This window comes from Macrosteles quadrilineatus, unplaced genomic scaffold (assembly GCF_028750875.1).
Source record: "Macrosteles quadrilineatus isolate MER2022 unplaced genomic scaffold, UCM_ALF_1.0 Scaffold_2__2_contigs__length_208266976, whole genome shotgun sequence".
Taxonomy (NCBI): domain Eukaryota; kingdom Metazoa; phylum Arthropoda; class Insecta; order Hemiptera; family Cicadellidae; genus Macrosteles; species Macrosteles quadrilineatus.
In genome coordinates this window covers 11475044-11525622 of record NW_026542595.1, presented here as the reverse complement: position 1 = coordinate 11525622, position 50579 = coordinate 11475044, and the positions used below count along the sequence as shown (strand labels likewise).

At 35.0% G+C, this 50579-nt stretch overlaps 1 protein-coding gene across 3 annotated transcripts; it reads left to right on the top strand.

Moving 5' to 3' along the window:
* Positions 1 to 3182: 3182 nt before the first annotated feature.
* Positions 3183 to 50282, top strand: LOC128988063 (RNA-binding protein 34-like). Of its 3 annotated transcripts, none has more exons than XM_054409248.1 (5): positions 3183 to 3354; positions 5859 to 6331; positions 23343 to 23461; positions 28949 to 29218; positions 50191 to 50282. In XM_054409248.1, the coding sequence occupies exons 2-5, from the start codon at positions 5959 to 5961 to the stop codon at positions 50269 to 50271; spliced, it is 843 nt and encodes a 280-aa protein (XP_054265223.1). In that variant the 5' UTR covers positions 3183 to 3354; positions 5859 to 5958; the 3' UTR covers positions 50272 to 50282. The 3 variants fall into 3 exon arrangements, with proteins under 3 accessions (XP_054265223.1, XP_054265221.1, XP_054265224.1); XM_054409246.1 differs by having other exon boundaries at positions 3183 to 3358; XM_054409249.1 differs by lacking the exon at positions 3183 to 3354 and adding an exon at positions 3401 to 3515.
* The last annotated feature ends 297 nt before the right edge of the window (positions 50283 to 50579 follow it).

Genomic DNA, 50579 nt, shown 5'->3' with positions numbered 1-50579 from the left:
TTGGGATTAATGGGATTGGGATAAAAAGCGCGCCGTCTCAGCAACCTTCCCCCACCACAAAGGGGGACTCGACGCAGATATGTCAGTTCCTCAAGACGTGCACGCGGTTGTTAATACGCTCCTGGCCGTGCATACAATAGGTTGACTGCAATTAAAGTTATATATTCGGAATCTGCATTAACTGCAGAATCTGACAGTATAAATATAATCTTATTTAAATCGTAATTCGAATTTTAAAAACTAAAAATGTTAAACAAATATCACACCTTGACATGAAAAAGTTACTAAGCGAGGATTTTTTTTATTTTTTGGTCAGAAGCAAACTTCAAGTGACAAAATTGTAGCTAATGAGATGATCTTCAGCATATAACCAAGCAATTTCAAATAAAGTTTTCTAGTCGTGTGTAATGGAGTAATTAGTAACGTAAAGAGATTCTTTATAAATTGCGCCGCGGGCCGTTCTCCTGGTTCCGCTGATCTTTTCGTTTACGGTACTCCCAGAAACGTTTTGAGTACAACCAATAGTTATATTAAATACATTTTAGCGAATTTCCCTATAGGGAAGTAGCTATTACCGTAGGTCTCATGGTAAGACTTAGGCCCGGGGCCGATTTACTTTTTCATTTTGATGTCCCCAGAGGCCAAAAACACCATTCGTTCAAATTTGTATATATGTATATATATATATATATATAGATATATATAAATATATATGTGTCCGTGAACACGATAACTTGAGTAATTTTTATCCGATTTTGATGAAATTTGGTTTGAAGGTGTAAGGCGGGATAAACTTGAATGAGTTCGCGATCCAGCATGATCGGACTATGGGAACAGGGTTTTATGGGGGGTTTTATGGGGTAAAAATTGGTTTTTCTCATTTTTGACCCTCAAAACACAAAATTTCCCAATTTTTCTCTAAACCTTCTTAAAGAGCTTAAAAAAAAAACAATTCAGTATATCAAAGTGTTTTTGTACGGTTATTGGTTACGGAGAAAACTAAAAAAATGGTAAATTTAAAATTCCCATGTTATTCTTATGGAGAATATTGTAAAATGTTGTAGTTTGCTTGTTTATGGATATATTTTGATCAAACTTGGCAAATTTTTTTATTTTATAGTAAGCTATCAATATTTTACTAAAAACACACTTTATTAGTTTCCTTGTAGCAGCAAACCTAGGTACTCGTTAAACCTAATGTTATTTAAATAAGATCAATTGAAAATCAATTCAGCCAAATGGAAATTCGCTTAGACGGCAGGTTTGCTGCGGCGGGGGTATTTATTACATGTAACACATAACTAAATACTGTATTATCACCTTTAGGTAAATTATTTACATACAATGTTACCGTAATTTAAAATATAAAATGTAGACTATATATACAGGGACAGTGACTGGTAATCCCCCTTTATTTAAATGTAACAAGGGATCGTGTATTATCTGCTTTGTTTGATAATTAATGAGAAATTTCAAATATTAAGGCTAAGAGCAAATATTAAAATCCATATTTTTAGCCCCTGAGCTGTGATATAACTAAAAAATTGTTTTTACCTTTTACCTTAAAGGTAAAAACAATTTTTTAAGAGCAAATAATTGATAAGGTCATAAATACTAAACCTAGGAAGTATTTAACGTAAAGGCAATAACAAAAATTGAATAATAAATTTGCAAATCGAATTGTTAGTCGTGTTCTTTTTGACAATATGAGTATTTGTATAATGTTGTAAAGACACGATTAGTAAAAAAGTGTTTTGAGGGTCATTGTTATTCTGTATATGTTTTAAAATTCATATCATCACACATAACTCTGTTCAGACTTTGTTGTTGTATTTTATTTATTTAATTTGTTATTGTTGTTATAGATATTTAAATAATTGCCAATGTTATTTTTTAAGATATTTATTTGTACGTTATTTATTGATATTAGTTCGTTTTGTCATATATTGTATTGTTGTGAGTGATTACACTAAAAATTATAATTTATTCAGCAAGATGAACTTTTACCATATTTATTATTTATAATGCATGTCAAGATTTTGTTGTTAGAATATTAATGCTACAGTGTAACTGGGTTTATCCTGTTTTGCAGCATTGTAATAAAATAAATAAATAAATAAATAAATAAGAGAAAAGGGTTTGGTTAATAATACTAAACATTACTTTTAAGAATATGTTTTACTGCCCACAGTCGTGCTTAAATATAGTACAAAGGTTGCATTACATGTTGTGAAACAAAACCAATTTCTTCAATCTCTGCCTTACACGTAACTTATTTTTGTTACATTCATTCATAATGTTCCTAGCTTGGAGAAACAAACGGTTTTGTAAAACAGTGTCCCTAAAAGTTGCAGTCATGGGCGGCAGCCCGGTACCGGTATTGATATTTATCTTCTGCAAATAAATGACATAATATATGATCACATCCATAGAATAGTTAGTTGTATTCTTTAACTTATATCAACTATTAAAAAAGGTTAAAATTGATTTAGCTTTACAATGATCGAGTAGCAAAAACATAAAGAGTTGCTGGACTAAGGAGGTTGGTGCGACATAAAATCAAAACCTCGTCGCGCTATTAATCACTAGACTACAAACAAACTACAAACTTAATTGTAAATTGCTCGATCACATGTTAAAAATCATCTCTTAAACTACAACTTTGTCGCTTACAGTTTTCTTCTGGCCCAAAAATAAAATACTTCCTCGCATACTAACTTTTTCATGTCACTATGTAACATTTTTTTAAATCTTTTTAACTATGGAAATTCTATTTCAAATCAAAAGTAAAATGTATTTATACCATTACATTCTGCATTTAATGCAGATTACGAATATATAAACATTATTGTACTTAATATTTGTTATTGAAGGCTAGGAGCGAGTTAACAACTTCGCGCACTATTCGATGAATTGACTAAAATCCACTGGGTCCCCATGGTGGCGGGGGAAGGCTGCCACAACGGCGCGCTTTCGTGAAAACGTACCTAGCATTCCAGTTGTGTTATTATACTTCGATGAGCGGTGCACGGTGCAGTCCCAGCGCCATCGGCCAGTCAGCCACGGCCAGCCCCAGTCGGCAGTCCCGAGTCCCAGTTCCCAGTTCCCAGTCGCATTGCCGTGGTCCGTTCCGTTTGGTTCCGTCCGTCTCCGTGTCCGTGCTCCGTGGTGGAGTCGTCGGAGTTCGAACGGAGTTATCTGGATGGAAAAATACTTTTAGGTTATATCATAGACTAACCTTTATCTATGGTTATATCTTCTTTATTATTATAATTATTTTGTGTTTGCATTTTTATGTTCATTAATAATTTCTTCATTCCCCATCTCAGCCTACCAGTGATACCATATCCATAAGTTAGTAAGTTTAAACCTATTAACTTTTAAAAGTAGTTTCGTGCTAAGCTATAAAAATCGGGCTGTTGTTATTGTTGTCACTATGTATTTAAAATCACAACAAAACCCTCGTTCTCGTTTACTATTGAAGGGGAGGCTAAATATAGATTACAAAACATAAGGTAGGCTTAGGTCTAGTTATTTGTTAGCTTTACAGTTTCTTGGTTGATCGTGTAAAAAGTGTAAGGCAGAGGATAGGCTACGCGGTAGGCGTCCGGCATTTACTGTCATAACCTAACCTAACTAACCAAACTTGCTGATGATGAAAAAATCGAATGAAGATTAAATTCTGTTCGGGTACAGTTTCTTAACTGGGCTATGCTAATATTGATTGAAACTATCGATTCGATTAGTAAACCTTCTTGCGTGATAGTTTTTTTTTATGATAGATATATTTAAAAATATCGATTATTAATCAATATTTTCAATTCAATAGTTTCAATCAATATTAGCATAGCCCAGTTAAGAAACTGTACCCCTTTCGGGTCTTAAAATAAAATTATAAATGCCTCAAATTCCGACAAAAGATGTACAGTTAATAAGAAGAAATGGTAGCCTATTCTAAGCAAAATCTTTGACAATCCAATGGGATTCGATCTAAGTTAGATACCGGTACCTCTTGGCTAAAACTTATCAGCCTAGAACTCTTTCTACTACACCACAAACACCGATGGCCCTGTTCCGTATCATTGTGATAAGATAATGGTGTTCCGGGCCCCCACAACCCGGTGACGTCACTGTTGGACGCCTAAACCACATTCGGTTACCTGACGCGTATCCTCTGCGTTGTTACCTATAATCTAAGGCTTACATTACGATCCAATTGATTTATTGATGAGACATCTAGGTTTCTAACTAAAACAAAAAGTTTAGCTGATCCAAAGTTAGGACTGACAATAACGTTCTGACATAGAAACCTCTGAAGAAACGTAGAAACCCAAAGAAATATTTCATAAAGCTGTTCCCCACCAAACTGATTTAAAGTCATCAAGACTGTTGATTTTTATATGTGACGGGGAAAGCGAAAAGGGACCTCTTATGGCGATAAATATTTTTAACTATTGTTTTTTTCCCTTATTTATAGATACATTTTTATAAAATTGGGTAAATTTATTTGTTTCTTATCATTCTATTAATATTTTATTAAAAGATATACTAGGCTGTATTACCCTCCCTGTAGCAGCAAACCTAGGTACTAGTTAAACCTAATGTTATTTAAATAGGTTTGTGAAAATCAAATCAAGCAAATGGAAATCCACTTTGTCTGCAGGTTTGCTAATGTGGGGGTATTTTTATTCATACTGTCATTAATTTTTTTATTATATTTATTTATTTAATAAACTGGCATACTCTCTAAATCAATAAGGTGTTTGCTTCAAACAACTATATATTGTGGACATATTGAAAAAACAACAATTGTTATACATCTTTGAAAAATTTATTTATTTTGAAGGTCTGTATTTTGACCGTTATTTACGCTACATACTTGCTGTTGGGCTTAAACTGTTACAAATTTATCCTCGTTTAATTATATAAAGTAATACTTTCAGTAAAATCAACTGTTCGCGAGATAGAGTGAAAACCCACAGGAATGGTCAGATTTTTGCTATTTCGTTAACAAGTGGCGCGCCCCGCAGCGCGCGGTGGCATTTTGAGGTGGATAACTTGGATTTTATGCTATGGACACAACACTAACAACATATCCAAAAATCAGAACTACCCGACCTTTTGCACAGCAACCCCCTATTTTTTGTACATATTTACTGGACTATTGAAGCCCTTGAATGCATCGATAAAGGAGAATCGATTAATATAATTTGCAATGAACTGAATGTAGAGTAGATTACAACTGGAAAACACCCCGCCGCAACAAACGTGCAGACTAAGTGATTCTCAACTTCAAGGTAATAAATTGAAAGAATAACAAACAAATAAGTACAGCTGAGGTATTTTTAACATTAGGTAGGCTATGGAAAGTTCCCTTTAGAAAGGAATTACGACCTTAAAAGGGCAATTTATGAAATAATGGATAGTTTTGCACAAGGTTTCTCGTCATGACGAACATTTTAAGTACCTATATGGTTTATGAAAGTGTGACTTTTAGTTTTCTTAAAAGTTCATGGGTACTTTGAAATCAAGAGTGCCAGAAGAGAGATTAAATGAGTGGCAAGTGTACTAGCAGAGTCCTCCTGAGGGGTCAGCGTATCACTGAATAATGTGTTAAAATAATATTTAAACCCAGTAAATTTGTAGGCCTACCAAGTTTTGTACTAGGTATCTTGATTTTTTTTAATGTTTAACTACAGGCCTACCACCAAGACTTTTTTCCACCCTGTAGGCTATATCTTGTAGTCCACTATAGGTAAAAATGTATTTAATGCAAGATTCACTCTAATTTAAGTAGGCAGTTACCATGTTGCAGTTTTCTCCTGATTGACTTATTTTGACACACTATTTTGTTACAGGCAAGTGATGTGGTGTGAGGTTGGAGTACTCCTAGATTAAATCACGGTTATTGTGATTCACACTGAAATAAATTGTTTACCGGTAGGTTATCTCCATTGTATGAAGATGAATCACAAGCCTAAAGAAAATGTGGAAAACACCATTTTTGTTGGAAATATTCCAAAAGAAACAATGGTGAAAGAGTTGAAAAAGGTTTTCAGAAAGTTTGGTCCTATTATCAATCTGAGATTTAGATGTGCGATTCGCAAAGACCCTAAAATACCCAAGAAACAGGCAGTGATAAAAAAAGATTTTCACGAAGAAAGTAACCACATAAATGCATTTATAAAATTTCAAACCTCTGATAGTTGTATGGAGGCTCTTAAAATGAATGGTGAACTATTTGGAGGACACCATTTAAGAGTAACATTGGCCGAAGATTCAGGAAAGACTGAAGGGAAGAAAAGTGTATTCATTGGAAACTTGGCTTTCAGTAAGTTGTACATATTGCATACTATCTAATATTGATAAGTAAGGATGTAGGCTGTGTTGCTGTAGGTAATTTGTTAAGTTCACTATAGCCTATATAGTATACTAGACCCACGGGCTTCACCCCGTTTGACTTCATAAGTATTAATCTATATTTTTAATATGCTAGGTATATTTATGTCATAATTGTTTTGGAACAGCGGTGCTACCGATCACCATGTCCAAGGTGTCGTTAGAAAGGTCTTAGCATGTAGTTTTGCCATCAAACAAAAAAACTTAGGAATTCCATCAGGGCTCTGCCCCAGTGGCCTTCAAAGTTCCCATGTTATTCTTATGGAGAAAATGTTTGTTTACATTTAAACAGATGAATACTTTGCAATTGACACTAATATTTGAAACAGCTGGTTATACTAAAATTGGTGTTTAGATTAGTTGAAAAGATTGATGTTTCACTGTTTTAAACCCGTTTTTTATTTGCTCAAAATAAAAACATAACCAAAAAAACCTTCGACATAATGGAGACTATAAGACGTAGACCAGGACGTCCAAGAGGAGGAGGCCGACAAATTTTAACTGGTAGGCGCGAACGAAATACAAATAATACTATTGTCGTTGATAACCAAATACAGCAAGCACCCTTCCGTGTTGGGTTTATGTGTGCTTTCAAACAGTTGCCTGAAGATTCCACATTCAATTTAGGACTGTTGGATAATCGCGGCACAAGCTGTTGATTTTGACACAGAAGAGAGGAGATATTAGATTAGTTGCAAATGCGTTGGGAGCAGAGTGTTTTATGTTAACGTTTTAAAGGTAAACGTTCGGATATATACTTAACATGAGAAAGAGACTGGAACAAGATCGGGAGATGGGCCATTATGAAACGCAGTTTGTCCCAGGAAATGGAAAATTTAAAGGCGAATTTGTGGAGAATTCACCTGGTGGAAGAGGAATTATGTAGATGTAGAGAAATAAAAACCACGAGTCACGTATTTATAAATTGTTCTCTTCAGAAGACAAATAGGAGAGTACAGGAATAAGTGTTGGATAAGAGAGGTATAGAGATGAGAAACTAAACATGATGAGTGACAAGGAAACAATTGAGATGTTTAGAAAAGTAGCTAGGGAATTAGGAAAAACCAGGGATACATACAGGCTTTTAAATTTAAAAAAAGAAACAAACAAAAACTAAGAAAGAAAAGGAATGAAAACTTGCCCATGAAGGGGAGAGAAAGGTTAGAGCAAATCTCAATGATCCCTATCCTTCAGGGTGGTATGAGGAAGGCAGTCGTGCTGTTAGGCTTTTGGACACGTAATGTGTCTGGACGAGGATTGAAAGTGGCTGAAGCCTATAAAGAAAGAATATTTTCACGGGGAATTTGCCTGGCAAATAAGTCCCAGTCTTAAGCCAGGGGTGGTGGTGGGAACGAGGAGTTTACCACAAACATTTACTGACTTGGTTGAAATGAAATATTTACCTGAGTATTTCCAAAATCTTTGAGTCGAATCTTTGAAAGTCATCAGAAATTATAACCGTTATTCGTTTTAAAATAACGCCTGTAATACTTAGCAATTGCTCGTATTCGAGCAACAGGTACACTAGTAAAACTATTGTTTGGTTAATTTAAGCTAAAATAAACAAAACAGAATACAGTAATTCAACCGAATAATCACACCTGATATTAAAAAGGTACCGTAATAAATTGAATGAAAGAATAACAAACAAATAAGTACAGGTGAGGTATTTTTAACATTAGGTAGGCTATATGGGAAGTTCCCTTTAGAAAGGAATTACGACCATAAAAAGGCAATTTATGAAATAATGGATGGTTTTGCACGAGGATTCTCGTCATGATGAACATTTTAAGTATATGGTTTATGGGGGTGTGACTTTTAGTTTTCTCAAAAGTTCATGGGTACTTTGAAATCAAGAGTGCCAGAAGAGAGGAGACATTAGATGAGTGGCAAATGTACTGGGAGCAGAGTGAGGAATAAAGGTAGACGTTCTGATATATGCCAAACATCAGAAGGAGACAGGAAGAAGATAGGGAGATGGGCCATTATTTAACACAGTTTGTGACAGGACATGGAAATTTCAAGGCGAATTTGCGGAGATTTAACCTGGTGGAAGAGGAAGTATGCAGATGCGGAGAAATAGAGACCGCAAGTCATGTTTTGATGAATTCTCCACTTCAGGAGCAAATAGGAAAGAACAGGAAGAAGTCTTGGATAGGAAAGGTCTAGAGATGAGAAAATAAAACTTGATGATAGACAAGAAAACAATTTAGACACTTAGGAAAATAGCTAAGGAAATATGAAAAACCAGGTAGGCTATACGTAAAGGCTTTTAAAATGAAAAAAAGAAAGAGACAAAAAGAAAGAAAGAAAATTAAATAAAATTTCTCCAGGAAAGGGAGAGGAAAGGTTAGAGTGAATCCCAGTGATCCCTATTGCTCAGGGCAGTAGGGGGAAGGGAGTCGTGCTGTTAGGGATTTGGACACATAACTTGTCTGGAGGAACATTGAAACTGGCCAAAACCTGAGAGGAAGGCAGATTTTCGCAAGGAATTGGCCTGGCAAATAAGTCCCAATGTTGTTGGATAGGTTGAAGCACGTATATTTGCCATCAAACAAAACATTTTTTGAAATTCCAATAGGGCTCTGCCCCAGTGGCCTTCAAAGCAACCATGTTATTCTTATGGAGAAAATGTTTAGGCCTATTTACATTTGAATAAATTTCACTTTAATTACATTTGTGAAATGAAGTCTCAGTTCACAACGATATTTCAATGATAACCTATGCCAATGACTAACTATAACTTAAATAAGTTACACCCACAGAGCATAGTATAAATATAGTTGCGGCACTTGCCGTCTGGAGTGAAGCAGGCTTCTCGTACCAAGATGGCCGGCCCGGTCTGCATTTACATTTAAACCATTACTGTATATTGTTACCATGGAAACCACCAATCAATATTTACTTTTAAACCTCTCACCTCAGATCTTTGAAAGCCGGCGGGGCAGAGTCCTAGGTCAATATCGAAGGGGGGATAGTTCTATTTGTATCCTCGGAGTGGTAGCTTCATCTAATTCATAAAGTAGCATAGAATAACACAGTGGTAATGATGCCGTGTTTTCAATGTTCCGAGCCCGACTCTCTTACCAAGATGGCGGAAATCGGCTTCACTGCTGGTATAGCTGTAGTTATAGAAGTGGCGACTATATTTATTCTATGCTCTGTGGTTACACCTGACACTTCTGTTCTGTATTAGTTGACTTGTTATGGTGAATATTCTGTTGTATTCTTTGACTAGAGGTGTACACATTATATTATTCATATATTAATTTTACTAATAGTTTCACCAGCTTATAGCTAGGTTAAACCAGAACTGCTCCAGTTATTATAATTTACTCCTCTGGTAGTAGTGTGTCACAGTTTAAAACATGATATCTACGGTAAAAACTAAAAAAAACTTAGATGGTTAGTCTTTATGATTAGTTTTTGCTATGAGTACACACCTATTCAAAATATAGGCTACATTTCACCCCATATTGTTTTTGTTTTTTAGCTCTTGAAGTTTTTTGTTGCTTTTAGCGAATTTCCCATATGGAATCAAATCAAATCAAAAGATCTTTATTCATTTGTAAATACATATTTATATAAATAGTGTCAAACAATGAACACGAATATACATGAACAAGTAGGCTACAATCAACATGATCGGTAGGACATTATTGATCACACTACTCCAGGTTGCTGTTTTCTGAATTTTAAGATCTATTATCTGTTCTAAAGTTAAAAAAGTCATCAAATGAATAAAGTACCCTCTGTATAAAAAATTCTTTCAATTTTACTTTGAAACCTCTATCATCCTGCATGCTTCTTATGTGATCTAGTATGTGATTTAGGAATCTGATACCGTTGTATGAAGTTTTTCTTTTAAACAATTCTAATTTATGATTTGGTAATACTACTTTATTTTTATTCCTAGTGCTATAGCTGTGGATATCTTTATTTGTAATAAAAACTATTTATATTATTTTTTACAAACATTATGCATTCTAAAATGTATAAGCTGTAAACAGTCAAAATTTCAAATTTAGTAAAGTAAGTTTTGACAGATTCATTGTTCCTAAAGTTTAATATGGCCCTTAAGGCTCTTTTCTGTCCTTAAGTATATTTGTCAAATTTTGAGCGTTCCTCCGTGGACATAGATCCCATAAGAAACATGAGATTGAACATTGGCAAAATAAACACTTTTTAATACATTCGTATCACAGGGATAATACAGTACAATCTTTTGATGGCATAGATTCCTGAGTTAATTTTCTTTAAGACATTATCCACGTGCAGATCCCAACTTAGATTTCTATCAATAGTCCAGGCAAATTAGATCAAATACAGGGTGTGCTCCCCAAAAAATCGTCTAAAGCTGGAAAGTGTTTTAATACCTTTTGGGGGTCCCAAATAAGACTCCTGTGAGTTTGCGACGGATTCTGACGTCTGCTTAAGGCTGTGCTCTACCCCGTCTGGCGCGCGCAAATGTAAGGGTATTAGTTCTTCCTGTTTGTAGCCCCAATTGTGAACCGATTTAAAAGATCTTGGTGTCATATTTTTCGTTAAATGTTATTGTAGGTATCCCGTTTTTTTAAATTTTGATAATTTAAAAAATGTTGGGCTCACGGGTTGGTGAAAAATGTAAAAATAGGCGTTTTTTATCATAAGTTTTAATACATTAAAATAATTTTTACAGAAAAAATAAAAAACGGGACAAGTGCAATAGATGCTTAAAAACAAGAATCTGAAGTTAGTTTACTAAAAAGTTGAATGATAACCATGTAATCACGCAGACTCGAAAGGCTTGCAAGCGCTCTTCAAGGCGCCGTGCAGTGGCGCGGCCATGCGGCCAACGGCTCTACCTGTCGTCAGCTCTCCCACCACAGCCATCGATCGATATTTCCCCTCCTATCGGTTGAATCTGTTCCATCTTTGCGTCGTCGCCGTTTTTACACATAGGATAGGAGTATACTGTCCTCTTTGTAAACAGTTACTCAGCCAATGCAACTTGCTTGCACAGATACAGCTTTAAAACTTTACCAAAATATAAGTTTGTTTATAAACGTCGGGTATGAGATTGTTGTAATAACAACCATAATTACATGTGTTTTAAGAAAACCAGTACTCAATAGTGCTGATTAATTGAAACAGCATTTTAAACTTTTGTAATTAACCCCTCCAAGTTGGGGACTTGAATCCTGATACCTCAAATGTTCTAGCTAGACTATTGACCACTCAGCCATTCAACTTCAAGTTCAAATTCACTACAAGTCATAACACGGGTCTACAAATAAAATACCCTGTCGCAGCAAAACTATACAGACTAAGCGAATTTCAACTTGTATGATTTCATTATTTTTTACTAAAATATTTTAATAAATAAGACAAACTGATTTCAATTTAAATAACATAATATTTAACGAGTGCTTAGGTTTCCTGCTACGGGGAAGGTAAAAAGTGTTTTTTGACCATACGTCAGTAGGATGAATGAATTTGCCAAATGTTATCAACATATATCCATAAATAAGTAAAGTAATTTCTCCATAAGAATAACATGGTAATTTTTAACAAACTTTTTTTAATTTCTCCCTGACTGTAGGCATACACCAGCGCTTCAATATACTAAATTACTCTGCACCGATGACCTCTAGCCAAGATCAAGTTTTCGGTCTAATAGTATAGAGACGGGTTTTAATAAGCCGATATGGTAGGCTTATGGGCCATTACCGCTCTTGTAGGCTACAGCCTCAAAATCCCATCCCCATCCCCAAAACCATGGCGCCGAGCCGTCTGCGAATGCGCGCGCGCGGGAAGATGCCAACTGAGGCGACTACCTGGGCGACTACCACGACCACGTGCTTTTCACTCGCTTGCACTCTTGCAGTGATTTTCATGTTTTGAGTGTTTTGGTGTTTATTTTTTGTCATTGCTGGTGTGCCTCGAGATGCCTAATCCTAGGAGAAGAAAAAAGAAACACCTTAATTTAAGTGCCAGAAGATTTAAGAACAAGGGAAGTCAGAGTTTACATCGTTGGCGTGAATTGAAGACAAATAAGGAAGAGAATAGGTAATGTATGATGAGAGTTATTTAAATTAGAAGTACATAATATTATTTTACTATTCACTAGCCAAATATTACTTATTACTTATTAGTTGGTAGGTACCGGGGTAGGTTACTACAATCAAGGATAGGCTTACAGGTATTTTTTATTCCTGCTACTACTGTATGAGGAAAGTCTGAGTAAAGATCACAGTAAGCATAAATTCATTGATATTATAGCCACTTTACAGCTAACTGGCTAAGTAGGAAATTGTTAAAATGTTCATTGCTAAAATATAGAGGTCTACATAAACTACTAGGTAAGTACAGATAGGTAGTTATAAGTAACCTATTAGTAAAATATTTTGTATAGACTCCACCTCATTTTCACCTTAAGGGGGGGGGCTAAAGATCCCCCTTGGACCCTAGAAAAATAAATTTAAACGTCCTTAAGACACGCAATGTCATAAAACAGATCAATGTAGTTTTTATTAAACCTAATAAGCGATGGCAGAAGTGGTATTAAATTCCACATAGATAAACTTTGTGACAATAGCACAACAAATAAAACAATATTACGCCATGGAAAGTTGTAGGAATCATCCAATTTTTACATTAGTCAGCTGTTGACATGCTAGGGCACAGGCGAGCGCCGAGCGCGCGACCGAGGACGGGGTAACAGCTGATTTCCTGATGCCCCATAGTTAGTTGTCAAATCGTCTGCCAGCCACTAACTTTACACAGGCATCAATCAGCAATCAGCTGTGGCACCAGTAGCCTGTTACCATTGACTATAGAAACACTAGTGTTAAAGTTTATATAGTCAATGCTATTACTAACTATTCATTCTAACAGGTGCAAAGTACCTCGCACACCACAGAGTGCATCACTCAAGGGGACCGAATATTCATTAGCTGCAGCATGTTCAGATGCTGAAAGTGATGAGTCCGACTGGTTAGAAGGCGTTCCAGTAGACACACAGGACACGTGAGTCTTTTTATAATAAAACTTTTAAATGTCTAACTCTAACTTATGTTTGCTCCACCTACTGGCGATTTTCCCATGAAATTACGTAAAAAAATAATTCTGTTACAATGTATGTGTCAGATTGCTGATAAAGTTTATTTTTAATTTAAACGTTGCAGAACAATAATTTATAAAATTTAATGTAACACAAATAAAATTTTCTAGACATTTAATAGTTAATGAGATATTGATGGTGACACAACTAATTTGTTCAAACTGAATAGTAGAAATTCTAATAATGCAATTCATATAGATTATTATATGGTTTACGTAATTTTTTCGTTGGTCTGCAGGTGTAAAAAAGACGATCCGATTAGGAACAAATCTAACACACCGATTGATATAAATGGAAGAAGATTAGTCGATATGAAGCATTTTATTTCTGCTATCCAAAAATGTGGGAACCACACACCCTTTGACTGTTCGTTTGTTGATATGGAGGTTTGTCACGAAAGGCAATTGGGAATGATCTCTGAATACACCTTTGTATGCAAAATGTGCAAGAAGATAGAAAAAATCACGACTGATGATTGCACTAAGGACTAAAAAAAAAACTAAGTCTCAATACTGCTGTGGTAAGTGGTTTTTTGGTATGGCAAATGTGCAGAACATATGATAAACTTTTTCCACATACATATATATAATAACATACAATAACATATATCAACATGTGTTACTGAAAAGGTTAATTATGAAGTATTTGTTGTATATAAATGGTAAATGTACGTATTTACATGGTAAATGTAAATGTTTGACGTTTTAACTTTTTATTACGTCAGTAAACGATAGGCTATTTGAAATATAAATTTATTTAGTATTTTAACCTTTCGTTATAGGTTTGATAATAGAAAGGCTGAACTTCTCACCTCTCTTAGTCTAAACGAAGACGAAAGGAATGAACTGGAAAAAAAGTCAAGGGGTCAAAGCACATGTGAGCTATGGGTAAAGGAAAGAAAAAAAAGAATAACAGGGTTGGTACGGTCAGGGAAAACCTGGAAATGTCAGGGAATTTTGTTGGTCTGGAAAAGTCAGGGAATTTCTCTTGAAAGACTACATTTTTTACAGATATGCTACATTTTGCATCTACGTCTCAATACTTGGTCAAAAACATCGGGAACCTACCATCGATATAAAAAACATCGAACATTGACAGACATTCTATCATCATTGACATTCTATCATCATCTCTGATTACTGGCTTTAATTGAACGTACCGAGCTCCCAGTGTTTCTACACGACCAAGAGAGTATAATCCCGGTCACTGGGTTAATAAATCCCGTTTAATCCCTTAAGATTTTTTGTGTTAAATTCTGAGTGTTAAATTAGACATATTGTGTTTAAATAGTTGTTTTAACATTGCTATTATATTTTGTTAAGGTAATTTTTTAGATTGGGGTTAGTTTTTCACTAAAATAAAGCATAGTAAATAAAAACGACGTCATAGCCAAAACTCCTGTTTTATCCCACATCCCCTTCAAATCCCGCTCATGCTCTAAAAATCCTGTTTTCGGGATAATCCCACGTATGGAAACACGGCTAGTACCGTTAGTTCATGAGTGTTGCCGCAGTCCCGAGCCCGTTCAGCCGTGCGCACGGTGATAGTTTTATTAATATGTGTTCGTCTTAGTCAATGATGTATTTTTGTGTTCTTCATTGTAAATATTTGACGCGGTTGCTACACCAACTATGCAACTAAGGATGGAACAACTTAGTGTAACAGTGGGGCTGAAGATGGCCTAAAGGTCGAAACGTACGTCCCTCCAATACACAACTGGATTGATTGACGTAAGTTACAATCATTAATTAAAACATCAATCCGTTTGCTACAAATCTATCATGGTAGTACCGCGATGCGCGGAAGGATAGGCCTACATTCATCGTTTCAATTTCAATAGGATTCTGAATACAATTCCTCATTGAATTTACACCAATACTGATTCAACCTTTAATAAACTAAAAAAAACTGCACTTGTAGGAGTTTATAAAAAAAAAATTTTCTGTTAGTTGAAACATTTAATAGTTTAGTTTGGTACTACTTTTTGTCTCCGGTACAAGCATGGTAGTTATTTTTCCAATATCACATGTTTCTTCCGATATAAGCCGATGATATCGCAAGCAAAATATCGATTTATATCAGTATCAGAAGCACCGTGTCGTCTATCTGCTAGTGTCAAGTCAAGGCCAAGTAGAACATAAAGTGTGAGGTTAAGTTAGTTGGTACTCTTAATTTTTCAGATTCCAGATGTTTAATTCTTTTCTTATTGGTTTTATGAGTAAACTATTTAGGCCTACATTTTTTCTAATAATTCTTGATTCTGACTATTCGATATCGTCTTACGGTATACCTGGAAAAGGTATAATATCAGTCTGGAAAACCTGAAAAAGTCAGGGAATTTCATTTTCCAAAATCAGTACCAACCCTGAATAACAGCCTCAAATTTTGGAAAAAGTTGCAAGCTCCGACAGACCACATCACGGGCGAAAATAGTTAAACAACTCCTTTACAAAGACTTCGCTGGAAATGCATCTACAAGGTCAGTGTTTTTTAGTGGATATAGACATTAATTTAACATTTAGTCAAAGCAATTAATTTACAATTTCTCGCGATTGTTGTACTAGATTAACACTCAAACACTGTTAGATGATAATGCAGTAAATTGTGAAATATTCACCTTCTTTTACCACGGATCTTATTGTTATATTGTGTTTATCAAATGATTGACATAGGTAAAAAAAAATTGCAAATCAATTAAAGGAACAACTGGGGTATGACTCATAAACATTACAGTATTGCATTTATCGATTTAATTAAGATTGGTTTTATAACATAAGATTATTCTATTAATTTAATATATTTTTTCAGATATGGTTTGGAAAAAGAGAAGGTTGCGATTGCCCAACTAACTGAACTACTCTTGATTCAAGTGGAACCGTGTGATCTGTTCATCGACAGGCAGTACCCCTTCCTTGCAGCAAGCCCAGATGGAATGTTCGATAACAAATTCCTCGTAGAAGTGAAATGTCCAGCAAAGGCCAAAGACTTGACCCCAGTTGAAGCAGTAAAAAACAAAGTTATAAAATACTGTACAGAATATGAAGGGGAGATTTTTCTAAAGAAAAACCACAATTACTATTATCAGGTGCAAGGACAGCTTCGTGTAACCAATAAGCCATATTGTTGGTTTGTTGTTTGGACCCCTCATGGAATGTCTGTTGAGAAAATAGTGAAGGACGACAATTTTTGGAGTTCAAACATGGAAAAACGACTGTTAGATTTTTACGAATCGTCTTTGCTTCCAGAAATCATTGATCCTAGACATCCCAGAGGAATGCCTATCAGAGATGGAATTTAATTGTACATTTTGATACAATTTCAAATTAAACTTCAATTTGGAGCTATGTCAGCATTGTTGTTTGATTATTTTCACTTTTAATAGTTCATTTTAACTATATCCGTTAACTATATACTTAATATTAAATAATCCATACAATTAATCATCTTATGACCATACAAGATTTATTTTAATTTAATTAATATTATACAGTAATATAATAAATCGATAGATGCCGTAGTTATACATATTAAATCTTATGTGTGCATTGAAATTTATTTATCCATTAGCTTTAAAGATAGGGTAAATACAATTTGTGGTAAAATCAGCAAGCTTAATACTTAATTTGAAGAAAGAGAATGAGCTATAATATTTCAGATATCATAGGTGCTGTTAGCACAATTTGTCAGCATAAATTGTAACTGTCGATGGTCAGTGTGAGTGTAGCCAACGGTTGCAGTGGCATAGCGCAGCGATAAGCGAGCATCTGTTGTTGTGTACCGTGGCTGCCTCCAACCACAACCACTAACTAATCCCCTCCACGGAGGCCATGACCCTTCCCCTCACGCGCCTGGCCGAGGAGCGCGCCAAGCGGCAGTCGGTCGAACTGTAATGCGATTTTGCCGTAGAGGTAGAGCGGAGCCTTAAGTTTTGGGAGTCGAAAAACTATGAAAATTTTGCACTTTTTTCAGTTTTTCGCTTAAAACTCCTAAGTAACGAATCCTAAGGAAAATGTTGTTCAAAGGTGTCTTTTAGTGCATTTAATTATGCGTCGATTGGTGTTAAATAAGTCAAAATCGGCCGAGCCATTTAGCCGCTATAGCTTTTCAAAGTTTGGATATTTTCATCAACATGGCCAAAAGGTTGATTATTTGGCCAGTTTCCGGCTTACAACTCCTAAATTAACGCATGCTATACAAAAATGCACCTGTAGTTAGTTTGGAAAACACATAATTCTGCGTATAGTGTTTTTTTTACTAATCAGTAACGGTAATTGATTGTCACCTACTTTGTATGGTCGCCATTTCATTGAAAAAAGTAAGTTAAAGTTGGGAAATTGTACTAAAATTGGTTACAACGTAGATCCTGTCCTTAAATGGATTATGAATTATTAGATATTGGTTTATTCCATGATAGTCATCCAGAGGTTTATCTAATAAGGTGTGAAGAGAGTAAGACCCCCTATGTAATTTTAAGTCAAACATTGTTTTCTGAGGTTCCGAAAATTCTAGGATTCATCCCAACCTCCCATTATATACGATTTATCCATGTATTCATCTTTCAGTTTTTGGCTTACATCTTCTAACGCATGCTATAGAAAAAATGTACATGTAGTTAGTTTAAAGAGCATAAACGTCTGCGTAGATTTTCAATTCATTAAGATCGGCTTCATCGTTTAACCGCTATTTATTGTTAACACTAGATCGGATGCTTGTCAAGTTTCCGAAGCTTAAAATCTTACCTTTGAAATCTGGCAAACAACCAGCCTAATTACCAAAAACATAGGGGATATGGCAGTGAATCTATCAATAAATCTATCCACTAGTGTGACGTCATGGATCCTGCAGCATGGCCTATTTTTCTATTGGGGCCTTGTCTGAACACGTCCTTAACTAATAGCATAGATAAAACATACTCCCAATAGCTTTGACTATTAATAATGCTTGTCATGCTGTTCATGCTGTTTACTCCAATCAATGTGGATCTCACTGTGTTCTGAAGGGTTACAACATTTGGCGAAGTTGCAGAAGCAGGTATTGACCCTATATATGGTGGGAGCAGAAAATATCCAAATCAAGTGAGGGTTGGTCTCTTCTAGAGTACATTTTCAAAATCTAATTTGACTTTAATTCTACCAAAAGGGGCTGCTCATCCACCAATCCTTTAGAGCTTATTTAAAAGTGTACTTAATTCTGAGAGATAGGTATAGAAAATTAACGCCAATGGATTAACTCCCATCACTACGGCTAATCCACCGTTTCGACAAAAATTTCTCAACTCCGTCTACCTATCTCGACTATCGTGTACATGTAAAAAAAGGTTTACATTATCTTGCTACTTTTGAAATGCAGGGATATAATGCACTACTGTCTGAAAGACTTGCAAGGGGCACGATTATCTCAATTCGATATCTGACGAAAAAGATGGTAGCGTATACCGAATTTCACCATTTGTGGCAACGGCAAGACAAAAGAGCAAGGAATTAATCCTTATTCTTATTCTTAAGATTCCAATGATGAGAAGTAGAGAAGTTATATGGTGAAATCTACGAAAACTCCCAATCGGTTTTTTTTATAGGCCAAAATACATAAAAACTATGTAAACATCTTTCGTTTATTAAGCTAAAAAATAACATTTTTGCTACATTTAATAAAATCTTTCTCGTTGTAATCTTACTAATATTATAAATGTGAAAGTTTGTGTGTTTGTTTGTTTATTTGTTTGTTTGTTTGTTTGAAGTTCAATCACGCATTAACTACTGGACGGATTGGGCTGAAATTTGGCATGATGATAGCTCACATTCCCGATTAACATATGGGCATATTCATATCTCAAAAATCTTTTCGGTCTCCGCCCCAGTGGCTCTGAAGATCCCCATGTTAACCTAATTCAACATACTAACACCATAGATAAAACATACTCCCTTAGTAGATTTCTCATCCTAATGGAACAGCTGAAGAAAATTTTATTGTTAGTTCTGTACGGTTTATGTTAGAGGTCGTGTTTTGTTTACAATTTGTTTCCCGTAAATACAGTCATTTAAAACCTCGTTTAACCAAATAATACGATAAAATCACAAACAATAAATTGTCCCCTAGTTATTTAACTAAACAGTAAAGCACAAATCAAGAAATTAACCCGAAAATAATAGAAACAAAATTTCGTCGACACTAGCGCCCAGTGTGGCGTACATGAACTAGACATGAAAAACGAGCTTCAAAATTTACAATGGGATGAGAAGTCTACTTGTGTTGGTTAGTCTATGCTAATACCCATCCATAATGGACCATCAATAATGGTCATGAGTATTCATATTTAAAGGGAATTAAAGAATGTAGTCAGCTGTTTCAACTGAAAAAGCTGGTTCTATGATTTTAAAAAGCTTTAAAAAGTTATAAGATTTACCAACAGGGTGCAGCACTATTATTTTTTTATCATTCATGAAAACAGCTAATTTGAACTAAGCAGCAGCAAAAAACTGTGATAAGCAATGAGAACTGTCAAAGAAGGATTGTTTACAGTTATGTTTATTTTTTGATTTCATGAATAATTTGTGACATTTAGCAAATTTTTATAATTTGTTTTTATCTATTGTTTAGGTGAAGTGGTAGAACATTATGACTATTGTAGACGTGTCATACTATAGTATACTGTAAATTTCAAGAAGAAAATTTTATCAAACTGTGTCTTCCCCCATTGCAAACGCAAAGCTTGAGTATAACTGGAATAATCATTTTATACTTATATGCCAACCCCGTACGAAGGACGGGTATGACTGCTAGTATCTTTTTATATATTAGAATCGCTTAACACCATTTTGGAGTGTCCAGAGATGGGATCGTATAAATGGGAGCTTAGGACGAATCCTAGAATTTTTGTAACCTCAGATAACAATATTAAATTTAAAATTACATAGGGGGTCTTGCTACCCTTCCCTTCACACATTCTTGGATAAACCTCTGGATGATGATAAATATGAAATTAACTATCTAGTAATTCATAATCATAATTCTAAGCCGAATTTTATGTTTTCCAAACTAACTACAGGTGCATTTTTGTATAGCATGCGTCGTTTAGGAGTTGTAAGCCGAAAACTGTTCAAATAATCAACCTTTTGTCCATGTTGATGAAAATATACCCACTTTGAAAAGCTATAGTGGCTAAACGGCTCGGCCGATTTTGACGTATTTAACATCAATCGACGCGGAATTAAATGCACTAAAAGACACCTTTGAACAACATTTTCCTTAGGATTCGTTATTTAGGAGTTTTAAGCGAAAAACTGAAAAAAGTGCAAAATTTGCATAGTTTTTCGACTCCCAAAACTTAAGCAGACGTCAGAATCCGTCGCAAACTCACAGGAGTCTTATTTGGGACTCCCAAAAGGTATTAAAACACTTTCCAGCTTTAGACGATTTTTTGGGGAGCATATGTCTAATTTGCCTGGGCTACAATGGTAAGGCCAAGAAATTTAGTATTTTCAACTTGCATAATTTCCTCATTATCTATGTAAATATTTATTTCCTCTTTAATTTCTCTTGTTTAGTGCAAAATCATTTGCAGTTAGTATTTTGAGTGTTCAAAATTGAATCGTGAGTAATAAAGAAATCTTTAATTTTTGCTAACTCCATTAAGGAGTGAATTTCTAATTCTATACCAGTTTTTGCAGACATTATAAGGTTTAAATCATCGGCGTACAAACAGAGCTGATTTTTGATAGAGTTTAATTTACTTAGGCAATTCAGCATATCACTTATGTAGCAGATAAATAATGATGGTCCAAGTATTGACCCTTGGTGTACTCCATATTTAACTTTTTCTGATGTTGACTGAAATTTAACCCATTTGCATCGGATGACGTACCAGTACGTCAAGTCAGTGATGTGCAGTATCGCGGCTGACATACTGGTTCGCCAGCCATGAAATCTAAAAATTTTTTTTTTTTTAATGAACCATTTGCACTTACAATATATACATATAATATTTAAATTTGTTCATAAAAATATTATGTTCCTTGAATGATTTCATATTTACGTAATACAGGCAGTTATTTAACAATTTTTATGAAAAGTATGAAAAATAGTGAAAACGTGTCCTAAATACATATACATATAAAATACATACATTTATATACATTATATGTTTTATATTATTTTAAGCAATAAAATACTATAAAGCATTATAAAAAATAGTCTAATATTTTTTCAGGCAGGTATATGCACATTTTTGTTGAGAAATGTATAAATTAGTGTAAACATATCCTAATCCTAAATACATATAAATATACATACAAAATTCAAAATAATATAAAAATATAAATTTTATTATGATTTTCAGCTATAAAATACTATAAATCATCATAAAAACTAGTCAAATGTATATTTTTTTATTTTTAATGTTTCAGTGATACTGGGATTTTTTGTAAATAAATAAGACGGTGCAAATGGGTTAATAACTTGATTTTTGTCAGTTTTTGATACTTCTACATATTGATCTCTATCAGTTAAGTATGATTCAAACCATTTTAAATACGAATTCCTGATTCCTAGGCTATTAAGTTTGTCAAACATTTTTGAGTGGGAAATACTGTCAAAGGCTTTTGATAAATCCATATAAATTCCGGTAAATTTCTCTTGCTTATCTAATGACTCTATGATTGATTCAACAAAACTTATTAAAGCAGTGGAAGTGGATTTATTTTTCCGAAAGCCATGTTGTTCGTGATTAAAAAGATTATATAGTTCTAGGTGTCTTAAGAGATTTAATTGCAATGCTTTTCAAAAAATTTTGATATCGATGGAAGAATAGAAATTGGTCTATAATTTTATTCAAGTAGGCATATAGGGATTTTATTCATATAGGGAATAAGCTATTACCATAGGTCTCATGGTAAGACCTGTACCCGGGACCGATTTCCTTTTTTGTTTTGAGGTCCCAAGAGGCCAAAAACACCATCCGTTCAATTCATGTACATATATATATATGTGTGTGTGTTTGTGTGTGTCCGTTAGCACGATAACTCGAGCAAAAATTATCCGATTTTAATGAAATTTGGTACAAACGTTTAAAACGAGTTTGCGGACCAGCATAATCGGACCATGGGAACATGGGTTGGTTTATGGGGTAAAAATGTGTGTTTTCCCATTTTTGACCCTAAAAAGAAAAAAAACTGCAATTTATCTCTAAACCATTGTATAGAGCTTAAAAAAAGAAATAATTTAGTATATTGAAGCGCTTTTGTATGCCTAACAGTCACAGAGAAAATTAAAAAAAAAGTGTAATTTAAAATTGCCATGTTATTTTTATAGAGAAAATGAAAACTGTTGTAGTTTACATGTTTATAGTTATATGTAGATAAAATTTGGCAAATTTATTTATTTCATTTTATAATATTGACGTATGGTCAAAAAACACTTTTTACCTTCCCCGTAGCAGCACACCTAAACACTGACTTGTTAAATCTAATGTTATTTAAATTGGGAATAAATATGTCTTATTTATAGAAATATTTTAGTAAAAATGTACAAGTTTAAATTCGCTTAGTCTGCAGGTTTGCTGCGGCAGGGGTATTAATGCTTTGTGTGTATTGCTTCTATAGCTACAATTATTTAATTTTAATACACATAAACTAGCCTTTTTTAGTTCGCTTTGCTAAATATTCCTGTTACCAGAAAAAAAAACTAAAAAAAAACTGTCTAAATTACTTTTTAATGTGGTGGATAAAAATTTCTGACACTGGATATAGTGGATATATTATTAGCTAATATACTGCACAAAAAATTACCATTGACATGTCTCTAAATATTATTATGATTGAAATTTAAATTTCTTTGTTTGTTTTAGAAGCACAAGACGATGATTTGTGGAGTGCTTTTGAAGATTGCGGATGCATTGAAAGTGTCCGTGTTGTTAGAGACATTAAAACTGGAATTGGAAAAGGTTTTGGTTATGTTAATTTTAAGGTAAGTTGAAGAATGAAAATATGGTTTTATTCTAGCTCAATCAAAACAGGTGTTTGCTTGGATTGATGGTTTTACTCGTACATCTTTTGTAACAATAAGATTAAACACATTATTTCATTTTACTTAAGACAATCTCTATTGTTCTTAAGTGTTCATGGATCTCTTAATTAGTAATGTAAATAACTACAGTATACAATTGTCAATATGCTCATTCATATTCAATTGTTTAAAAATGGTGATTTTTAAAACTTTGCAGGATTATATTTGTATCGTCTTTCCAACTAACAGCTGTTTTGCTATATAACAATGCAAGCGGCTATCGGAGATAGACTGCATCTTATATGAGATTTGTAACAATTAAAATTTTCGTTATAAAATATCCAGTAACTTACTGTAATTGAATTTTTAATAATAAGCTTTATGTATTAATACTAGGTGTGCAGTCTCAGTTCTGCCAATTGAGTGGAGGAGCGATCAAAAGAATAAACAAATAATCTTTTTTCCTAAATAATATTTGAATTAAAAAATAGCCCTGCTGCAGCAAACTTGCAGATTTCTATTTACCTAGCTGGATGTTTACTCAAATAATCCCTTAAAATTGTCAGATTTTTTCCTATTTAAATAACATAAATTTTAACACGTTCAGTGCGGGCTACATCTATTGATGTAGTTGCGCCACTCCCACTTCATTAGTTCAGTATGAGCTCAGCCATTGCCGGGGAACGTTATAATCGTTGCCAGCCTGTAGCTTAGATGCAAGCTTTATTCTGGTGTAGGTTGGTACTAAACTTTCCCGTAAAATCCCGTCTGGCAATGCTTTTGTCCTGGTTTCGGTTTCGATTTGCTACCACAGAGGTAATGAGGTGTTTTTTTGTATTAAAATGTCGATAGATTGGTATCAAAATGGCCAAATTTGATTAAAATATATCCATAAACAAGCTGACTACAGTTCATTTATCTATACTACAGGTCGCCCAGTGGTCATAAACTCGACCAAATATATGTAATGTACAGACTTCACTATTTTCACCCTATGCTGTAATTAAAACATGTGATTGAAATTTATTTCATTTGTTTTGATTTTCTGTTTATATGCCGTCGTTATTTTGTCACCTGGGCCCTGTTTCATAAAGATACTAGTCTAGTAATTACTAGTCTAGTAAATACTAGTCCCGTATTTACCTGTCCTACTAATTTGTGTTTCATAAACGTTTTTATACCGCTAGTAAATACTAGTGTATTTTACTAGTCACGTGACCAAAACTACTAGTCACGTGACCAACTAATGAAATAATGTTAATTACTTTACAAGGTAAACTTTCAAAACAAATTTCTAACCTCAATCACGGGTTTTCAAACCCTTTATAAAGGGTTTTAATTTTGTTTTCATTTGATACAAAAAGTAAATAGTTGTAGAAACGCAGTGTTTTCTTTTAATTAATAACTATATAGACACATAAGTAAAACAATCACACATTATTTATCAAACCGCTATTATGTTCATCAATGAGCCTGCCGACGCGCCGGCGCGGCGTCGCGTCACTGCAATCAACACGGTGATTGTAGTAGCCGGTTGTAGGCGAAACAATTGGGTGGAAGTTGATCTGTTGCTGCCGCATTCGCTGTGGTTTGTATAGTTTTTGTTTTATTCTGACATATAAAATTAAGCTTGCTCTAAGTAAAGAAAAGAAGGCTCAAATTTTGAATGTAATTAAATCGTCTAAGGACATTTTGTTTATTGGAACGGTTTCAAGTACCCTTACCTATGTTTTCAAATATTCGAATGCATAAGGATATTTGGGTTAAAAAACATTTGGTGATATTCTAATTTTGAGTCTACAAACCATGAATAATAAGCCTAAACGTTTATTGATGCAACGAATAATTGCAACGCCGTTACAAGCAATGGAGAAGTAGGTTTTCAAGTATAGTAAAACATGGCATAGGCGCTATTGCAGGGCGTAGCTCAGAGGTGGAGTTTTCGCTTCTAATGTGGTGGGTCCCTGGGTTCAAATCCGCACCACTCACTATACTTTTTGTTCCATTAATTAAACTTTTACATGTTTTTACATTAAATAACAGCTCTAATCAACATCTAATTTTTTATTACTTTGAATAACAAATTCAGAATACCAAAATGGATTAAAAGTAATGTTTTTATGATGAGCAGTTCAGTCCAACGCCCAAAAATCAAATATAGACCTACAAAATTGTTAGTAAATCACAGGGTTTTAGCTATTTAGGGAAGCAAATAATAAGCACCTTAAAAAATACAATGCAACTCCTCTTTAAAATTGTCTTACTATTATTTCCTATTAAAATGTCTTTAAATAAAACCGAGAGCCTTGGGTGTAAAATAATCTGATTAATGTTGCAATGTTGGATACATTTTTGTACATCTTTGTATGCAATATGGTATGCGGTTTTTTAATTTGGTTTATCTCAAAGATTAAAAATATTTTATCTGTGATAACTAAATAGTTGATATAACCATGAAATTTAACTCAAGTAAATTTAGACTAAAATTTCACAGAAATTGATAACTTATAATTATAATTATTCTAATAGGGCGATTTTACATACATTATAAAATTCAATTTCACTCATTTTGTACTTCGCCACATTTATTGATTGTAATTTACATCTAATAATTATAATTTTAGCACTCACAGATCTATTTTTATCTTAAATTGCAAACTTGAGACAATACGCACTTGAAAAAAGAATTCAATAATTCATTTTTTAAGTGATGTGTGTAATGAAATAACACTCTTTCCAAAAATACTAGTCTACTTCAAATAATACGGGTGTAGAGAGGTTGTTAGAAAATGACAAGTATTTACCAGTGTAATTTACAAGAGTAAATCTTTATGAAACACATTGCTGTCTACACTAGTAAAAACCACTAGTAATACTAGTCCCTACACTAGTAACTAGTATTTTACACTAGTAGGTTTTTGAAACGTAGACTTGTAAAATACACTATTATTACTAGTCCATGGACTAGTAAATACTAGACTAGTATTTTTATGAAACAGGGCCCTGCATTGCAACCCAAAACCCATGTTAGTTTTTCAAAATTTTAAATTTACTTTTTGTGATTATTTTTGAGTCTATTTAATTAATAAAGGGATTCTGCATGTATACGGGAAAATATCTTTATAAAGCTATGGCTCCAGAGGATGCGGAATCTCCGCCGTGCGGTGCAATTTTTTCCGCTGCGGAATTACGACACTGGTTTAATGGCGTTCCCATGTATGCGGTTCCACTGACGTGCGTTTCCGCATCCCAAATTTTCGGTTCCGCATGGCGGACAAATCATAATGGTCTGAGAGCAGTGGCAGTGCGGATTCCGCCAGCGGAGAAGAGCCATCAAATAATTATTGTGACCGATCAATTTAGTTTTCTAACTTAATTTTCAATAACCTTATTCTTTTTGGGGCTTGTATTTTTTATTCGTGTATCAATAAAACTACAATTTAAGTTCAAATTGATATTTTATTTATGTTTACTATCACCATCCTCATAAAAAATGAACAAGGTGATTTTTAAGAACTAGGTCTAACATCAGTTTATAATAAAAGTAACCACAATTCAAAATAATTCGGTTTGAATATTACCTAATATTATTTTATGGTATTTATGGTATTATATTTGTGTTCCATACTCGTCGCTAGTTTGGACAGAACTGAATTTCCCCAATGTTTTTTCCGCAGTCAGTGGAACCACCTCTCCAGATTTACGCTGCAGAAAATCACGCACTGCACGGCGGAAGTTCCGCAGTCTGTGGAACCATAGCTTAACAGTATGCGTAGATTTTCCCTGCGATTCACATGAGCTGAGAAAAAAGGTTTTCAAGAAACATGATTGTCTATTAATTTTATAGGATATGGTGTATAAAATCCAATGTATGTTTATGTTTTTCCTTTTATGCGTTACCAAACCGGCCACGTGATCGTGATGAAACTTTGAGAAGTTGTTCTATACACGCCCAAGAAGGTTTCTGACTTAGGGATGGTCAAGTCTCGAAATTTCGGGAAATTTTCGGGAAATTTTAAATCTCGTTACACGAGACGAGATTTCTTTTTGGCCGAGATTTTTATCGAGACGAGAATAAAAAAAAAAAAAAAAAAAAAAATTTAAAACGCCTGCAGAAAGTCAATGCAATACCCGCAATACAGGAGCGTGTTGTAGTTGCGTTTCCTTTGCGAAGGCGTTCTTATTTAATTAATTCTTTAAATGTATAAAAAGTCAAAACAAGTACCTAACTATTTTATAAAAATTAATATTGCTTTTATTTTATGATTTATTTTATTTTAGGATAAGTTGAACTCTATCCTAACTGATATCACTATGTTTTCTAATCGTAGGCATTTTTAGTAAGTTAGGCGTGATTAATAAAAAAATGTTATGCTGATGTTTTTTAATAAATGATTGTAAATATTCTTGCCTATTATCATTATTTTTGTATTTAAACAGTCATCTAACAATGTTACAAAATCAGGTAAAAATTTTGAACGTGCATTTCCCGTTGTGTATGAGAAGGGAAATCCCGTCTCGATCTCGTCTCGAAAGTTTATGAGAAATAAAAAATCTTGTCTCGTCTCGTCTCGAACTAAAAATCCAATCTCGTCCATCCCTACTGTCCCATTCCCATCCTTAAACCCCCTTGGAGCTCTGCCCGAGTGGCTCTGGAGTTTCTCATGTGTACCCTATGGGTATTCTTTATAAATAATCAACGGATATTGACAGCTGTTTTTATGGGAAAATAACATAAAAGTTACAATAACTTTGGAACCGTAATTCTTACGGAGATTGGATGTGTACCATTTAATCAAGAATTAAAAGACTAAACTTACTAAATTTTTATCAAAATCATTCAGGCCATTTTTGAGAAAATTTAGATTTTTCCATTATTTTATAAATTTAATTGGGAAAAAATCTAAATTTTGAAAAAATTAAAAAAATCCTGCAGATACCACGGATTAGTACCTACATACCAAATTTCATCAAAATTGGACTACAGGTGTGGTCTGAGGCCTAGCTCTGTACACATCCACATATACAGACACACACACACACACAGACATTACTTCGAAAACCACTTTTTTGTGTTCAGGGGGGCCCAAAATGAATTTATCCACTCAAAACTCAAACTCGAAAGTTTTGACAAAAACAATACTTTTGTTATATACTATGGTATAGTACTGGGAGAAAACCAAAATGTATGTTGGTTTTCAATTGTACAGGCATTATTAAATTGACATTTGTTTGTTAAAATAACATGCTCACTGTTTGTTGAAATAATCGTGGTAAGTTTGTATCAAAATGTTCAGCCGTCAATTGTGTGATACGACTGCACAGTTTGCATAAGGCCCCATCTCAAAGAACTTCGCTTAGTTATTATAAATATCTTAAGGCATTACATTATCAAATTCTTCAGTGATATTATATGAAAATGCTTATATCTATAATGAATCTCTGTAGTCTGAAGATGCCGTGGAGTTGGCTTTGAAATTAAATGGGACACCCATCTTGGACAGAAATATTAGAGTGAGCAGAGTAGCACAAATGAGCAGTGGCAAGTCCAGAAAAGACAATGCTATAAAGAGAGTGAAGAAAAAATTGAAGATCAAGAAAGAATACCACGCACCTTCATCCGAGCAAGATGAACATGGAAAGATTAAAGTTTGGGAAAAAGTCAAAACTCAAAATGACTATCAAGGCCAAAAAAGCAAACCATCGCATCAGAAGAAGGTAACTAACTATGCTTCACTAATCGCTACTTGTGCAATAAGAGCGACTGCATGTAACACTGAGCCATATCTTGGGTACAATTAAGTCACCAAGATATTAGTATTGGATGTATACAAATTTTAAAATAGAGGGTTTATACGCATATCTTGGAGTGATTTGTAAAATTGAGGTTTGTTACAGCAAGGTTAAACAATATTAAATTAAATATTAAATTAAATTGTTTAGTTTTACAAGTGATTTTTAGGCCATTAAGCACCATGCATATCACACACACTAAAGTAAAAGTTTGTCTGTTTTTTTGTATGGGGCTCAATCAAGAATTAACTACTGGTCGGATTGGGCTGAAATTTGGCATGATGATTGCGTGTATTATTCCCAATTAACATGTAAACCTATTCTTATCTTAAAATACTCAAAAATACTTTCAGGCTCCGCCTCAGTGGCTCTGGAGTTACCAGTGGCGGCAATAAGAGCCCGCGGGCCCCCCCGCAAGTTTGTTCACCGGGCCCCCTCCCAACAATCTTAAAAAATATTATATATAAAATATTATATCACATGTATTACAGCCTAAACTTGCACTTTAGCTTGGTACAGCGTCTCCCAAGGCGTCATCATCGTCTTCCATGATCGCGGCAAAATGACCTATGACATCATCAGATAACAACATTATCGTCTCCCGCGTTCACGGCCCAATCCCTAATATCTCCCGCCCCGAGACGTCTTCCGCAATCCGGCAAAATATTGAACGTCTCCTGCGGCCGCGGATACATCGGCATCGTCACTCGCGGGGAAATGCTCTCGTCGATATCCGCGATAGCGGCAAAAACGTAGGCCTAATCTTTCAATTTTGTGAGCGTGATCCTCATCGTGGACATAAAAGCTTTAATTTTAATTGGGCATTATTGTACTGAGAAAATCGGCTTGAGCTTGATTTTCTGACTTTGTGCTTGATCTCTCAAGCTTATATACAGGCTCTGCTCGGTCATTATATAAAAATCAACAGTTTCCAAAGCGAACCGCTCTGATTTGGCCCGAGGCCTATAAGTAAGTAAAATTTTTTACCTGACTCTAAGTAAACAAATCTAAAGTGCAGCCTCCTAATAGTAAGAAATGAAGTGAAATGAAAATCCTTCTTTAGCGTCAATGAAAGAATGGAATTATTTATTAGTTAGTGCATCAGGCATCTAGGTTAATTCGCCGATTTGATCGTAAAAAATTGTCAAGTTCATTAAGTTAAATCAGCATTGAGGGCCCTCTCTGGTGTGCCCCACCGGGGCCTAGGAGGATTAACATTAATGTTTTATCCTCCTAGGCCGGGGACACATTGGTTCTAAATACGGCCCTATTATAAATAGCGTCTTCACGCAGTCCATGAGGACTGTTGATGCAACCTGCATGACTGATGACAATTCTTTTACTTAGGTTGGTAGAGAGTTTATATCGATCAGCCAAATAATAGTGTCAGTTAAGCTGTTGTAAACTACTTGTCCTAGTGCCTCTTACTGGGCTTAACAAATTTTCTGCATAAAAAAACGTATGGTAATTTCCATATAAATATTGTTATGATAGGGGGCCCGTGTGGCTTAGCCAGTCACACAATTGCGGGCCCGTGTCCCGGTAAAATTTCCCGAAAAATCCCGGTCAGGGCTCACGGGCCCCCCCACACCGCGGGCCCGCTATCGCCGCCGCTGGGAGTTACCCATGTTAACCATGCATATTCATATTTAAAAGGCATTAAAGAATCTTCACAGCTGTTTCAACTGAACAAATTTGTTCTATGATGTTCAATAGCATTAAAAAGATGCAAGAGAAGGTGTGTGCATGCGCATCCCTCTCCAATCCAAAAAGCCAAAGTGTGCTTGGCTCTACAGCTGAGCGGTAGGTAGGGTGTCACCTATTCAACTTATTGATGTTCCCACGATTTGTTCATTATTCTCCGTTCTCTCAAACTCTCTACACTTTAACCTGGGACCTCCATAGTTCGAATTTTATCTATTCTGACCTCTATCATTCAAACTCTCTTTCAAACTTCCTATAATTCGAAATATATAGTCTTTCCTCTGAAATTCGAATTAGCGGGGTTCTACTGTATAAAGAGTGCCACAAATTCACGATTATAAGCTGTGACATTATAAGGTAGTAGAATTCACGCTTTTCATACAACAGATCTATAGAACATAATTATTCTCTTTATCATTTTCTTCCCATTGCTAAGCATGGTTATGGCGGTTGGTATATTCTATATATACAGGGTGAATTTTAAATGAGTTCCCCCCCTACTTTTTTTTACATTTCTTAAGATATCAACTTCGGACCACGTCAGATCATTGTAGTGTAGTAATTACTTCATTTTGATAGGGTAAACATTTTTGGCCGCCATCTTGGATCCACCATATTGGATACAAAATTTTGTTTTCAAATGTAAAGGTAGGGTTGTGACCTATTGTTTCAAACTAGAATTTTACGCTCATTACAATGCCGCAATTAGTTTTAAAAAATTTTGATCCGTTCTAAAGTTATGAGGACGTTTTATATCTTCATTTTTAGCCCATTTTAACATTGTGCATTTACAAACTAAGACCATAATCTCAAAATAGTGCTAGATAAAGATTAGTATACACCACCATTCATTGTCGACCTATTATCACTTGCTTATGACGGATGTATTTTTTTCGGCCGCCATCTTGGATCTGCCATTTGAAATGTGATAAATTAATTTAAAATGAAGGTGGTGTTGTGACCCATCATTTTGAACTACTTTTTTATGCTGAACTCAATGCCGCAATCCGTTTTTGTCTCTCAGGCTTTCTTGATGAAATATTAAAATTATCTTACTTAAATTTCCAATATTTCTAAACACAAATTTGAAAATGCAAAACAGATTGCGGCATTGAATTCAGTATAAAAAAGTAGTCTAAAATGAAAGGTCACAACACCACCTTCATATTTAAATTAATTTGTCACATTTCAAAATGGCAGATCCAAGATGGCGGCCGAAAAAAATACATCCGTCATAATCAAGTGATAATAGGTCGACAATAAATGGTGGTGTATACTTATCTTTATCTAGCACTATTTTGAGATTATGGTCTTAGTTTGTAAATGCACAATGATAAAATGGGCTAAAAATAAAGATATAAAACGTCCTCATAACTTTAGAACGGATCAAGATTTTTAAAAACTAATTGCGGCATTGTAATTAGCGTAAAATTCTAGTTTGAAACAATAGGTCACAACCCTACCTTTACATTTGAAAAAAAAATTTTGTATCCAATATGGCGGATCCAAGATGGCGGAAAAAAATGTTTACCCTATCAAAATGAAGTAATTACTACACTACAATGATCTGACGTGGTCCGAAGTTGATATCTTAAGAAATGTAGAAAAAAGTAGGGGGGGAACTCATTTAAAATTCACCCTGTATATAAAACAAAGTTATGTTAGTTACACCACTTATAACTCAAGAACGGCTGTACTGATTTTAATAATTTTTGCTTTGTTGGATTTGTCTTTGTCTCGATTAACATTTAGGCATATTCAGTTTTGAATTTAACCTCAGGGCTAAGCCCCACTGGCCTGTAAAGTTTGTATGTTAAGCTTATGTTATGTATGTTGTTACTGTTGGAAGAATGTAAATAAACAAATATATTAATTGAAGTTATTTAACTAGATGGTTGCTTTCAAAAACTAAATGAAAAAATTCATATTTTTAAACATTTAGGTGACTATTTACACTATTATTTGTTTTCATCCAATTTACAAACTAAATTTCAATTATACTACCATTTCTTTGTCCAGGTAGCTACTACTTATATTTTCTTCTATTATTTACTAAAAATACCAAAGTCTACTACTGTATTTGTTTGCTATTGTAAAATCTAGCCTTTTTGAACTGTATTTCATGAGTGATTTCAATTGAGTGTCCTGATGGTAAAATACTTAATTTCACATAACTTGCACTTCACATTACCGTAGCTTTTTTCACATTTAGAGAAAAGTTTTTCTACAACACTGCTTTAATTTTACTATGGAGAATATCACAATACTAAGCTGTACGCAATTCACTTTTGCTTCTAAAATCAATTAAATATTTGTAAGTATATTCCTTTACTCAATGGTTAGCGTGTAAATTAATGTAAATACTATGAACTAAGGAACGATTAAAAAAAAGAACTGGTTTGTAATACGTTGTTGATTTCTTATCATACTCTTTTCATTACTTATTATAGTTTGTGTAGTATTATACAAATTGATAAAATTTGTGCCCTGATTTACGATAATAGGGGATGGCTTTCTTACAAAATGTAATACAAGTTTTCCGTCATTTAATTTGGCTTACTGTAATATTTACATAATGAGCTGCAGGTAATGATTCCTGACACTGGTTCAGTAGGTAGGGTACAACATAGGCCTATCTATTTTATGTGAAATCATAGTACAGTGTGTAAATTAAGTATCAAAACAAATCTGTATTTTTTAAACTGAAATAGATAGAAATATTCAGTTTGAGGCATTGATTGTAAACAAAGGTTATGCAATTTTTTACAGGATACCGTAGGGGGTGACTTTTTTTTCAAATAGCAACCCTTATTGAGTGACTCCTCATTTTGAAGGGTTTGTCAAAAGAAACACAATGACACAAACCCAATGTGAATATCTCTCCCTTAGCCAAAATGGCGGATATTCCAAAATGGATGCTTTTTCACATAGCTCAAATTTTGGAATACCCGCCATTTATGCTAGGGGTGAAATATCTACCTTGGGTTTGCGTCATTGTATTTCTTTTGACAAACCCTTAAAAATGAGGGGCCACTCAATAGGGGTTGTTATTTTAAATAAATGGTATCATCAATCTGACAAATACTTTCTCCCATTAGCTTGTCAACAACCTTTATCATGGGTAGGCGTTACCTGATATTTTATAGGAACAATCACAGAAGTCGCGAAACTTTTAAACCGTAAATTTTACAGCAATGGTGGGTTGCACTATACTGTTTAGAACTACAGTATAAAGCAAAGACCATGACATACTAATTTTAATCAAAAGCGGCACTTTAAAAAAAAATCAGTTTTCCGTTATTTTATGGGGTTTTAATGAGAAAATAACATAAGTTACAATAACTTTTGAACTGTAATTTTTTCAGCAATGTGAGTTATACCATTTTGTTCAAAATCTACAGTTAAGTGCTATAACCTAATAAAGTATCTATTTTGGTTTTAAAAAAATGCAGATTTGTTTTTTTGATATTTAATTTATACACTGTATATTGTTTTTTACTTTAATACAGTTAGTGATGTAAAATACCCGGGTATTTAAAACTCAGGGTAAATACTCAAAATCCGGTAAATACCCGGGTATTTTGGGTATTTATGAAATCAATTGAAATTAATTTATATTCACCCCTAAATATGTTATTGTTATCATTACATGAAAAATTAGGATAGTCTATAACACCTTTTACAGTAACTTGAAGCTTTGCTAGTGCCTTTTATTTAATGATTTAGCACTTTTTTTTTAATAAAACTAAATAAGAATAGGGTTTTATTTTTTATCAAGACAACACCTCATCAGAGAAATAATGAACCTAAACATACTTCTACTGTTATTAAATTATGATAGTTAAAAAATTTTATCGTATAAATGGCTTGGAAGGCTTCTGTGTTAACTTACCGCTTAGTTGGAAAAAATAATATATTTGGATAAGCCTACTAAAAAAATGTTTCTCCTGTTTTTTGGTCTAACTTAATATAGTTTTAAAAGATTTATTGTGCTATAGATTTAAATGTTTTGTATCACAAGTTTATGAAATTAGTTTTTTTTTTTTTTTTTTGATACCATTGATACCAACAAAAGATCTAGAACAAAAATATTATTAAATCCTGCCATCCTACAGATTGAATTTTAATTATTTTCTTAAGTTGTTTACACGCCTAGGCCACTACTAGGTTAAATTTTTATAATTAACTAGTGTCCCTGTTGCTCGAATTTGAGCAATTGCTGGCAATATTACAGGCGTTATTTTAAAACGAATTTCAACCAAGTCAGCAAATGTATGTAGGTACTGTTAACTAGGAGTACGCTCCGAAGTCGCGTATGAGAATGAACGAAGACAATTTCATACATACAAATATGTTATTTAACAGTAGATCAACCACATTCATATCAGTTGATCAGCTGCTCAAGAAGTTTTAACTTAATTAAGGCACTTATCAAATCCATAATACTATAGATGAAACAAACTCCCTAAGGGAGTATGTTAAATCTACAGTATGACAATACTTTTTCACCAAAGCAGTTTCTTTACTGCACTTTGGGCTTGTGTCATTAAAGCAGCTAGGACCAGGAATCAGGGAGATGGTTTATGCATGGATACTTTGGTCCAAGGTCATAAGACAGGTTTGAGAAAATCCACTAAAAGAACGGGTAAATCTTTCCAAATTCCGTGATGTATAACCAAAGAATGTATTTCAATTTATTACTAAAACCAGCAATATTGCTAGAAAATGCTAAGCAATATAGGTTTGTCAATCTAATAAATAAAATCTCCAACAATTATTATTTGTGATGATTCATTGCTGTAATGTACAGCAGTGTGTAAGAACATCTCTCACATGACCCATAAGAAGAATTACAATCATATCACAATACATGAGAATTTAAAACTTGTGTGGCGAGGTGGAGGAGAAAACACTATTTTGAACCAGCAGAAACTGCTGATTTTGTTGTGCGAGTGATAAAACAAATGTTTTAAAGTTTTAAAACTTCATATTTAGATTCATATTTTAAGTCATTATCATAATAGTTTTAAATGCAAAATTACTATGAAGGAGTAAATATTTTCTAAATATCAAGTATTTTTTTCCCTCCTACAACTTCACACACAATTGGAGAGTACTGTCAAATGTTCGACTCTCTAGAGGACGAGATCCTAAACATCGATGGTGAGGTGACTGTTTGGAGAGATTTTAATGCTAGTGTGGTGGAATGTGAAACAAACACAGGAAGGCGGTATGTTTTAGAGAGGGCAGCCAGGCTAGCTCTCTATATCCTAAACACAGGTGACGTTTCCAACATCCGTCACCCCCGGCATGGAAAGATGGTCCCTGACATCTCTCTGGCATCTGAAGCCCTAGCCCACCGGTCACTGATAGGAGAGTCTCTGAGGACTACTCTGCAAGCGACTTATCTGGCAATTTTCTTCAAGGATATTCCTGAACTTTCCTGAGCTGGGCAAATACACAATATGCCAGCTCAGTTCATCCATCTCAATGTATCTCAGTTGTCTTTGCCAGGGCACATTTCAGGGTTACATAAAAAATTAGCCTGTTGGGGACATTGGAAGTGCCTAATTTCAAGCTACGTTGACAATGCGTTCCACCATCTCCGGCATTTGATCGTTCCATGCCTAGGATTTTTGCCACCGCAGAAAGAAGCCAGTTAACTGGTGGAAACCCAAGATTGTAGAACCCTGGAGAATATGCCTTGAGCTTCAACGAGCAGCGCACCATGCCAGAAACTGGCCTGAAGCTAGATCGGCAGAGCTCAAGGCCGCAATTCAAGATCCCCATATAGTGCTATCAACTGGAGTAACGTCAGGTGCTGGAAGCAACTGTCAGGACATCCAGAACAATTCTTGAGTGATGGGCTACAAGATTGTAACCCAAATGATAGGGACTTGATCACCAACTACAGTCATGGAACCTGTCACCGTTGCTACTGTCATTGAAGCGTTATTTCCAAAGCATCCACCGCTACCAGCGAGGGAATTTGGAGATTAGGGCGCATTACCAGCCTTTCGGGAAGAGGGACTTTCCTCCGCTGTCCCATTCCTTAGAAATGGAAGAGCACCTAGCCCTGATGGCATTCCTGCATAATTTCTACAGCTTGTTGGTGTTCATTAGACTGTTACTTGAGATACAAGTTGCTAACTAATACCTGAAGAATTCAGTACTCAATACAGAACTTGTAGTCATGGATTCTGCTATGCTGTAAGTTAGTTGAAACCAATCTTAAAACTTAAAGTGTGGCCTATCTTTACATTCTAAGTGGTATTGAACTTGGATTTAAATGCAATAATGTCTTGTAAATTTTTATTTGGTTGCTTGTTTTTATGAATATTAACTTTAAAATAACCTTTAGAGAGTCCCCATTTTCAAGTTTTACATCGAATGAAAGTTGTTTTTTTTTTATATGGGACTCTTTTATCTCAAACATTCAGTAAATACCAATTTTCATTAAAAATTACCTCCACCGCAGCAAACCTGCCGACTAAGCGAATTTCTACTTGCCTTATTTGATTTTCACTTAAATGTATTTTAATAACATTAGGTTTATCGAGTACCTAGGTTTGCTAATACAAGGAGGGTAATAATAAAGTGTAATTTTTGGTAAAATACTTAATAGCTTAGAATAACAAAAAAATATATATATAACAGGGGAATTTCTTTTAAAATATTTTATTTTTTCTATTTGAAATAACCGTACGAAAACATCTCAATGTATTAAGTTTCTTCTGTTTTAAGCTGTTCAAAATGGTTTAGAGAGAAAATATTTAATTTGTATAGGGGTATAGTCCAAAATGAGAAAAACCAAATTTTACCCATAAATCTGTGTTCCCGTAGTTCGATCATGCTCCTGTGCTAACTCGTCCAAACAGGTTTGTATGAAATTTCATTGAAATTGGATGGTTTTTACTCGAGTTATCGTGCTTACGGACACAAACACACACACACACACATACATATATATATTTATATATTAGTCTGAACAGATGGTGTTTTTGGCCACTGGAACATCAAAATTAAATATTAAAGTTGTTTCAGGTCTAGGTCTTACCCAGACCTGAGACAGTAATAGCTTATTCTCTATACAGGGTGATCAACTCAAGGAGGCCACCATTGGGATATCGGAAACGGTAAGAATTAGAGAAAACTTTAAATGGGGGACATTCCTTAATTTTTTGTGGGAGTTAAAAATATGATATTATTTTTTCGAAATTCAGCCGCCATTTTCCAAAATGGCGGCCAACTTTGAAATTTCTTACGGAACACCCTATATTTTATCATGTTTTCGGATAGAACAGGCAATTTAAAAACTTTTTTATTCTTGACATTTTTTCGATAAACCCACTCGTTTAGGAGTTACAGCCTATGGAAAAATGACTTCCGGTGTACATTTTATATCATGTAGCTCCTAAACAAGTAGGTTTATAGCGAAAATTTGAAAAGTAAACAAGTCAAATAAGTCTTAAAATTGCATCCACATTCCAAAAAGACCATAAAATTTGTTAAAACTATTAATTCTATTATTTAAAAAATGGCGGCCATTTTCCAAAATGGCGGCAAACTTGAAAGTGGAAAACTGTGTATTTTATGGTCTTTATGGAATGTGGATGCAATATTAAGACTTCTTTGACTTGTTTACTCTTCGTATTTTCGCTATAAACCTACTTGTTTAGGAGCTACATGATATAAAATGTACACCGGAAGTCATTTTTCACAGGCTGTAACTCCTAAACGAGTGGGTTTATTGAAAAAATGGCAAGAATAAAAAAGTTTTTAAATTGCCTGTTCTATCCGAAAACATGATAAAATATAGGGTGTTCCGTAAGAAATTTCAAAGTTGGCCGCCATTTTGGAAAATGGCGGCTGAATTTCGAAAAAATAATATCATATTTTTAACTCCCACAAAAAATTAAGGAATGTCCCCCATTTAAAGTTTTCTCTAATTCTTACCGTTTCCGATATCCCAATGGTGGCCTCCTTGAGTTGATCACCCTGTATATGAGTAATTCACTAAATAGTAGCTAAGAAACCAAACTAAAGAGTCATAGGCCTACAACTATCTATATATTAATAGTTTTAAATAATCCATAAACTTAAAACAAAAAGGGATTTCATGTAACAACCCTTTTCCAGCCTATCAAATTTAAAACTTAGGCAAGTCTCGGATTTTTAATAGTTAGGTGTCATTTTAATGCTAATGATTGCAAATAGTAATTTTTCATAAAGAAATCTTTATTTTTTCCATACAACATACAAACACAAAGATACATTTACAAAAAAAAAAAAAAAACAATAACCATCTTAGGTTTAAATATACACTTTCTTAATTTCCTTTAGGGCTTTACCCCCTCTAAGTTTAATTTATTTCTAGAGTCCATCCAAAGATCCTCGATCTTAAGGTCAGCATATCTGGTATGCTGAGAAACTTTCTTTATTAAGATTGTTATGTGAATTGTTATTTACAGTGGCGGTTCTAGGGGCCTTGTTATGGAGGGCTACCAGGGTGTTCCTCACCAGTAGGGGTCTAAGAGCTGTCCCCTGGACAGTTTGCTATTTTTTACGTCACATTTAAGGTCTATAAACTATGTTCAAACACAACTGTTACGTATTTACGACAAAAATTAACTTATGTTTGAATTTATACTTCCAGGTCCAATATAAAAACTCCCGTGAGTGGCTTCAGCCTCTGTGCCCCCCCCCCTTTGAATCGCCACTGATTTTAACAGCTGTAATTTAACAGCTGTAACTTTAGGTGTATGTTTTGCCACAGTCAGAATGTAAACAAAAGACTAAGCAGTTTACTTGGTCTGTGGATATGATGATTAGTGGCATCATATAATAGTTGGCTAAACTTGTTTTTTTTCTTTGCTGCATCACTGGTTCATGGTCTGTGAGTAGGTATTGTGAACCAAAAGACACCAGCTCTAGATGTGTAATAATAAATGTATACCTTGGTTTGTGACAAAGACCGCAGCGTTGCATACGAGGTAAGTTCGGAAAGTAAGATTCCCCTACTCCCTGGGGGAGCATTGCGATCGCATGTTAGCGCATGCGCAGTAGTTACTCTGAGTCTTCCAAAAGGAAATGACGCCATTTGGAACTCGCTTTTTTTGTTGTACACTTCGTAACGCTTGTTCGTAATGCCTGCGTTGATTGAAAATCCAGCCGATTGTGAAATTCGATCAGTGATTTGTTTTTTTTTAATACTGTACAAAAAGTTATATAGCAATTGACATTTACCGACAAATCTATTATGGGGACAATGTAATGAGTAATTCAATGGTGAGAAGATGTGTTTGACAGTTCAAAGAGGAGCAAGATACAGTGCATGATGAGGAACAAAGTGGACGTCCATCTGTGGTAAACAATGAAATGATTAGTGCAATTAGTCAATGTGAGATTAAAGAAAACTTTAATTTTACAATATGAGCTCTTGCACGTAAATTTCCTCAAGTTTCAAGAATTGTAATTTACGAGATTGTTACTGAAAAAATTTGACTTTTATAAACTTTGCTCACGTTGGGTGCCTAACATCCTTTCTGAACGGGGCAAAATCCACTAAATGGGCAGTGCACTTAATTTCTTGACTCATTATGACGAGAATGGTGATACATTTTCATTGCAGATAGTCATGGGAGACAAATCTTATTATGGGTTGCTTATGATACCTCTGAAACCAAGCATCAATCAATGGAATAGAGGCACACTAACTTACGTTTTTGCAAAAATCAAACCAAAGTAATTCTTGCTATCTCAAAAGGTCATGTGCACAGTTTTCTGGGACAGAAAAGGATTTGGCTTACTGATTTTTTGCCAGGAGGCCAAACAATCAATAAAGATGTTTATTGCGAGACACTCAGGAAATTGCGTCACGCAATACAGAATAAGCTCCAAGGAATGCTTACGAAAGGAGTGGTTTTCTTTCATGACAATGCTTGATCACACACAGCAAATATGACAAAGCCACTTCTTTAGGGCTTTGGCTGGGAAGTTTTTGACTATCCTCCATACAGCCCTGACCTCGATCCAAGCGATTTTCATTTGTTTCGCAATCTAAAGTCTTTTCTGAGCGGTTCACTTCGCTCTGCATACTTACCTGTCAAACTGTTTCAATTATTAAATACTAGCTGTAACCCGCGGGCTTTGCCCCGTTTAACTTCTTAATTTTCAAGATTATCTCGTTCGCATGGCTCAATCACGTCCTGGTTGAAGTTTGTTCGCTACGCTCACTCACCTTTGGGTTGAAGTTTGTTCGCTACGCTCACTCACCTTTGGGTTGGAGCTCGTTCGCTACGCTCACTCACCGTTAGGTTGGAGCTCGTTCGCTGCGCTCACTTGCCTTCAGGTTAGCTCGTTCGCTACGCTAACTCGCCTCCAGGTTGAAGTTCGTTCGCTACGCTCACTCACCTTTTGGTTGCAAATTAGCTGTTGTCATAAATGTAAAAGAAATAATAGTGCTGCACCCTGTTGGTAATCCTTGTAACTTTAATGCTATTGAACATCACAGAACAGAACCAACTTGTTTAATTGAAACAGCTGTAAGATTGAATAATTCCATTTCTCATAAGGTTAACATGGGAAACTCCAGAGCCACTGGGGCGGAGCCCGAAAGGATTTTTGAAATAAGAATATGCCTATATGTTAATCGGGAATGTGAGCTATCATCATGCCAAATTTCAGCCCAATCCGACCAGTATTTTTCGCGTTCACTTGTCACAAACATACATCCATACATCCATACATCCATACATCTAAACTTTCTCATTTATAATATTAGTAGGATTTTTGTACAACATTTAATGTATCTCTATGCCAACATCATCCTAAACTGCATGTAGCCCATAGAAACCATTGTAATCCCCTTATCTGCCCTTTAATAAATATTGCAAAACAAAAACAAGAAATTAAAAAAACTAAAGAAAAGGGTAGAAGGGGACCCCACAATTCACACGCACAAAATTTGTCATCAACTGGACGCAAAAAATTCATTTGCCTTTTTTGTAATTGCCATCAATACCTCACGTATTTATTTTGGTTCATACATAACGCATGTTCATCATTGTCTTGAATTAATTCATATTTTGTTCAAAACTGTAAAAATGGAGTGTTCTGTTGAAATGTAAAATAAAATAAATAAAGAGCTGAAAGAACGTGTTACCTCATGGTTGACTACACAGGCGGCAACATTCTACGAGGAGGGTATACGGTACTCAAACATGTACCACGCTATGACAAATGTCTCAAATATTGCGGGAGTTATCTAGAAAAATAGTGTAAGAGTTGTAGATTTTGTAAGAATAAATATTTTTCATGTGTATCTGTACTCGTTATTCTTTAATTTCAAAACGGAATCAATAGCGAACATGTCACTAGAAAAACATAATCAGACTTATTTCACTCCTTTGAGTTTTAACGGATCAGGCTAAGATTAAAAAATAATCAGATTAACAAAGCACTATAGACAATTATTTTATGATGCTTGCTGTAAGCATGAAACCACTAAGTGTCTCACAGAGTACCTAGAATATATTATCGCATGAAATGTTTGTTCGATATAAATATTGATTCAAATATTTCATTCAACGTTATATCAATTTTCTGTTGTTATTACGGGTATATCTAAGAAAGCCCTACTACTACCGGTATTATCTATGGTACTATGCTATTAGTAATAAGTATTAGCTTAGGTAATGGTAGGCCTAACTTAATAGGTGACACTTTACTTTAGTAATAGTATCCTATTATCCCATGCGTTAAATACCCACCACAACCACTATGCTATGTAAAGGTAAATTGCCAAGATATTTTATTCCTTAATTGCTTAATATAGGCCTAACGGTAACTTAAGTTGGGAATTTCTTTTACCTTAGTTAGGCCTTAAATGTGTGACCTGTGGGCTAGGAAAGGTCACAAGTTAAGTATGAAATATTTTTAAATTGTTGCTTAGCCTACCTAAGGCATATTATGTTAGAAGCATAATTAATTTAACATCTAGGTCCTACCATTTAAATTCTACAATTCAAGATGGCCTTGGCGTACGCAATATCATAGACTTAACACGTTCGCTACTGAGCGTCGCATATATGCGACGCCGCGGTCATTGCCACTGACTGAGGTATACATTTGAATCTTACACATAGACCGGCTGTTACTTGGTACACACAGACCATGGGCGAAAACCTGTAAACCAGTGATCATTTACATTGTAATACGCTACAATCTTGTTTGTAAATAAATTATTCTTGTTTTTTTGTATTTTTTATAACCTTTTGTAATGTCGCATATTTGCGACGCTCGGTGTACAGCGAAGACAATAGTGAAAATTATCATAGTTATTCTTGAAATAGACTAAACGTCGCATATATGCGACAGTTCATTTTTTGTGTTTTAAGGTGAAAGTAAGTAAAAATATAAACAGATTATTCAAGAACAGTTTATAACTGAACAAATATAAAAGCTACATACGATGTTGCAGCATACATACTGCATACGTACATACAGTGATGCAGAAAAGTAAAGACCAGTTTTTCCAACTATTATATGACATCACCAATCATCATATCCACAGACCAAGCGACGCAGTTGTACGTCAGACATCTCTGTAGACCACTGCAGGGAATTCAGTGCCTTCAAATAGACCACTACAAAGATATAAGCGTTTTAATAACATTAGAACCCCGACGCAAATATGCGTAGGCAGTCTATTTTATTGTGACTAGCCGTCGCATATATGCGACGGCAGTCTATGGGTGGTAACCGGCCGTCGCATATGTGCGTCGCTGGTCCATGTGAATGGAAAATTTCGTACTATTGCAGTAGCGAACGTGTTAACTTCATTATGTTAACAATAGGCTATTATAAAAAAAAAACACTGCATTGGAGTTGCTTATTTGGATAAAGCCAAGCTAAAAATTGCCCACTTTGACTCATGGCTTATTTTCTCACTCTGTCAACCATTAGTATAAGCCTAGGCCTAACTCAGTGTAGGTAATATTAGAATCAAGCTTATTATGTACTTATTGGTGATGATACTTAAGCTAATTCAAAACAATTTCAAAACTACTTGTATGCCTAGGAGAACAGTTCCGCACGGAACCTGCAATATATTATCGATTTAAATATCAATACAGAGGGCCTATATCGATTTTGGTTCGGTTCGATAAAGCTATTGTTTCTACAATATATATTTTTGTTGTTTAAAGAGGAATTGAGTTATTAGGTATTGATTTTTAACTCAACCAAAATCAAAATTTATTTTATGAAAGTTAAAAACAAAATAAACAATAACTATCATAATCCAACTTAAACCTTATTAATATAGGCTAACTTAAGTCAATTACCGCATACAGTTAAAAAATTTTTAATTTCTTCCGTTTTTAGTCGCTCAAATTTAAAATAATACCTCCCCCGCAGCAAACCTGCAGACTAAGCGAATTTCCATTTGCCTGATTGTTTATTCTCCGTAAGAATAATATAGAAATTTTAAATTTACAATTTTTTGGAATTTTCTCCGTGCACGGTAACCATTAGGCGAATAATAACGCTTCATTAAGAAATTACCGTAGCCTATTTGTTTTTTTAAGCTCAACAAAATAGTTTTTGAAAGAAGTTTTAAAATTTTGTGTTTGTAAGGTTAAATAGGGGAAAAACTTATTTTTACCTTAAGTATAAAAACCCCATAGTTCCCATAATCTGATCGTGCTGGTTTGCGAACCCATTAGAATAAATTTAGGTTGACACGTTTACACGAAATTTCATCAAAATTGGATCATTTTTGCTTGTTATTGTTATAGGTTAGACCTAAGTAGGCCTAAGTAAGTTTAAGCACAGAAAATATAGCCTACTACTATAACCCAGAATGCCAACCGCATGGTAAAAAGCGTCAAGTACTTTGAGAGAGCTTTGCCTGTCAATTCGTAGGCAGCGCCACCAGCGTTGCTATGCTGAGTGCATTGCAACGCTGGTGGCGCTGCCTACGAACTGACAGGCAAAGCTCTCTCAAAGTACTTAACGCTTTTTACCATGCGGTTGGCATTCTGGGTTATAGTAGTATATTTTCTGTGGTTTAAGTTAAGTTAAGTTATTAAAATTCATCGAACCGAACCATAATCGATATATTATTAATTTGATAAAATATTGCAGGTTTTACCGGCACTGCACCCATGCCTAGGCCTACTAAATGAGAAATTCTGAGGTTAGGGCCTAACTGACTTTTAGAACAATCTGTCACATGAATCAATTTATAGATTCTGATTGAGCTATGAATGCTTCAAGCCTAACTTAGGCTTTAGAACAGTAATTATGGAAACTTTACTGCAAACTGGTAAGCCGGAATTTCCTAAGTTAGGCACAGAAACGGAGTGCAATACATAGACTCCTCTTCATGTTGTATGTTGTTTTCTGAATCACTGATGTTAAAATTTAGAAACATTACCTTGATCTCCAAGTGATCCATGTTAGTCCAAAAATAGGATTACGCGCATTTCGACGTCAAAGTGTCATTGTCAAATCGTACAAAAACTTTCTAAACCATATGGTCACGTCACAGTCTTTCCGACACACACAAAAATCACATTACCGGTACAAAAATACATTTAAAAGTAGGCTTCTAACTAAGCTCGCATGCCGAGGCTCGACTGCCGAGCAACAAAAATACATTTAAAAGTAGGCCTAAGTTACTAACTAATTTGTGGTAATACGACAGATCTGCTCGCAAGCTGAGGCTTCCACATATCTGTCGCCTTACCACAAATTAGTTAAGTTAGTAGGCCTAAGTTACATTTAAGTGTATTTTGGTAGGCCTACCGGTACCTAATGTGTTTATTGTGTGTGTCGGAAAGACTGTGACCATATGGTTTAGAAAGTTTTTGTACGATTTTACAATGACGCTTGTCGTGTTGTGACGATGTCGAAACGTGCGTAATCCTGTTTTTGGACTTACGGTAGGCCTACATGGATCACTTGGCGATCAAGGTAAAGAAATGTAACCTTATATATAGACTCCTCTTGCCTTAGGTAGGCCTCTTACAGTCATTTAAGTTTAAGTTACCTAATGTTAACTTAACTGTTTACCTAGAAGTGCATCGTTGTTAGGTAGGCCTAATTATTAAGCGTTGCTAATCGCTTTTCCACACTCCGCGCCTAGAAAAACCAGGCTTAAGGCCACAGATAGGCTTACTTCTCCAAGTTTAAGTTTATAAGAAATTTATCTATTAACTTAGGCCTAGGTCCTTTTAACTTAAATTAAATAACACTGTAGAAAAGGCCAAGGTAGGCTATTACCTTTGATTGCAGGCTCTAACTTGATAGGGAACACTCTGTCAGTTACACTTGATAACTTTTAGGCCTAATTTGTTAGTGTATCTAAGTTTACTTAGCTTATAATTAGGCCTAGGCTAGGCCCTGCCGGATAACGTTAAGTTATATAGGCCTAGTTTCAAAATAACACTTGAAAGATCATATCTCAACAATGACGATTGATATTTTAAACACATAGGCCTAACCAGACACAGTGATTAATTAAAGTTACTTCCTTGCTTAGTCTAACCAATCAATGGCCATGCCAGCCTAGATCTAGTGTTTTCCATTGACATGGGTGAACAAAATCGCAAGAAGGTTTACTAATCGAATCGATAGGTAGTTTCAATCAATAATAGCGTAGCCCAGTTAAGAAACTGTACCCCAAAAATCTTCCACTATTTTATATTACAACACCTAGCCAAGAACCAACAGAGAAAACACAACAAACAAAAGAAAACACAACCGAACAACCGAACCGACGACGACGACGTGACGACAATAAGAAAAAAGACACTATGTTGGTTAGAAAAAATGTCTCTTTAAGAAAAATCTGATTGGCATAGGCATTTAATAGTATGCTATAACAATAATATTGAAAATTAATAATATAAAAAGCTCAAGACAATGTTAACACCACTTATTTTTAGAAATCCATCATGCCACCCAAGTGATGAAGTTCGGCCCAAGGACTAAGGTCTAAGGTCTTAATTCAAGCCTACTAAACAAACAACATAAACACATGTAAAAAGTTAAAACATGTAAATACCTAAAATATTGTTATCGATTATAATACATTTGAGTGGATATTTTTAAATCCCATATTTATTTCCTCAGATGAATATTTTTTTTAATAATTATAATTTAAAGATTTGTTATGCATATAAAACCATTGGCTAATATAATATACCTACACTGTCTACTCCATGGATGTAAGAAATAATAGAATTCACTTCGGTCTCTTTGGTCTCTAGAATTCACAACAAAGTTGTCGGTCGTAAAATGTAAACAAAAAAAAAGAAGAAGAAGGTAGCTCCTAATGTTATTCTTATGGGGGAAAATTAAAATGGTTTTTTTAGGATTTTATAATTATTACTGAACAAATAATCTCCAATAACGAACTTAACCAAGATAATATGATAAAGAACCTTTGTGCAAAACATCAACTTCATATACGTAGTCATTCTCGAGTTTTTGGATTTACATGAGATGCATTTTACACCAGTATGAGAATTCACTTCGTTCATTCAATTAGCAAACTTATTAACTGTTTATAATTAACATGCTCTTCTTCTCACTTTTGATTTCTGACAACAGCTGGAGTTTCATAACAATTTTTGTTTCCAATGTTAATCTTATGGAGAAATTCAAAACTTTAAAGGGCTTCAAGAAGGTTCCCCTGCTAAGACCCAAGTTTGTGCCTTTCAGCTAAACAGTAGAGAAGCAGGCCGTGAGTTGAATGTGCGGTGGCGGGGAGACCGTCTTCATCATTGTCCTACACCCAAATATCTTGGTGTCATACTGGACCGCACACTGACATTTAAGGCGCATTGTATTGCGACAAGAGGTAAAGTCTCAGCGAGGAATAATATCATCAGGAAGCTCACCAGCAGATGCTGGGGTGCTAACCCTAATGTCCTCAGAACATCAGCTTTAGCGCTCAGTGTGTCGGCTGCAGAGTACGCTGCAGCAGTATGGAATGCATCGTCACATGCAAAAAAGGTTCACATTGCAGTCAATGACATGGCTCGGATTGTAACTCCGGGTGTTTGAAACCAACGCCAGTACACAAACTCTATCCTATCATAGGGATTGCCCTTCCATCAATCCGACGTGATGTCGTTGCCGACACAGAAAGGACTAAGCAAGAGACAGACCCTCGTCACCCATTACATGGCCACCAACCTGCAGAGCGACGGCTTCGGTCCAGAAAGAGCTTTTTATCACGGACACGAGTCCTAGATGGATCACTCTCAAGCAATCGGGTGGCGAGGTGGGAGGCCACGTTGACTAACCCTCCCATACCAGCCAGGAAGGAACTGGCTCCTGGTGGAGGCCTTCATTACACGGTGTGGAAGACCCTAAATCGAATTAGGGTCAAGGTACTAAAGTGCAAGACAAACATGCAGAAATGGGGTTTCTTACCAGACGAAGAAAACATCTTGTGCAAGTGTGGTGCTGTTCAGGATCCTGGCCATCTGCTGATCTGCCCACGCCTAGACCAGTCTTGCACATTAGATGATCTTTTACATGCGAATGACAAAGCCATATCGGTAGCTAATTTTTGGAAAAGCGAAGTCTGATTTCCGGACACGGAAAGTAAGTAACATTAGTATTTTCTCTAGGGTGTCCTCTCCGTTGCAAAGCACGGGTACAGCAGCTAGTATATATATATTATATACTAGCTGTACCCGCAGGCTTTGCCCCGTTTAACTTCTTAATTTTCAAGATGAGCTCGTTCGCATGGCTCAATCAAGTCATGGTTAAAGTTTGATCGCTACGCTCACTCACCTTTAGGTTGGAGCTCGTTCGCTGCTCTCACTTGCCTTCAGGTTGAAGTTTGTTCGCTACGCTCGCTCACCTTTTGGTTGCAAATTAGCTATTGTCATAAATAAAAAAATAATAATAGTGCCGCACCCTGTTGTTAATCCTTGTAACTTTAATGCTATTGAACATCATAAAACAGGACCAACTTGTTTAATTGAAACAGCTGATAAGATTCATTAATTCCTTTTAAATATGAAAAATCATAAGGTTAACATGGGAAACTCCAGAGCCAATGGGGCGGAGCCCGAGAGTCCGATCAGAATAAAAACAACTTAGTTTTCCTATTTAATGCCTAAAGAATCGGTGTACCAAATTTCAGCCTCCTAGGTAAATGGGAAGTGGGAGAATTAGTGATGAGTGAGTGAGAGTGTCAGTGAGTCAGTGAGGGCTTTGCCTTTTATAAGTATAGACTGGCTGTACCCGCGGGCTTTGCCCCGTTTAACTTTATATGTGAGCTCGTTCGCATGGCTCAATCAACGTCCTGGTTGAAGTTTGTTCGCTACGCTCACTCACCTTAAGGTTGAAGCTCGTTCGCTGCGCTCACACGTCCTGGTTGAAGTTCGTTCGCCACGCTCACTCACCTTTAGGTTGGAGCTCGTTCGCTGCGCTCACTTGCCTTCAGGTTAGCTCGTTCGCTACACTACCTCGCCTCCGGGTTGAAGTTCGTTCGCTACGCTCACTCACCTTTTGGTTTCAAATTAGCTGTTGTCAAAAAATAAAAAAAAAAATAATAGTGCTGCACTCTGTTGGTAATCCTTGTAACTTGCTATTGAACATCATAGAACAGAACCAACTTGTTTAATTGGAACAGCTGTTATGATTCATTAATTCCATTTAAATATGAGTACTCATAAGGTTAACATGGGGGGGAGCGAGCTGGCGTAGTGGCTAGAGCGCGGGACTTCGGTCCGTGAGGTCCCGGGTTCGATCCCCGCCAAGTCACCAATGGATTTTATCTAAGTGATAATGCCGCAACCCCTAGGTCTAGCCTGAAGTAATGTGAAAAACAATCCCAGGCTCGTGCCTAGCGTCCTAGGACAAAAAAAAAAAAAAAGGTTAACATGGGAAACTCCAGAGCCACTGGGGCGGAGCCCGAAAGTCTGATCAGAATGAGAACAACTTAGTTTTCTTATTTAATGCCTAAAGAATCAGTGTACCAAATTTCAGCCTCCTAGGGAAGTGGGAGAATTAGTGATGAGTGAGTGAGTGAGTGAGTCAGTCAGTCAGTCAGTCAGTGAGGGCTTTGCCTTTTATATATATAGATTAGATATATATGTACAACAAAATTGCATTTTATGACATATTACATTTTTATTGACATATAAAAGAATGTTTTTTTTCAGGTCAAAAAGAAGAAAAAGTTTGATAAGAAGGCCGCATTTATCAAACAAATTGCCCAAGGTTTATCCAAGAAAAATAAATAATTTGTATCCAACTAACTTGTTTTCATATAAATCCTTATTTATTTTCAAACATATTCCTAAAGAGAAATTACAAAACTAATATAGGGTTGTAGATCATACTCATTTTGTGGGATGGGATGAGTATTTCTAAGCAAGAAATAATTCTTATCTCAATGCAAAAAAATGCAGGGATATAAAAATACAACGTTGTAAAATAGCAATTGAAAAGAAAAAACGTGAGAAAAAACCTCACCGCAGCAAAACTGCAGACCAAGGGAACTTCAATTTGTCTGATTAGATTTTAATTTAAAAAAATTCAATTAATAATT

Bases quoted from the DNA above. Each gene is read 5' to 3' on its own strand.
- LOC128988063 (XM_054409248.1), top strand. From the start codon at position 5,959: ATGAAGATGAATCACAAGCCTAAAGAAAATGTGGAAAACACCATTTTT. The intron at 6,332-23,342 runs GTAAGTTGTACA...TGTTTGTTTTAG, and splicing joins CATTGGAAACTTGGCTTTCA to AAGCACAAGACGATGATTTG. The intron at 29,219-50,190 runs GTAACTAACTAT...GTTTTTTTTCAG, and splicing joins AACCATCGCATCAGAAGAAG to GTCAAAAAGAAGAAAAAGTT.